This window comes from Lissotriton vulgaris, chromosome 2_2 (genome assembly GCF_964263255.1).
Source record: "Lissotriton vulgaris chromosome 2_2, aLisVul1.2, whole genome shotgun sequence".
NCBI classification, from domain to species: domain Eukaryota; kingdom Metazoa; phylum Chordata; class Amphibia; order Caudata; family Salamandridae; genus Lissotriton; species Lissotriton vulgaris.
The window spans coordinates 48,523,731-48,595,819 of NC_141688.1; positions in this window are offsets into that span (position 1 = coordinate 48,523,731).

A 72,089-nucleotide genomic window follows, 5' to 3' on the forward strand; every position below is an offset into this window, starting at 1 on the left:
ATTGATTGATGCAGCACCTCAAATTGCCTAATCCCAGTTAATAACACACATGTTTTTTCTGATGTTGCACGCTTGGAACGTTCCCTGCGGACTGGAGGCTGGCAGAGGCCTTCTCTGGGACACATACTGGACTTTTTGCTATTCCAACAATTCAAAACTTGTTGTTAAAAAGCAAACATTATAGCAGTCAACCTGCACAAAGTAAAGTTCTCACACGAAAAGAGCAGCCATCCATGTTATTTGGGGTCTGAGTCCCACTCAGGAAAATATTAATTTATTGGAACTTTGTTTCTTAAAGAATGTGCGTTTCTGAACTCAGGGAGTGCTATAGACGAGCACAGAGAGTAAAAAACAGGCCGACCTGTATGTTTCAAACATTTATCACAGGGAAAGTGACTATTAAAAACGAAACCCTTTCACACATTAATGCTACCATTTTAGTTTTCACTGGTAAAATGATGTGCTCTGATGGGTGTGTTATGATCATGGTCACTGGCTTGGTGAAACATCCCCAGGTGGGGATGTCCGTGGCTATATGAAGTGCCTGCAGCGGTCAAGCCTCAGATACGGGAGCAGAGAGAATGTGTTCTTCGCCTAGAAAAGTAACCTGCCACAAGGCATGTGTTGGGTGTCTTTTAATGTTGCTGGCAAAAGAATGACGTGTATCCTTTCTATGAAAGACCATGGAGTGCTATGGGCAAGAGCATAGTTCTGAGTTTGAGTTTGAGTTTAAAATATTTCTTAAGCGCACGTACACCGAGCGGTTTCATGGCGCTGTAAAGTACTACGAATTCCTGAGGGACAGAAAGAACGAGGACACCATAAAGGGCATTAAGAAAGGAAGGCTTGGGTAAAAAGAAAAGTTTTGAGTGCCTTGCGAAAGAGTGTGTACTGGGTGCAGGATCTCAAATGGGCCGGGAGGGAGTTCCAAAATGCAGGAGCAAGTGTGGAGAATAACGAGCCTTCCCATTTTTTTCTTTTAAAGCGGGGAACTACGAGCAATTGTTGGGTAGATGAGCGTAGCTCCCTGGGAGGAACATAGGAATGCATTTTGGAAGTGATATAAGCAGGGGCTGAGCCGGACCAGGCATTGAAGATGATGCAACCCAGCTTAAACTGGGCTCTTTCCTGTATGGGGAGCCAGTGTAGGGACTTGAGGAGGGGCGTAACATGATGTGATTTGGGTAAGTTGAAAACCAGGCGGGCCGCCTGGTTCTGGACCAGCTGAAGACGTCTCACGATGTACGCGGGCATGCCGCAGTAAAGGGTATTGCCATAGTCCAGGCGGGTGGTAACCATCACCAGGACTATGAGTTTGAGTGCGGTGGGGGAAAAAAACCGAGAGACTTTGCGGATGGTACGGAGGGAAAGAAAAGATGAGGTAACGACAGAACTGACTTGAGAATTAAGGGACAGTTGGTCATTGAGTTTGAATCCAAGAGTTTTTACAGAGGAGGATGGAGTGGGGGGGACCTAAGGAGGGGGGCCAGAAGAGAGAAGACCAAGGACTGGAGCAACCACCTGTCAGCACCAACTCCGTTTTGTCGGGGTTTAGCTTCAGGTGGTTGTGATTCATCCAGTCTTGGATGAAGGTCATGACTGAGTGGAAATTGGATATTGACTCGGGGGAAGAAGATAGGGAGAAAATAAGCTGGAGGTCGTCCGCATAGTTGTAAACGGAGACCTCCAGCTGTTGAAGGGCGAAGATAAGAGGGGCGATATACAAATTAAATAGCAGAGGGGAAAGGGAGGATCCCTGGGGAACCCCGCATTGAACTGCGGTCATGCAGGAAGGAGGACAGCCAGACCAGGGCCGAACCCTCGATTCCCGCCGCTCTGACATGGGAAAGTAAGATGGCATGGTCAACCATGTCAAAAGCGGCGGAGAGATCGAGAAGGACCAAGGCCTGAGGATGGTTGATGTCCATACCCTCTCTGACTTTGTCGAGGACCGATAAGACTACGGATTCCGTGGAGTGAGCGGGGCCCGGGGGCCAATACATTGTTCATCTCCACGAAGGTGCTCAGTGTTCTGGTTACATGGCATTCCAGTACCTTCGCCAGGAAGGATAAGAGTGAAATGGGGCGATAGTTGATAGAAACCGAGGGGTCAGGACCAGTTTTTTTTAGTATAGGTAGGATGACGGCCGATTTAAGAGGAGAAATGACAATACCCTGTGAAAGAGAGCTATTAAGAAAGGTAAGGGGTGTGGAAACACAGGTAGAGTAGATTTGTTTAAGGATGTGTGCTGGGCAGGGGTCTAAGGGGGGAGCGGACTTAGCCAAGGGCAGAAGAGATAGGAAGGAATCTTCTGTAAGAAGAGGGATGGATTTGAGGCGGGCTGCAGCTGGGGTACACTGGGGGCTAACAAAGGAAAGGGAGGGAAGGGGGATGTTGGCTTTGATAGCAGCTATTTTGTCAAGAAAGAAAGAGTTAAGGGAATCACAAAGGTGCTGTGAGGGGGAGGGTTTGAGTGTGGCCTTGTCGGAGTATGCAAGGTCGTGCACAATGGTGAAGATTTCTCTAGGCTGATTTTCAGCGGAGTGGATTTTGGACGAGAAATAAGCCTTCTTAGTTATCAAAATAGATTTTTTGTAAAGGGCCAAAAGGGTGATATAATGATTTCTAAGAATCGGGCAGTAGTCTCGCCGCCAAGAGCGCTCAGCCCGGCGGACGTTAAGTTTTTGAGCCTTCAGTTCCTCATTGAACCAGCGATTCGCGTCTTTAGAACGCCTAGATGATATCCGCCTTAGAGGGGCGACTAAATCGCAACCTACTCGCAGCCACGCGTTGATGGAGCCGCTTGACCGAGAGATGAAAGCCCGCAGAGATCCGGGCTGGAAGCGGAGAGTGTGGCAGACAGGGAGGCCACATCCACACAGTTCCATGGGCGCGCCCAGATGTTTTTGGCGAGAGAGGGCTTGAGAGCTGGGCTGAGGGATAAGGAAAAGGAGATGAGGGAGTGATCAGACCAGGTACAGGGGGAAATAGACAGTGAGGTTACCAGGCAGTTGAGGGACCAAATCTGGTCAAGGATATGACCCTGGCTATGGGTTGGGGCGTGGACAGTGGAAATGAAGTTGAGAGAATGGAGAGACTCCAAGAACTCTTTAGATGTTGAACATTCGGCCTGGTCAGAGGGCCAGAAATTGTAATCCCCTAGTACCACAATAGAGGAATTGTTTACTACTAGGGTGGCCACCAGATCTTGGAAGCTCGGAAGAAAGAGTTGAGGGGAAGGGGGAGGACGGTAGATAAGGACACAAGTAAGTGGGGAATTGAGAGAAAGTGAGCGGACCACCAACAACAGTCTGATGATCCAATGGAGGGACAAACTAGGGTTTGAAAAATGATTTCTCTGCGGGCAATCAGGGCGATGCCGCCTCCCGGCTTACCGGGAGGGCGGTCAGCTTGAAGAGCATAATTAGATGCAGGAAGCATAGCCAGTAAGGAAGGGAGGGAGCTGTCGCAGAGCCAGGTCTCAGTGAGGAACAAAAGGTCTGGTTTGTGTAGGTCCAGTAGGGTGAAGAGTTCATGGTGATGCTTGACAGCTGATCTGGTATTAAGGTAAAAAGCCGAAAAAATGACTGGGGGTGAACAGACTGATGGAGCAACGCCGGAGCAGATGGCGGGGGACATGGATAAGGGATGGGAGTAGGGGGAAGCGGATGAGGGTGACAGACCCAACCTGTTGATTCGTGCTATAACGATATCATCCAGCGGCCACGGGCCTTGGAGACTGGCCAGCTGCATGGAAGAGTATTGTATAGAATGGGCAGAATAGCCGGCCCCTAGCCCCGTTCGGACGCGGACGGGCGCAGACGGGCTTTCCTTTGGCGCGCCTTCGGTGCGCAAACGTCGCACCCGCTGCGCTTCCGAGGGAGACACATGATTTATGTAAGGAGGAAGAGGGATAGCGGGCGTGGCCTCCGATAAGGGGGCGTGGCCTGCGGCCTGGGTGAAGTGCTGGCAAAGAGTGTCTAGCTCCGATATCGAGCAGCGCTAAATCCGCTGTCAAAAACCGGGATGGTAGCAGAGGGTAAGTGGTTTTAAAAACACAATAATATCAGTGACAATCCAATTTTTAAAAACAAGGTGACTCCCGGCTTCCGCCTCGGGAGTGTAGTACAATGCAAATGGCGGCGCTAGCAGTCAGCGTCGCTTTATAACATGTGGCGGTGGGCGTGGCCTCCAATAAGGGGGCGTGGCCTGCGGCCTGGGCGAAATGCTGGCAAAGAGTGTCTAGCTCCGATATCGAGCAGCGCTAAATCCGCTGTCAAAAATCGGGATGGTAGCCGAGGGTAAGTGGTTTTAAAAACACAATAATATCAGTGACAATCCAATTTTCAAAAACAAGGTGACTTCCGGCTTCCGCCTCAGGAGTGTAGTACGATGCAAATGCCGGCGCTAGCAGTCAGCGTCGCTTTATAACATGTTGTGGTGGGCGTGGCCTCCGGTAAGGGGGCGTGGCCTGCAGCCTGGGGGAAGTGCTGACAAAGAGTGTCTAGCTCCGATATCGAGCAGCGCTAAATCCGCTGTCAAAAACCGGGATGGTAGCAGAGGGTAAGTGGTTTTAAAAACACAATAATATCAGTGACAATCCAATTTTTAAAAACAACGTGACTCCCGGCTTCCGCCTCAGGAGTGTAGTACGATGCAAAAGTTCTGTATTAATGAAAGAGTAAAGCAGGCATTTATCCTACATTGATAACGTTTCTGGGGCACTACTGACACACACCTGCAAATAGTGTTACAACATTCACAGGTGGAGTCGGTAATGAGGTACATAAGGCAAGCATAGAGTGGATAGTGATCTAAGAGAGGAAAAAGTGCAGTACATATTGGTGTGTGAAGATAAGTATTGTTTGGCCATTGATGCACAAGAGCAAAGTGTGCAGTGCGCATTGAAGTACGCAAAGAAAGAACAGAGTGAACATTGATGTACCAGAGGAAAGTTTGCAGTGAGCATTGAAGTGCGCAAGGAAAGCACAAAGTGGAAATTGATGTACAAAAGAAAAGTGTTCAGGGGATGTTGAAGTACAATAGACAAGCATAAAGCAGACATTGATTTACAAGGGAAAGTGTACAGTGATTGGCATTGCAGCACACAGTCATTAAAATATCTTGATGGACTAGTGCGTCCATTTAACAGATCCCGTAGTCGCTGCATGTTCATATCTCCACAGGTTAGCACAGTCTTTCATCCTTCTGAGATTGATAAAATGAGAACCTCTAAGTTGGTTAATAGTTTCAAAGTCTGTTATAAAGTTCTCTAGTTATACTGAATAAGCAGCTAACTATGCCAAATTCATATGAAATCTCTTTATTAACTACACTTTTGCCATTGCTTTATTAACTTTCTAGCTTTCTCAAATTTGCTTGAAAATGCAGCATTTGCCAACTCTTCTTTTTATTTTCCCTATAATGGTCAGATATGATTGATGATTATGGATATTGCATTCATTGAATACAAAATGGCGGATGATAAAAGACACCAGCAAAGGTTTACATCATGTAATTATACTATAAATGTCTATGTGCTGGATATTGTCAGTTTAGATTTTAAACACAATTTGTTTTATTGTAGTTACCCCTGAGGAAGGGCACTTTAATGCCCAAAATGCATTGGGTTATGTTAATCACGTTGCGCTATGAGGCACAGTGAATCCCCATATGTTTGCGGAGAAAGCCTGGATAGGCAGACATTGAAATAGTTGTTGGAATACTTTATGGAATACTGATGAACAATCAATTGACTATGGATTGAATTGGAATCAAAATAAATAAGGTCTATAAATAATGGATGAATTTGATTTGTTGGGAACATCCTTGATTTGGAGACCTGTTGAGGCCCCAAACTCTATTCAGTATAATTTGCACACAGACCGAGCGCATTCCAGGTTGCACGCATCAACCTTCACAAAAGCCGTAGAGCGATATAGAATTCATAAACATTTTTTTAAATGGTGTGCATCTACCATCTTTCGATTGAACTTTCTAAAAGTGGCATTGTCAGAATTGTGGTTTAAAATCCGACTTTAACATTGAAGAGAATGTTAAATTACAATTAATTTAAGTCTAAGCAGCATAACCCTCTATCTGCGCCCAATTCAAAGTTATCAAATGTAATAAGGTAACCTAGTATTAGTCAATGGGAGAAATAGGCATTACAACAGGGAAAATAGGTTTTAGGAGTTTTTCACTGCCATGACATGTATAACGTAAATCAGCATGTCCTACTTTTCAAAACTATGCACCTTGTTCTCTGGGTGGTAAGGGTCTACCTTATGGTTGATTTTTTCATTCTATAAAGTAGGGCATAGTTAGTCCAAAAAAAAATTTGCAGGATAAAATGTCAGTTTAAAATTATATTACAGACTTCAGTGACAGGCCTGAGATCTGTATTAAAGAGCAACCTCAGTGGATGGCACAATGGGTGCTGCAATACCATTTAATGTACAGGCCCTGGGTACATGTAGTACCATTTATTAGGGAATGAGAAGTAACATAGATGTGGCAAACAGGTGTTAAAGTGTACAGAGTCCTAAAGCCAGTAAAAACCAAATCCAGCTAAACAGGAGGGGTGAAGGTAAAATGTTTGGGGGCAATATAATGCCAAGGATGTCAGGTCCAACAGGTACCATCCACATTGCAGTTCACAGAGGCCAACAATGAGGGGGTAGATATTAGAGGTATGTGAAGTTCGCATAATTTGCTTTCCTGCAATTACAAAAAATTGTTGCAAATTTTAATGAATTTACTCATAATTATGTGGATTGCAAATCCTTCATTGAGGGTTACATTTTAGCACACAATACTTCCTTGCGTCAGTTTATGACACAAGTTACCATTTAGAGCTCCAAATACTACAAAAAAAAACCATTAACATCAGCCATTTGTGTTGTGTTGATTGCTTGAAGTTATGCTAATTCTTACTGTGAATGGTGTGCTCACAGTACATTTTTACTTCAAACGGTGTGTAATTACACAGAGCGATTTAATGGAGCAATTTTGGCAATTTGCCTTAACAAGCATAATGGAAAATTCCTAAAATTGTGTTATGCTTCTATTATATAAATTTCACCGAGGTCACTGCATATAAGTCTATCCTCAGAAGAAACTACCCAGAATACAATACCCGTTACAACCTGAGATGGGGGTAGTCATCAGCCTGTAGTATACGTAATAACTCAATACTCACAAAAAGCAACGGTCTGCACAAGAAATCCACCAGCAAGCAGCATAAACCTTCTGAAAATGATGATTTTTATCAGAATAACTCCTCAGGTTGACATTTGCCTGCACTTTTTTTTGCAAGGAGTCCATTTTGGGGGGGGGGGGGAGGAAGTGCCCCACAGTCTCCAACTTCCTGTTCCTGTCCAGCAGGCTCCTTCCAGTGCTTTCTTCATGTGCTGGTCACTTTCATTCGGATTCTTGACCTGGAAGGAATACGTTTTGTGGATGCTGCTGGATATTTGGATTTGAGGCCTTTTTGGATCACTTTTGGATTAGAAATTTCACAAGTAAGTTTGTTTGGGGCATTACAGTTGCTGGAACTACAATTTTGGAATTTTCGATTTTTGGGCTGTTGTTGGGGCCTTTTGACCAGGGGTAGTGAGTGGTGCATGGGCCTAGTCTTTCTGTGGGGTGTCTTGAATTTAAACATCATGGAGGACATGGATGGCATGGGATTGTGCTGATCTTTCTGTGTTTTTCGATTTTAGCTTTCAACCATTATGCCCAGGGGTAGTGAGTGGTGCATGGGCCTGGTCTTTCTGTGGGGTGTCTTGAATTTAAACATCATGGAGGGCATGGATGGCATGTGATTGTGCTGATTTTTCTGTGTTTTTCCCATTTTGGGGTGTTCATGGGGACAGGCCATGTGGGTGGGGGCCATTTTGAGTGCTGGTACAGGCAGGCCCTGGCCATGTGCTGGGAGGTAAGGGGCCAATTTGAATGCAGGCAGTGTTCTTAGGCCTGCAACCATTTTGCCTAGCTTTCAACCATTATACCCAGGGGTAGTGAGTGGTGCATGGGCCTAGTCTTTCTGTGGGGTGTCTTGAATTTAAACATCATGGAGGGCATGGATGGCATGGGATTGTGCTGATTTTTCTGTGTTTTTCGATTTTTGGGCTGTTGTTGTGGCCTTTTGACCAGGGGTAGTGAGTGGTGCATGGGCCTAGTCTTTCTGTGGGGTGTCTTGAATTTAAACATCATGGAGGACATGGATGGCATGGGATTGTGCTGATCTTTCTGTGTTTTTCGATTTTAGCTTTCAACCATTATGCCCAGGGGTAGTGAGTGGTGCATGGGCCTGGTCTTTCTGTGTGGTGTCTTGAATTTAAACATCATGGAGGGCATGGATGGCATGTGATTGTGCTGATTTTTCTGTGTTTTTCCCATTTTGGGGTGTTCATGGGGACAGGCCATGTGGGTGGGGGCCATTTTGAGTGCTGGTACAGGCAGGCCCTGGCCATGTGCTGGGAGGTAAGGGGCCAATTTGAATGCAGGCAGTGTTCTTAGGCCTGCAACCATTTTGCCTAGCTTTCAACCATTATACCCAGGGGTAGTGAGTGGTGCATGGGCCTAGTCTTTCTGTGGGGTGTCTTGAATTTAAACATCATGGAGGGCATGGATGGCATGGGATTGTGCTGATTTTTCTGTGTTTTTCGATTTTTGGGCTGTTGTTGGGGCCTTTTGACCAGGGGTACTGAGTGGTGCATGGGCCTAGTCTTTCTGTGGGGTGTCTTCAGTTTAAACATCATGGAGGGAATGGATGGCATGGGATTGTGCTGATTTTTCTGTGTTTTTTTATTTTTGGGCTGTTGTTCGGGCCTTTTGACCAGGGGTACTGAGTGGTGCATGGGCCTAGTCTTTATGTGGGGTGTCTTGAATTTAAACATCATGGAGGGCATGGATGGCATGGGATTGTGCTGATTTTTCTGTGTTTTTCGATTTTTGGGCTGTTGTTGGGGCCTTTTGACCAGGGGTACTGAGTGGTGCATGGGCCTAGTCTTTCTGTGGGGTGTCTTGAATTTAAACATCATGGAGGGCATGGATGGCATGGGATTGTGCTGATTTTTCTGTATTTTTCGATTTTTTGGGGTGTTCATGGGGACAGGCCATGTGGGTGGGGGCCATTTTGAGTGCTGGTACAGGCAGGCCATGTGCTGGGAGGTAAGAGGCCATTTCAAATGCAGGCAGTGTTCTTAGGCCTGCAACCATTTTGCCTAGCTTTCAACCATTATGCCCAGGGGTAGTGAGTGGTGCATGGGCCTAGTCTTTCTGTGGGGTGTTTTGATTTTAAACATCATGGAGGGCATGGATGGCATGGGATTGTGCTGATTTTTCTGTGTTTTTCGTTTTTTGGGCTGTTGTTGGGGCCTTTTGACCAGGGGTACTGAGTGGTGCATGGGCCTAGTCTTTCTGTGGGGTGTCTTGAGTATAAACATCATGGAGGGCATGGATGGCATGGGATTGTGCTGATTTTTCTGTGTTTTTTGATTTTTGGGCTGTTGTTGGGGCCTTTTGACCGGGGGTACTGAGTGGTGCATGGGCCTAATCTTTCTGTGGGGTGTCTTGAATTTAAACATCATGGAGGGCATGGATGGCATGGGATTGTGCTGATTTTTCTGTGTTTTTCGATTTTTTGAGGTGTTCATGGGGACGGGCCATGTGGGTGGGGGCCATTTTGAGTGCTGGTACAGGCAGGCCCTGGCCATGTGCTGGGAGGCAAGCGGCCATTTTGAATGCAGGCATTTTTCTTAGGCCTGCAACCATTTTGCCTAGCTTTCAACCATTATGCCCAGGGGTAGTGAGTGGTGCATGGGCCTAGTCTTTCTGTGGGGTGTCTTGAATTTAAACATGATGGAGGGCATGGATGGCATGGGATTGTGCTGATTTTTCTGTGTTTTTCGATTTTTGGGCTGTTGTTGGGGCCTTTTGACCAGGGGTACTGAGTGGTGCATGGGCCTAGTCTTTCTGTGGGGTGTCTTGAGTTCAAACATCATGGAGGGCATGGATGGCATGGGATTGTGCTGATTTTTCTGTGTTTTTTGATTTTTGGGCTGTTGTTGGGGCCTTTTGACCAGGGGTACTGAGTGGTGCATGGGCCTAATCTTTCTGTGGGGTGTCTTGAATTTAAACATCATGGAGGGCATGGATGGCATGGGATTGTGCTGATTTTTCTGTGCTTTTCGATTTTTGGGGTGTTCATGGGGACAGGCCATGTGGGTGGAGGCCATTTTGAGTGCTGGTACAGGCAGGCCATGTGCTGGGAGGTAAGGGGCCATTTCAAATGCAGGCAGTGTTCTTAGGCCTGCAACCAGTTTGCCTAGCTTTCAACCATTATGCCCAGGGGTAGTGAGTGGTGCATGGGCCTAGTCTTTCTGTGGGGTGTTTTGATTTTAAACATCATGGAGGGCATGGATGGCATGGGATTGTGCTGATTTTTCTGTGTTTTTCGATTTTTGGGCTGTTGTTGGGGCCTTTTGACCAGGGGTACTGAGTGGTGCATGGGCCTAGTCTTTCTGTGGGGTGTCTTGAGTATAAACATCATGGAGGGCATGGATGGCATGGGATTGTGCTGATTTTTCTGTGTTTTTTGATTTTTGGGCTGTTGTTGGGGCCTTTTGACCGGGGGTACTGAGTGGTGCATGGGCCTAATCTTTCTGTGGGGTGTCTTGAATTTAAACATCATGGAGGGCATGGATGGCATGGGATTGTGCTGATTTTTCTGTGTTTTTCGATTTTTTGAGGTGTTCATGGGGACGGGCCATGTGGGTGGGGGCCATTTTGAGTGCTGGTACAGGCAGGCCCTGGCCATGTGCTGGGAGGCAAGCGGCCATTTTGAATGCAGGCATTTTTCTTAGGCCTGCAACCATTTTGCCTAGCTTTCAACCATTATGCCCAGGGGTAGTGAGTGGTGCATGGGCCTAGTCTTTCTGTGGGGTGTCTTGAATTTAAACATGATGGAGGGCATGGATGGCATGGGATTGTGCTGATTTTTCTGTGTTTTTCGATTTTTGGGCTGTTGTTGGGGCCTTTTGACCAGGGGTACTGAGTGGTGCATGGGCCTAGTCTTTCTGTGGGGTGTCTTGAGTTCAAACATCATGGAGGGCATGGATGGCATGGGATTGTGCTGATTTTTCTGTATTTTTTGATTTTTGGGCTGTTGTTGGGGCCTTTTGACCAGGGGTACTGAGTGGTGCATGGGCCTAATCTTTCTGTGGGGTGTCTTGAATTTAAACATCATGGAGGGCATGGATGGCATGGGATTGTGCTGATTTTTCTGTGCTTTTCGATTTTTGGGGTGTTCATGGGGACAGGCCATGTGGGTGGAGGCCATTTTGAGTGCTGGTACAGGCAGGCCCTGGCCATGTGCTGGGAGGCAAGCGGCCATTTTGAATGCAGGCAGTGTTCTTAGGCCTGCAACCATTTTGCCTAGCTTTCAACCATTATGCCCAGGGGTAGTGAGTGGTGCATTGGCCTAGTCTTTCTGTGGGGTGTCTTGAATTTAAACATCATGGAGGGCATGGATGGCATGGGATTGCGCTGATTTTTCTGTGTTTTTCGATTTTTGGGCTGTTGTTGGGGCCTTTTGACCAGAGGTACTGAGTGGTGCATGGGCCTAGTCTTTCTGTGGGGTATCTTGAATTTAAACATCATAGAGGGCATGGATGGCATAGGATTGTGCTGATTTTTCTGTGTTTTTCGATTTTTGGGCTGTTGTTGGGGCCTTTTGACCAGAGGTACTGAGTGGTGCATGGGCCTAGTCTTTCTGTGGGGTATCTTGAATTTAAACATCATAGAGGGCATGGATGGCATAGGATTGTGCTGATTTGTCTGTGTTTTTCGATTTTTGGGCTGTTGTTGGGGCCTTTTGACCAGGGGTACTGAGTGGTGCATGGGCCTAGTCTTTCTGTGGGGTGTCTTGAATTTAAACATTATGGAGGGCATGGATGGCATGGGATTGTGCTGATTTTTCTGTGTTTTTCGATTTTTTGGGGTGTTCATGGGGACAGGCCATGTGGGTGGGGGCCATTTTGAGTGCTGGTACAGGCAGGCCCTGGCCATGTGCTGGGAGGCAAGGGGCCATTTTGAATGCAGGCAGTGTTCTCAGGCCTGCACCCATTTTGCCTAGCTTCCAACCATTATGCCCAGGGGTAGTGAGTGGTGCATGGGCCTAGTCTTTCTGTGGGGTGTCTTGAATTTATACATCATGGACGGCTTGGATGGCATGGGATTGTGCTGATTTTTATGTGGTTTTTGAGTTTTTGGGGTGTATAACTGAACTGATGTTCCTCTGTCTTCCATTGCTTTTAGGTGCACAAGACTCAAAAGAACCACCAGTGCTAGGAAGAAGTCCTGCAGCGGTGTGTGTGTGCAGCATAACGTCAGGCGACGTCACGTCTGGCCACAGACAACTCTGCAACTCTTGCAATTGCGGCCTGCTGTTCTGACCTCTGAAGAAGATGGCCCCAAAAAAAGTTCCCTGTAGCTCCTCTAGCAAGAAAGGTGCCAGTAAGGAGCAGAAGAAGCAAGTTACCAAGGAGACTGGTGTGCCGCCCGCCACATTTTTTGGGAGTAAAAAAAAAATAAGCCTGCAGCAGCAGCGGGATCTGCTGGGGACCAAGCTAGGAGCAGCACCCCCGCACCATTGGGCTCAGTGCCACCACCACCACGCCAAATTAAGTCCAAGCCCTTGAGTGCTGCAGAGGCACTTAGTCTAGTTGTTCAATCACCTTCGACCAGTGATGTTGGCTCAATGCAAGAAAGTAGCAGCAATGTCCCTCAATCAACACAGGTTGTTGTAACTCATCTGACGAGTGTTGAACAACCACAGCCGCAACAACAACCACATGTGCAAGTACAAGCCCAAGTACATGTGGATGGAGAGGCAGCGCAAGGAGATGCGCAAGCAGAGGTGCATGGAGGGTCACAAGTGACCACAATAGTTGTTCCTCCCGAAGTAGGGGCACATCAGGAAATCGACAATCAAGCTGAGGTATCATTTGAGGAAGCCACTCCTCCTGATGATCATTCATTGTCTTCCACATCCCTAGCAAGGAAAAGATCAAGGGTGGTGTCTACATATTTTTCAAGCCAACCTCCTTCTGATGATACGGATCAAAATTGGGAACCATCACTGCCGTCTGAGAGTGAGGCACACCATGATCTGACAAAGGTAGTTAAGCGTAAAAGTAAGGTCGTCGAAAGTCTCATAGTTATGGAGTGTGATGAGGCTCAACAAGAAGTGGCGGACACTCCTGCTGATGATGATTCTCACGACGACGGCCCAGTCATCATAAAGGTCACTGCAGCCCCAGCGGGCTTGTAGCAAACAGACATTTTGAAACTAGCCCGAGAAGCTTCTGAGTATGATGATGATGTTGTCGACGAGGAGGCAATGGAAACACCACAATCATTGGAGTTAACTAGTACACCAACACCTACCGCTTCCATATTTTTTCCTCGCCAGAAGGGACCTCCATCCACCTTGACCTCAATTAGTGGTGGTGAAAGTGCACAACGTAGTAAAGTTCGGCAATACACATCCTCCACTTCATCTGGCATTAGCAGCATGACCACCACCAGTATCGCCGCCTCCTCCGGCCACCAAAGACATTTCAAGTCCGCAGTTTGGGACTTCATTAGTGTTTGCCCAAAAAAGGAAAACTTCGCTATTTGTAGCATTTGTAAGCATGCAGTTAGTCGTGGTAAGTTTGGTACCAACTATGGTACCAGAGGCCAGAGAGGTCATCCTAAGAGACAGCACGCTGTCCAATGGTTTGCGCACCTAAAGGAGATCAAGGAAGCCCGAATTGCAAGTCAAGAAAACGTTGATGTTTCATCTGATGATGACGAGGAGGAAGAAGTGTCAAACACTTCACTTACACCCAGTACCCCTGTCAGCAGCACACCCCCTGTGAGCCACACTAAGAAGGTGGGAGAGAGTGAGATACCAGTGCGAAAAAGTTCATCAGCGAGCGTAACTGGGTCGAAGAAGTCATCATCATCATCATCCCGTAAAAGCATGGTCCAGGCCAACATTAGAACCATGTTGTTTTCAGCAGCGCCATATGATCGCAACCACCCACTGACGCGTCTGTATAACTCTAGGCTGGCTAAAATGCTAGCTCTGGACCTTCTCCCTTTTTCTTTTGTAGAAGGGGTTGGTTTTCTAGAATTAGTGGCAGCGCTCTGCCCTAAATGGAAGGTTTCTAGCCGGTTCTATTTTGCCAGAGTTGCGGTTCCAGCACTACATGAAGATGTGCTGGAGGTGATTGGGGCAGCTTTGCAGAAGAGTGCTGTTCACACTATACATCTGACAACAGACATGTGGACCAGTGGCGCAGGCGCTGATAACATGTGCATCACTACAAGCTGGGTCTCTTTTTCAGGGGTTAAAGCAAAGCTAAACGCAGGTGTTGACCCAGACCAAGTTTTTAAAGCTGCTCGGAAACATGCAACACTAGCCATGTTTGGGTTGGAGAAACGTCATACAGCAGAAAACATTTTGAATGAGTTTAACACAAAGGTCTTTCAATGGCTTTCCCCCAAAAAACGCCAGATTGGTTATGTTTCCACGGATAACAGCACCAATGTAGATAAGGCCATGGATCTGGGTCACTATTTCAGAGTGCCGTGTTTGGCACACTGTATAAACCTGCTTGTTAAAAAATTCTTGAGTGATGAAGACAGTCCAGCATGCGAGTTAGTGGCCACCTGCCGAAGAATGTGCAACCATTTCAGCCATTCTTTTAAGGCCCGGAAGCATCTGAGGAGCCTGCTACATGAACATTGAATGCCAGTGAAAGCACTTATCCAGGAGGTGCCAACACGTTGGAACTCAACCTTCTACATGCTTGAGCGTCTGTATGAGCAGTATACGGTACTCGATCACTATTTCTTAACACTGGGTAAAGCTCAGAAGGACCTGAGGCTAGATGCGGCGCAATGGAAAAAAATTTGTGGGCACAGCTCTCCAACCTGGCTATAAACTACTTGTCTTGCCCCCTCGCAAGCGTGTCTTCTGAACGTGTTTTCAGTGCTGTTGGTGGCATTGTAACTTCCAAACGGACCCGCCTCTCGCCCAAAAATGTGGAGAGGTTAACAATGATCAAGATGAATCAGCACCTCATACCACCAGATTACAAAGTACGAGAAGACACACCGGATGAAGACGTGGAGGACAGCAACTTAGATGAGGGAATTTCTTATCTGTTAGGTGACACTGACCTACTCCTGCCTGAATTCGCCGAGTATGAGGACGAACTCTTATTCTTATTCCCTGACACCAAGCCCTAAAAATGAGCCAATGAATTCTATACTTTCTTTTTCGTCCTTATTTACTTTTATTCCTGTGTGTCTGTCTTTCTTTGTTTTGCACAGTTAATATAATTAAAACTTTAATCACCTAATCACAAAAACAAGCCCATCAGCAGAACTGTCTTCACTTGTTTGCTTATTGATTTGAAGGTACCGCAGTCTGCATTCCTCAGGTTCACAAGTTCATAAGAACATGCTCCTCTATCCTCCTCCTCCAGACTCCTATTTCCCTCAAAGCAGAGGGCTGGATTATGCCCAATGAAGAAAGACTCTGCAGTTGTGGGAGTGTTCTACTTCTTTGCGGGTGAGTTGGCGGGTCTTGTGGCATTGCTGGGAAGCTCTAATACCGGATAAAAGTGGTTTGGACCAAATCGGAGGTGACATTTTTTTGCGTTTTTGCTGATTTGCTTGCCTTTGAGGTGCTCTTTGGCGGTGTTCCGGGTGTTTGTGGGTGGGTTTTGGGGTCTGGGAGCACTGCTGGGACAGTCTAATTTTGATTGCATTTGCTTTTCAGGAAATCCGTGGTGGAAAACAGGTGTTATGACCTAGCTGCACAGCGCGTTTGGACCGAAGGCCGATAAATATTGTAAGTATGAGATTTTCCTTTTTGGCTGTTTGGGGGTGTTGTGCTTTTTTGCGGGTGGGTTGGCGGGTCTTGGAGCATTGCTGGGAAGGTCTAATACCGGATAAAAGTGGTTTGGACCAAATCGGAGGCGAAATTTCTTTTGCGTTTTTGCTGACTTGCTTGCCTTTGAAGTGGGGGTCCAGGGTGTTTGTGGGTGGGTTTGGGGGTCTGGGAGCACTGCTGGCTATTGATACCTTTGATTGCAAGAGGTTTGAAGCAAATCCATGGTGGCAGAGGGGAGTTAGGGCCTAGCTGCAGAGCGCGCACGGAGTGATTTTGGAAATTGCCATGAAAATGACTGTCCCCATTTTTGTACTTTTGCTTTTTGGCTGTTTAGGGGTCTTCTACTAGTTTTCGCCTGGGATGACGGCTCTGGGGCCATTGCTGGGAAGCTCTAATACCGGATAAAAGTGGTTTGGACCAAATCGAGGTGAATTTTTTTTTGCATTTTTGCTGACTTGCTTGCCTTTGAGGTCCTCTTTGGGGGGGTACCGGGTGTTTTTGGGTGGGTTTTGGGGTCTGGGAGCACTGCTGGCTATTGATACTTTTGATGGCAAGAGGTTTGAAGCAAATCCATGGTGACAGAGGGGAGTTACGACCTAGCTGCAGAGCGCGCACGGAGTGATTTTGGAAATTGCCATGAAAATGACTGTCCCCATTTTTGTACTTTTGCTTTTTGGCTGTTTAGGGGTCTTCTACTAGTTTTCACCTGGGTTGACGGCTCTGGGGCCATTGCGGGGAAGCTCTAATACCGGATAAAAGTGGTTTGGACCAAATCGTAGGCGAAATTATTTTTGCGTTTTTGCTGACTTGCTTGCCTATGAGGTGCTCTTTGGGGGGTTCGGTGTTTGTGGGTGAGTTTTGGGGTCTGGGAACACTGCTGGGACAGTCTAATTTTGATTGCATTTGCTTTTCTGGAAATCCATGGGGGAAAACGGGAGTTATGACCTAGCTGCACAGCGCGTTTGGACCGAAGACCGATAAATATTGTAAGTATGAGATTTTCCTTTTTGGCTGTTTGGGGGTGTTGTCGTGCTTTTTTGCGGGTGGGTTGGCGGGTCTTGGGGCATTGCTGGGAAGGTCTAATACCGGATAAAACTGGTTTGGAGAAAATCCATGCGGAAAAGCCTTTTGGCACTTTTTGTAACTTAGGGTTTGTTAGGGTTAGCCCTAGCAGCAGGATTGCATGTGTTTCGGGGTGCTCTAAATTTTTGCAACTGAGTTCCTATGGGGTCTTAGAGCACTCGTGGGAATGTGTAATTTTAGTTGCAAGTGATTTGAAGAAAATCCATGGTGGGAAAGGGAGGATTTGGCATAGTTAAAGAAAGCGTTTGCCACTATTCTTAACTTAGGACTCGTTAGGGTTAGCAGTATTTGTATTGCATGTGTTTGGGTGGGGGGCTGTTTGTGGGGGGGTTTGCGAGTCTTGAGAAATGCTGGGTATGGATACTTTTGCTTGCTTGCAAGTGGTTTGAATACAATCCAGGGCGGGTAAGTGGGGATTTGGGCCTACTTTTACTTTCAAAGTACGTTTTGTCACCAGTTTTCTACTAGGCCTCCTTTTTTGAGATCTGATTTGGGGTCTTCTACATTTTTGCGACTGGCTTTAGTAAGGGTCTGGGTGGGAGCACTGCTGGGAAGGTCTAATTTTGTTCTAAAACACAGTTTACAGTACACCTAGCTTGAGGGGAAAGATCCGCTAAATTAATTTGCCCATACTTATTTATCCTTCAAAAGGAGACTCAGACAGAGTACGCACTTTCAAAAATATTGTACTGTCTATTAGGAAACTCAAAGTGTGACTTTTTTGCACTACACAGCGTACATACCTTATATTTATTTATCAGTGGTGTTCTAATATCACTCCCTGTTTTTCCATCAATAATTACAGGCCGGGTTTCAGTCTGTGCAATGGGAAAAAAAGGATGAAGTCAGGCTTCACATTAGCGAGCCGCAATTCAGCATCCGCCAGGCAGGCAGTGGACAGGGTGTCTTCTGGTCACCAACATTGATGGACGAAGCGTCAGCTGGAATGGAGGAGTGCCGCTAATAAGAGGAATGGTTTGATGCGTGCAACTTACTTACCAAATTCAACAGGACAACCACAACAACATACAGATACAGTATCCATTCTTTTCAAATCATTTTTTAAGTAATGTTATTGCTGTGAACTTCTATGAGTGTGACTCTGCATTTCTTGGATCTCTCTCTGCTTCTAAATTGATCCCTACAGCCATTCTATAGGTTTTACTTCGGCTATTTTTTAAACCTAATTTAATGTAAGAAGTGTTTCTCTGAGTGCAGAGATAGGCAAGTGAAAACGCTGCAGCCCTGTAATGTCACATTCTGTCATTCACGGTTGTCGAAAGTACTACTTACTTTTCAGTAACCATGCATGCAGTAGTGCATGCACTTCCTTTATGTCACTTAAAAGATTTATGGTTAGCTTTGTACCCAAAAATTTCTTTATCTTCATTTATTGTTTGTCATGCTGTGCTTTTTTTTTCTTCTCTCAACAAAACTTACCCAAAAAGAAACCCCCATTTCCATCCATTTTCCAAACCCTAACCCTCTTCCCCCGAGCTGTGTAGTTTTGATTGATGTGTGACTAAATGACAGCAATAATTCCACACACTTGCTGGAGAGGATAAGGTCATAGCAACAGGTTGGTGAAGGAATCCGAGGATATATTCTAGACTTACTCAGCTTCAGTACTATTTCTTGTAGTAGTAGCCAGTGTCAAAGAAATTCAACGCAAGTACTAGTTATACTTTCAATACTTTACCATTTGTTAGGCTACATTGTGGCACTGTTCTAGTGTACTGTCACCTGCTATATTCTCTATCGTACCGTTGTAATGCTCCAGTAAGGACAAAGCAGGTTTCATTTTCTTTTTTTCCATAGGCATGCAACTGCCACTGTGTCACACCACTAGTACCACCGCAATGAGGACATTTCATCCGCCCAGGATTCCCAACCTTAATCGCCATTTCCCGTGGGGCCAGCCCTGGGCCTAGCCCTACTTTCAAACACAAATTACAGGTAAGATAAGCGTTTGGTGGGAGGTAGTATAATGGAGTATTAGGAGAGACGAGAGATTGACGGTAGTAATACTAAAGTCCTAGGACTCTTGAATTCACTTACTCTGTGATAGGCACTTAGTGTTGAAAACATTTAGCCATTTACACTTAAAGGAAGAAAATAACACAGACTTAAGTTTCAGGAAAAAAAACTTACTGTTAAACCCCCACCCACCAGACTCAAAAGCAGTAAAAAACAGGTATGCTCAGATAAAGTTTCAAAAAGTATATTTGTGTAGCCCTAACAAAATAATCTCCTGCAAGACCCTCCCTAACCCCAACAATTGTCCCTCAAAAGTCCCAAAAACAACCCAACTCCCAATTCCCACCCCCCAAAAGTCTCTAAAAAAGGGGCAAGGGACACTACGGCAGGATGCTGTTCACTTAAGTGGCCAGGGCATCATACTCCTTGCAGAGGGTGGCATGGTCGGAGCGGAGGCCCTCCACCAAGGTCTTATATGTTAGGACCTCCTGCACCAGGTAGGACACTGAGGCATAAGCGGTGCTGGCATGCCTTGCAACTCCTGTGGGGGCAGCTGCTGTCTTTGCTGCTCGGCGGTGGCGGTTGGCTTTGGTAGTTCGGCTCCGTACCGCTGGAGCACTGCGCTGGCTGGCAGCCCATGGGGGCACGGAGGAGGATGCAGCTGTCCCAGTGGATGTACCAGTAGACTGCGTGTCCTCCTCCTCCAGGGCCACCAGCCGCCGATATTCGGCGACAGTGGCATCCAGCCTCCGTTGCCGGGCCATTCGAGCCAGCTCCTTCCTTGTTGGTTTTGTTGATTTGGAAGGAGCAACTATATGAAGAAAGAAAGACATAGTCTGTAACCAATGCTCCTTAAGATTAACACAAAATGATTGAGCAGAAAGTTGTGTCACAGTATAACTAGCAACTTGAAAGCACAGTACATAACTATTGAGGCCAGTATCTATCTAACCTCCCACTTCTTCATCCTTGCTCTAACATTAGTGGGAGTTTAAGGAACAAATTCTATGAGCACTATGGACTTCCATTACAGTCGACTATTACAGTACACCAGTCTTATTCTTCTTCTTCTCTCTTGTTTAGGAAAATTGGTACGTTATCTTATGCAAGCCGGCATAATGCAACAGACGTACACCATGATGAGTGAGACAGACTTGTGTTACTGTACCGGTCCAGTACATGCAGGTGGAGAAGCTATTACTTTTCTATTACGGGTGGCACTGAGAATACTCTGTTAAAAGGGCTACTGCTTAATTAATTTAACTTTCACCCTACAGTGCAAATGAGTACTAGGAAAGGAAAATGAAAAAGCTAAATAATCTGATTATCTATCACTTCACATGGGATGTATTTGATTACATATGGGATGACTTTAGGTGCTTTGATTTTTATTGAGTGAACAGTGATACACCCACACATGAATGATGTACTACTACTAAACTAAACTTATTAAGAGAGGTAGGGAGTGTCCACCGTAATAACCGGATATATGCTGTGCTTGCAGTTGCAATACAAACTACTGCTACTATTCATGGTAGTATTTGGACAAAATTACAACTCTTTTCCTTGCCTTTCCTACACTGGAACGGACGTGCGAGTGCGGTGTTACATGCTCTTCAAAGTAACACTTATTTCATCCAGTGACCGTCTACTCTCTCTAGATACACATATGCTATCTAAGAGTCAGATAGTACCATGATCCAGGCATCCATCCATTCAAAGTATATGCACACATACAGTTTCTGTTTCACCCACCCAGGCTGTTCTTCTTCCACCCATCCTTGCTTCATCATTCACCCAGCCATGCACCATACCATATTCTTTTCTTCCAAGCCACCTCGGGGACCAAGCAAACACATATCATTCTTCTTTGCCAGTCATCATTAAATTTCTCGTCCTTCCACACTTACTTACACCCTTCTTTCGCTTTTCGTTCATCCCATCCATCAAGTTCATCTCAGATCTGATTGGGATTCTTCTCGCCAAAAACTTCACAGCTAAGTCGAAGTACATTTAGAGGAGGCTAATACCTGGTTGATTTATAATACACCCGTGCAGAAAGCTCACTCTGCAGTCTTCAATCTCAATAAGTAAAGAATATATAGCTTACCTCTGCCCGCCGCCACCGTGTGAACCCTCACAGGCACATTGGTGTCGTCCGGCACTTGCACCGCCTCCTCCCCAGAACTTTCCTCTTCCACCTCCGAGCTGGGCCCAGCACCAGATGTTCCACCTACAAAGTACATTTAAGAATGTTAGTATACACCACTCACTACTATATAATATTTGGTCTAGGAATAAAGAAATGTGAAAAAAACAGAAAAAAATTTAATAACTTGTGACTGTCTACTCTAAAGTAAAAATTTCCCTTTTTCCAGGGAAGGCTGTTGTCTTGCTGCACTTTTTGGCACAACTGATGAATGCTTGCTTTTTATTTTTAACACGCACCACTTTTTCTCCTAACAGACAGAAGCTTGACTTCTAAGAACACGAGCAAGATCAAGTTCAAACCAGGTGAGAGCTCGGCTCGACCACAAGAAATGTGTTCAATTAATCGTCAGCACTAAGCACTTTTCCATTTTCAGTTAAACGTTTAGTTTTATGAAAAACTTGATTTTAATAAATGTGTTTACTTTTAGTAAAGCTTTTAAACTTAAATAGACTCTGTGGTTTTTGGTCCTCCAGACTAGAGTGGCTGAGTTAAAGGTTTTGCAATTTTTGCAAGCATGAGTCCGTGCCTCTGACACTTCTTGACTCTGACTCCGTACTCTTGTCCTGCATTGGATAATCATCATTGGGGATCAATCATCGGTGACTTTGGGAGCTAAATGACTCTGCCACACTATCTAGTCAATAAGGAGATTGGGGGTTCAACTACAAAGTCTGTTATCGCTGAGGTATGTGGAAAGTCTAACAGCGCCTATTATAATTGATAAGCTAAGCAATGCATTATTTGGTGTCCATAGTTCTGTTTGTCCAGATTTGTCCCTGCAACAGTAGTAGAATCGATTGTCCTCCTATCCAAACCAAAAGTAAAGTAGTATCTTATTCTTTCTTGGTGGTCATTCACCTTTTTATTGTTGGCAATTGTCAAAGCATAAACATTTAGAAGACTTGAAAAGAAATTATGGACAATCCCAGAGGACTGCACTCAGTGCATAGAGCTATTGCTGACTAGAATGGGAGTCCAATGGAATTGCCAAATGTGCAATCTTAGTTAGCTACACAGACAGACTAATAAGAATAATCTAGTAATACCACAGGGAGTCATAGTCGAGGCAGGATAAGAATTTAGATACAGTCTACAAAAAGATCAAAGACGATTTAGAAAAAATCGAATGAGGAACGCTAGGAAAAAATAGGTACTCTATATTAAAATTAAAACTTACCGGGGCCAGCAAAGGAGCCCTCGCCTGACCGATCCTGTTCAGCAGCAGCAGCAGCCTCCTCCAATGCCCTCTTCCCCCTGGGGGGAGCTGATGTACAACATGAAAGAAAGAAAGACCAGAAAACATGGATCAACCAAATCAAACATTTCAAAAGAACAATAACAAAATATTTTGGCGAAATAGCAAATAGACAACTATTCCACGGGATATATTGACCGATCTCATGTGGTCTACTACGTTATTAGTATTGCTTGATTTGCGGACCGTCGACTTGGAAAGTTCTTATGTACCTCACTAAACAAACTACTAAAAAGGTTCGCCTAGGACTGGCAGGCAGCAGTCCGCAGCACGCGAAGTGACAGACAAAGTCCATTGTTATTGCAGATCAGCGACAACACTAAAAAGTTTCCTACTACATTAACCAGTCATTAAAATACTCAAACTATCAATCCACCACCACTATTTCTTCTTAGCGCCATGTGTACAAAGGAAGGACTGGACTCGAGTCTGTAGGGACTGATTTAGAAGCCCCTTGCGGCTCTTTTGCTCCATTGTTTCGTGACTTTTATGACGCAGCGGCAGAACAACAGAGGTGCCATGGTGCGGCGTATATTAACGACATGACACATATGGGAGATGCATCACGATGTAAAGCCCTGCGCCATCAGGGGGCGTTCCGGCGCAAGGGAGGGCGTTCCTGCGCAGGAACGCATCCTAAAAGTGGCTGAGGGAAATCTACAAGATTTCAATCAGTCACTTTGAGGACAATGATGCGTGACTCAAACCCTGCGCCTGCTTGAAGCAGACGTACGGCTTGACGCAGCATTGGGGAGATAGGGCACCCCAGAGCATTGCTGGAGCTGCGCCATCGTTGCGACGTAACTCCAGCAATGCGCCGCCTTTACGGCACAGATGCGTAACGCTTTGGTGACGTTTTGGGCCCATGGTGCGCCGCATTGTAAATACGGCGCACCATGGGTGATGGTGGCGTGGCGCACAATTACTGGCACATCCCTGCTACTTTGCAGGGATGCGCCGGTAATTAAAAATCTGGCCCTTAGTGTCTAGCATTACGTAGTTCTTTAAACTACACTCATACACTCATACATAATTTCACAGGCCAATGAAATGAACACAAAATCGCAAACAAATAAGCATAGTAGCAACACTACTGAGAAGGAGAGCAGTGCACCTGAAATGCACAGAACATTTTGAAATATAATTTACCTACAATGTAATCAGCAGCATTAATGCTCTTGGTAAAAAAACAAAAATTTGCAATATAATAACACACAGAGCAGGAGTAGTAAAGAAATAGCTACTACTACTCACCAAGCCCGGGGATCTCAAGGCCGAGCAGGTCGAGCAGATCGGGTTCCCGGTCCAGGACATCCGTTCAACGGTGGGTGGCCTGGTTGTAGGTGCGCCGGACCCGAGAGTGTTGGTACATGGCCCGGCACACCTTCTCCCACCGCTTCCGGCGCTCCTGGATCCCGTACCCACTAGCGATCTTGCCGCCTGCCATGATGGTCCTGGGGAGGCGGCGCTGAACATAAAAAATTAGTGCAGCCACCTCCTCCGCGCTGAAGATCTCCCGGGGTGCGACCTGCTCCCCCCTCAAACGCCCGCACGGGAGTCGGGGACGGGGTGCGGGACCCTTCCCCTTCTCTGGATGCTTCCCGGCTCCCTTTACCATGGTCTGGGCAGAAAGGAAGCTAAATAATAAAGAAGAAATAGAATAGGGAAGTAGAAAAGAAAAGAGTTTAAAAACGTAGTTTAAAATGAACCAAAAGTAGCAGAAAACACAAAAATATAGAGCTAGAAAAATAGAGGGATAGATAATAATTAAAATAGATAAAAAAAAACTTCAAACAAGCAAAGGATGGCAGAGATTCAGAGAGGATCCAAAAAGCATGCCCAGAAATGAATGAGAAACAAGATGGCCACGCCCGTTCACGACCACGTGGGTAAGTTCGTGCGAGATTTTCATCGCGATCACACGCGAAATTGTACTAGCGAGCCGCACACTTTGCGAGATTACACATCGCGCCCAGAAACGGAAATACGTCATGCAAACAAGATGGCCGGGCCCATGAACGACAGTGAGGGTAACTTTGCGTCGTTGCGCTACAAGCGGCTCGATAAAACGCACAAAACCTTGCGAACTAACACGATGCAAAAAAACAGATCGCATATTCGCACAAATTCGCGGCTTCCGATTTCGATCTCGTGCAAGTTCGCGCCCCGCGAATCCCGTGAAATTGCAGAAAAACGAGTTTTGCAAGACTGAAAGCACTCAGCAGGTGCAAAAGTTCAAACTCATCATTAGTAACCATTCCCTGTAGTGCTTCCTGACTGGGGCCCCTCCAGAGTTCAGTTGCCACTTGCAACAATTCCATGACCCTGCTCTGACCCTCACAGCAGGCTCATATAATAGCTACAAGTAGGCCACAAGGTCCTGGAAAAAAAATGCACTGCAACAGAAAGAAAATTACAGATAAGGAAGCAGGTGCCAGACTGGAATTTTAAAACAGTGACACATAAATAAATCAACCCCAAATTAATTCATGTCAGTTGAAGCAGGGCAGGTGTGCTTGCTTTCCCTCCCATAATCTACAGTGATGAACCAGAGGGTGGCATTGATGTACCAGAGGGTGGCATGGGTGAAACAGGGTGGCAGTGGTGAAACTGAGGGTGCTGTGAACCTGTGATGATGAACCAGATGTAGAAACAACATAGTCGTGACCGTTGCGAGCCCACAAGCAAGTTCGCAATAGTGAACTGGTACAAAACCCTCGCGAACTGGCAGAAACCCTTGCGAACACAAAAAAAAATCCGCAAATTTGCGAGAATTCGTGGATTTTGCAGATTGCGAGTTCGCAAATACGCAAATTCACGAACGCCAGATTCGCAAAATTCGCCCATACTTAATTAGGACTTACTTTGTATACTCATGAACGTCGTAAATTTGCCTTTCGAGTATTAGTACAGAGTCATAGGGATCACATAAAGCCCACAATTTATTATTATTGAATCCTGGACCATGTGGCGTCTGGGCTCCCAGTTTATTACCGTTCTGCGGCAGCTGCACAAATCTTGTTAAAGCATCTGAAAATATTGTGTTGAGTTCTCCTTTAACTGTTGCAGTACCTAATTTTATGTTTGCGTCGCTCCTCACTACAAAAACCCAACACCTCTCTACAGGCTGATTGTCCAATTGTTGTACAATTTTTAATATCACCCTGAACTGTTGTCTAACCCTGACCTCTGCCTCTTTAGTTGCCACCCATGAGGAAAGGAGCACCATGATTGCTTATTTTTCACATCCTATGTTACTAAACCCTATGTTGGTTTAATTGATGTGCCCATTCTTAATTGTAAACTAACGTATTTTGTGGCTAGACCATCTCTTACAAATAACAATATTTTCCTGAGTGCTGGTTAATGCTGTATGTACTGTGTATCACATTGTGGAAAGTTGTCACTTATCAAATGTGAGACTGGTTCAAGTCCTGGAGCCTATTGTGGAAGAGTTGTGGCGCAGCGGCCAGGGTGCCTGACTCTGGACTTCGGGGTGCACGGTTCGATCCCCAGTGCTGGCAGCAGGTAAGCCCAGCACCATGTGACCCTGGGCAATAGCTTGCTCAATCTTCCTGAGGGGCCCCAACGCCGGTAGACCACATCGGAGGTAGCTGTGCACTTTCAAATACTGGTATTTATTAATTTATTGCTCTGAATAGAGTTTGTATTTCAGCCAAATTATGAATTGAGTAACTTATGACTTTAAACACCTGTGGTTGCAAAGGGGGTTCCTAACATTGACCCCAACTCCTATTAAAATGAATGTATGTTAAACCCCTTAAAAATGCCTTATCTTGGAAGGTGGTGGTTGTAAAGTGTATGCAAAGGGGATGATGGACGGCATGTTGAACATTGCAAGCATTCACCCCCAGTCAACTGTTCTGTGTTTAATCCATCATCATTCTTTAGCTCACTCCACCACCCCAGTTTAGACCTGGCCATATGCAAATCAGTCTGACTCTGTGCCTCATGGGAACAGTCCAGCCGAACTGCCAAGCCATGTCTTCCCTGGACCGGAAACAAGCATCCTGGGACCGGTTTCTGGCTAATCAGCCGTCATCAGCAAGGCTAGCTTGAATCCAGTGGCAAAATAAGCAAGGGACCCACATCTGGGCATACCCTGCCAACTTATGGCAAACAGAGCAAAATCAAAGGGGATGATGGACGGAGTGTTGAACATTGCAAGCACTCACCCCCAGTCAACTTATCTGGGTTTAATCCATCATCATTCTCTAGCTCACTCCGCCACCCCAGTTCAGACATGGCCATATGCAAATCAGTCTGACTCTGTGCCTCATGGGAAAAGTCCAGCCCGAACTGTCTAGCCATGTCTTCCCTGGAACGGAACAAGCATCCTGGGACCCATTTCTGGCTAATCAGCTGTAATCAGCCAGGCTAGCTAGAATCCAGTGGCAAAGTGAGCAAGAGACCCACGTCTGGGCATACCCTGCCAACTTAGGGCGAACAAAGCAAAACCAAAGGGGGTGATGGACGGAGGGTTGAACATTGCAAACACTCACCCAGAGTCAACTGATCTGCCACACACCAACATCCTCCTGAAGTGTATCACCCTACCTGATTCAGCTGCTAAGGATGCTGCGTTGTCTAAAACTGCTGATGTTGTTATGTATGTTATGAGAACTGATTTGTTACATGGCCGCATATGAAAAAGAAAATCAGTCTTGAATCAATTAAAATGTTAAAGCGACCCTGACGGAGTGTGTTGAGACAACAACATTGGATGTGTGGTTGCACTAAAATGTCTACTCCCCAACCTCACTAGTTTGCATCACGTAGCAGCCCATACCCAAAGGGATGGCACGATATGTGCAGTAGTAACACATTAGTATGCATTCTTGTTTTTCTCCAAAAGCCAGAATTATTGTCAGTCCTGTGCCAACTGCCTGTCACACAATGCTGGAAAGGGTATTAAGACCACCTCACTGCTCCCCCTCACCCTTGGGGCAGATTTGTGCACCTTCAGCTCGATCTTATCCAGATGCCAAGATGTGCTAACAGTATTAAGGTGGAGGAATATCCCTGTACCAGTGCAGATGCCATCACAGTAGCTAAGTGGTTATAAAGAGATGTTATGTCTCGGTTCAGAATATCATGATGGATTGCAAGAAACTGCAGGGCATACTTTGTGGCAGCAGTAGTAAAAGCAGTTCTCAATGCTTTAAGCATAGACCAGCATTTTCATTGGGCATATCAGCCAGAATTAGTGTGTAAGGTAGAAAGGAGGTATGGTACCCTTTAGAACAAAGTAGCTAATATATGCTCAGAAACTGAATTGAAATGGCCTGATGCTATTTGTTCACAGAAAATAAAATGGATGCCCATACAAAATAATCATGGGTTGACCCATGGTGCTGTCCTCAAATCCCCAGGTCTCAGCTGCTGAGTTGGATTTATAGTTGAAAGATGATGCAGTGTCTCCACAGTTTCCGGTCTTAGGTTCAAGCAACCTTAGCTGTGCGTCCCAGGCCTGAATCTGTCCTTTTATGAAAACAGTGCTCTGGCTATGGGAACATGCCCCACACAGTTGCTAGAAAAGTACAAACAAGCAATCTTTCTTCTTGCTGGATTTACATGCACTTGCTTATTGATGTAGGGGTTAGTATCCATTTCTGAATTTCACTTGTAATGCCACCTGCCTTGATGTCTTCTACCATGGGCACCAACTAACATAGTGTAACAGTATATCCCTCCCTTCTTATTAGGGTCTTGAAAAGTTTAACAATCATTTCAATTGGAACATGCCAGCTGTGACTCATCTTGCACTGACTGTGTCTGGATTTAACTGTGACTGCCATAAAGCAAACATATCTAGGGCCTTATTTACGAAGGCCTTGCGCCGCCGGTGCGTCACTTTTAAAATGGGAAAAAGTGACGCACCGGTGGCGCAAGGCCTTCATAAATAAGGCCCCTAGTGTTTTTGTTGAAGATAGTAAAAGCGACATTGGTGTAAAGAACATTACTTTCATACTACCACCTTATGAATTTCATCTTCCCCCTGGACTGTTATTTTCATAACCTCTCTCAGCAAGGGGCTATGCACATTACATTTGTGACTCCCAAGCTTATCCATGGTTGTATTTAGATTGGATAGCATTTTATATCCGAAATTTGGGTGATCATCCTTTACAGTGGAGGTAGAGTAGGCGAGCTGCCTATACTAATATTACATTTTATTCTACTTTAATTCCAACACATGGTATATCTGTTGCTATAGATGAAATGAGAAGAAATACTGAGATCATGGAAGAGTCTGCTAACTCTACCACATTAGCGCTGAAATTAGGGGTAGAGCAATTAGATTCCCCTTCTAAAATGCTGGGTTAGACTGAGATGGCATCAGATTACATATTAGGAGCAACTGGGTTAAGGTTTGTGTTTTATAGGTTTCTGAATATTGCATTCATTCATATTCCCATAAAGTTCACTCGTCACGCAGAAGCAGATAGACAGCAATACGATTAGGCTAAGAAACTGCACATGCTACAGAACTGCCTAGATTTAATTCTCAGTGGTATCTGGATGTAGTTGGGTGGAATCTATAGGCACTATGGGATGAAAATATTTGTAACAATCATCGCAATATTTTTAATTGATATTGTTTTTTATGTGGTAGTACAGTTACTGATTGCATTATCATTTGCACTTGTGCAAAGTCACTTTACATCCATTCATAATCAAATGTGGATGTTGCTTTTATATTAATCCCAAGTGTCCATTTGCCTCAATATGCATGCCAGGTTTCAAGTCTCTAGTAGCCTAGAATCGTTCAGTACATTTGCTCGTTTGCTGCATCTTTTTGTAAAGTTTAGCTTCACTTTCAATATCAGCAATCAGAAGCATGGTATTAGTAGAATAGTGAATTATGCAGTGTGCTTATATATTTGTATCTTATGGCCTGATTTAGAGTATGGGAGTAAGACAACTGCAGTTAAAACCGTGTCGGTAACCCTGCCTACTAGTTGCCGGTCTGCCCGCCGTATGGGGAAACAGCCATTACAACGCAACTATTACAACGCAGTACCATTACAACGCAACTATTACAACGCAAAACCATTACAACGCATTGCTCTGGGGGGCGCTATAGGATAGGGAATAGGTTAATTTACTATCCAATAACCTTCCCTAGTGTCCACGGGGACTGGAGTTGGAATAGTAAATTAAACTATTCACTATCCAGCACCAAAAAGCATTATGCGTTGTAATGGACTGCATTGTAAAAACTGCGTTGTAAAGGCATGCAATGTAAAAGCATGCGTTGTATAGCCATACATCCGCCGTATGATGTTGGCAGTTTACAGAACGTAAGATTACCAGAGCACTGCCTGTACCACCAGCCTCTCGCAGACCGCCTCAATGGCAGTAGGGGGAACGCAGCTGTCATCGGGCACTACAGACAAGTTAATCGTCATCGGAATTACAAGTTGGCTTTGAGGCGAGCCGATTGTGAGGGGAAGATTGCTTGCTTTGAGTTGGCAGAATCCAAGGAATTGGGGTGCATACTCACAGATATATTCAAAATTAGGTATGATGCATTCTCTCCTTAGTTCTCTGCTACCTGTTGCTCAGCTGCTGATCAGTTGGAGTGAGCAGGTTGAGCAGGAGGATGCTGCTCATTGTGGTGTATTGATATGGCCTTCACAAGACATCTGTAACCTGTAGCAAAGACTATTATCTCCTAATAAACTTCTTCATAAAACCTACGCTACCTATCTATAGAGGATCATTCTTTGATTGCGACACTCATCCATTTCCTTTTATTCCCTTCAGTCTCCCATGTGGATCCCTTCCTCTGGGTCCCCCCCTTCACAGCAGCATCTTGACCCTGAAGAAAACAACCATGTTGGTTACGAAATCAAGGCAAGTCCGTTTTCCAGTATTTACCCATAGACTGGACTGGACTCATTTTGTACAGACTCCAGCAATGGGGAATTACTGGTAGGAGGTATTTTTTCACATGTGACATGCATATGTGTACATTTAACACGTGTGCAGTCAAAATATACACATATGCATAGACACTTATGAAAAATATTCCCTGCCATCAGAAACACCGCCACCGGCCCAGCGGTGATATAGTAATACGGCAGGCGGGAGACCCCCACTACAGCAGTCTTCAGGACCAAACCACTGGTATGGGGGCAAGACAGACAAACTCGTAATCAGGCCATCATTTAAAGGACATCTCACATTTTGTTTGAGCAAAGATCCTGCTATTTGCTCATTAGATAAGGTTCTCTGACATTTCTGTCACATGCGTATGGTTCATAGAATTCTATTGAGGGAAAAGTGCATGAGAACGGTGAATAATTGCATGCATTTCAGCATTACATGCTTGCTCCATCTGACCTCTTTTAGCGAGAGCTCTGGTCAATAGAAATAACTATTAACTTCTAAATATTTGCTATTTTTGCCTTAAATACATATCGAACATTTAGACTTCGTATTGTTTTATTCTTTGTTTTGACAGTCATCTACATGCAAAGAATGTGTGAAGATGAAAGTGAGATGTGTGTTTGTGTTGTTGCAGGTGTCATACATGCCACCCAACTTTCTACACTAGCTAGCCGTCTCATGTTATATTGTACTTGTGCTATGGAGCTAGCTTCATGATGATGTCGAAAGCATGTGATCACGTGATTCACCCTTACTCCTCCTTTCTCCCTTTTTTTGCAATGTTGCTACTGCCTGAAAATGTATTGGAAAATCCTTTGTGTGGGTGCTGATGGACCGAGTGAGACATTCAATAGGTTATTGTACGAAGTCAAAGAAGCATTGCTTTTACTTTATAGAGGTCAGCAACAATAACCATGAATGGCTAAGGTAGGTGGTAGTGAAAAGACTATATAATGCCGGGATTGATCCAGTTACTTCCCATGAAGTGAAGAACAGATAAGCCCATCTCTCTTGTGACATTAATATTACACTTTATGTAGCCAGGAAGATTATATACTTATGTGTTATTCGAAATCAGCGAGAAGGCTTCCTGCTTCCTGCAGCAGGCCTGCCCCCACCTCAGTGCTGTAGGTTGGAACTCCAAAGGATTACTCACAAACCTCTTTCTCTGAATAGCATTATATATGAAAAGAATCCTTTAAACTTAATTACTTTCCAGCTTTGTATTTTTATGTTTGACATCTGGGCCTTTCTTATTACTTTTTTCTCGCAATAGTATAGTTTCTAACTTTCTGAGACGACTACAGTTAGTTACACTCTATGCATATTTCGTTAAAACTGCTGCATTCTCTTCAGAATTACAGCTTAAACCACAAAGTACAAGCTCTACAGTTTGATCAATTTTGAATCCTGGTGGCAATGCCTTACATTTCTATGACGTTGTGAAAATATGGACAGGATTTCAGTCCACTGTGATGGTGTTTAGTTTTCGTAGTATGTACTGCAAGGCATTCCCCACGCAGAGCTAATCACTCCTCAAGTACTTGATTGTGATATTTTTGGGGGTGGCTGGCTATATGTAAATAAGGATTTGAAGTCTAGGTTGGTCAAAGATGGAACAGTAGCTTGGTAAGTGCTAGACACTGACCTATAGCTTTAATAAATGACACCCACATTGCTATTACAAGTCTGCCAATAGCCTACATCCCCTTGCAGAGTACCTCATTAAGGGATGAAGGAGCAAACAACAAAAGACATAAGGTCAAGAACCCCTTCCGGACCTACAACAAGGGGTCCTGCATTAGACGTTTTTCCAAGTTAAAATATAAGTGTTCAAAGACTGGGTAGCATACCAGCTCATTGCGTGCTACAGCATATCCTGATGAGGTGGCAAAGGACTAAGCATGGAAATGGCGGATTGAAGTGACATTTTGGTAAAGGGGTATAAGGATGAGGCTGTCCTCTGAATGATAAACAAGTGTTTACCTTTGCCATGAGTGGGGGGGGGGAAGGATGCAAGCTGTAGCGAACAGGACTCCATGAGGCTGGATAATGTCTCCGTGATGTCTCGCTGAAATAGATTTTCTGATGCATAAAAGCTGTGAACAGAATCAACCTGAATCTTTGGCCCGGTGGCAACACACCTTCGTTAGCTTGACTTGGCAGGTTTGTCCAGGTCTTCTGTTGGTACTCTAGACAAAATGTCCTAAAAAAGGGTTTAGAGATGAATAGGAGATCACAGTATTTAGTGATAGGCAGGAGGAGTACACTCTGACACCAGCCATGAGTTCTAGGACCTCAGGAACAGCACTTTGAGGTCAGGGCTCACTCCAACAGAAACTACCAACAGGGTCCAGGGCAGATCCAGTGGTAACTAATCAGTGGACTTCGTGCAGCTTTTGTAGTTCTGTAGCTTAACAGAAGGTCAGCCAACTGACCTTTAAAGTTCACATCTCAGTCCTGAATACAGGTGGGAGCAGGTCTAGCCCTTAAGTTTCTCTTCACAGGTCACATTGCAGTTCCAGTGCTTCTTCTGTCTTCCACAGTTCCAGTAGTGTTCTGAGGAGGGTGGACAGGGGTGCCATATTTATGCCTGGCAGTAGCCTGTTGGTAGGGGTGTATACGGGCCCCTCCCTGACTAATTATGAAAACGTTCCTGGGAGTAACCCAACCCACTCTGTCAGCAGTTTCTGTGTGCCATACTGCAGACAATGCTAGAGTGCTCTTCTCTCCCTCAATCAAAAATGTAGTCCCTTATGCAGAGCTCCTGTGCCCACCCTTGAGATGGAAAATGAGCAACCCCTTACGTATGATCACCCAAAAACGGTTCTGCATTCAGGTTCTCTTCAACTGGGATTGGCACCTGACTGGTTAGTTAGACAAAAGAGGGCAGGCAAAGGAGCTTACTACATCTGCCATGCTAAGAGAAAGTTTTAATCAAGAGCGGAAGAGTAATAAATGTCAAAAACCTCAAATAAAAAATTCCAAAGAGGAGAAAACGTTGAACCTGGTGAAAAAAACCACAAAAGTTAATCGTAAAAAGAACCCTCACTCACCAACCTAGTGGTGACATGCTTCATCACTGGGTTCCCACTGGAAGGACCGAGTGTCCTCCCAGTGTGCTTCTACGCCTGTTTACAGCGGAGCTGGTTCTTTTGTGTGTTGATACAGTGAAAAGCCCAATTGTGCTAAGTGTGTGCAAACATTTTTTTTTTAAATGCGTAGTTGTGACTGTCAACTACTTTATTAATAGTCCAACCCACATTGGTTAAAAACAGGTGATGTTGGGACTTCTAAATGGATTCCTTTATTTGAAAACCCTTAGTCCTATAGAAATTTGGTCAACATTTTTCAGCTTTAAGAGCCATAATCGCTCAGCATTCGTCAAGACCATAAGTGTAATCCACCGGCGGTGTGCACGCGCTAAGGCGCACCCAACCGTGAGGATATTTATGTGAAAAATATAAAATTAGCGATTTACTCACGGATATACCCGTGTGGGCACTCACAGTAATTTACTAGGGCCTCATACCTGTAGAAAGAAAAACAAAGCAGAAATACCAGAGATAAATTATTCACATGATTCCTTTATACCTGTAAAACATTCACAGGGCAGTGTTTCCAAACTATCGCCTTCACCAGCCGGCACCCATATCGGTGACAATACGTTCATGCTAGCATGTATTGTGCTCTGAATGCTAGGGAATGACTTAAAACAACCGTCATTTATTGGCGTTGTATTGTTCTAAAAACATAACTGTTTGTTACAGAGTCAGTTACTATATTTCAAAAGGACTGTGATTGTCATAAGAAATATGTCAGAGGCTGCGTAGTGTTCGGAAAATTCAGTGTGACCGAACTATACCTTGAGGACATAAAATTAGTATTCTGAAGCATGTGCACGCAATTTAAAAACTGTGGATTTAGCCTTAACGAAATCAGTACAGACTCTGTTATATATTGAATATTAAAAAATGGAAGAAAAAAGAGAGAGCGCCTCTCCCTGAACTTACAAGTTGTGCCTAATTTTCGCATAACATGGGCGGACACGGCAGGGGTTTTCTTCACACCGTGCAATCTAAAGAATGATTGGTAAGAACAATGTTAATGTCTCCCCACAGCGCATATAGTGCTGTCACTTCTTCTTTCCCAACCGTAATGCCAGTTTAAAAGAGCCCATTTCGATTCTGCACTTACTTTGTAGCCGGCAGCTCCCCTTCGGCAACCTAGCCTTTCACTTCCGTCGCTCGAATAAACTCCGGGCCACGGCGCTGTAGATTGAAATAACATCAGACACGGGTCATGTGAAACAGGGCATGTGACTGGCATGTCATGACGTTTCTTTTTTTGTTGTTTAAAGGGGCCAGGGATTATTTTAAGCTGAGATCGATTACACAACTTTATTGTACCGCTCGGCAAAATCACACAAAGAAAATCGAGGGCATATTCATATTTTATTGCTGGTAAATACTACACGATTATTTCAAAAAGGCTATGATCTTTATTGTGATAAGCATTCTGGATCGTGTGGATTCATACTGGTGCCTGTGCAGTGCTCTGGCTAGCAACTATGTCTTTGCAATGTTAACTGAGCACTATATTGATCTTGTACGGCACAAAAGTGAAGTGAGTGTCTCATGGGTATTCACCTCTTGCCAGTGTTTTTTGTAACTGTTTGTGGAGCGTCTAAGTCCCTATTAATATTCATAGAGTGCTCTATCTTGACTAGCTGGGATATATTGCAACATAACAGGAATGGTACCCAGTATTTACTTTAGAATTCTAGGTGTATGAGATTTACTTTAGAATTCTAGGAGTATGGGAGCATCTGTACAGAGACAGGCATGATGTCTTTAGATTATCTGTATTCAATCTAGATCTTGCTGCTGGTGAGGTTAGCGTCGCAGCACGGATCCCCATGGAATGTCATTGTTCAATCCTGAACGATGGCTGGACAGACGATGAATCCATCGCTGTTATTTCTCAAACAGACTCCTTTCGTTGCCACCCGCAACATGTTCGATGATAGTCTATCTCATGTTGTTCGGTGTGTTATTTCTCTCAATGAAGTGATTAGTTAATTTTGTTGCATTCCTCCTACATCGGATGTTACTCCGATGTTCGCAGATCCTCAATTTGACACGCCTAGTCGTCATTCCCACGTACTTGAGGGCACATGTAGATGTTATTTTATTAAACAACATTGCTTGTATTACAGTTTGTGTGACTGCGTTGTTCCCACTGTTTTCCAGGTACGATATTTAGGAACTTGGTGTGAGTAGTTAAATGACAGACACTACAGTCCCCGCATGGGAAATGACCTGTCACTGCTGGGAGCCCCCAGGAATTCAGTACACTTGCCTCCTGTTTGTTCTGTTGTTTGAGTGGACGGGTGTGAACTAGTGAGTCTTTGAGACTTGTGGCTCTCTTGTAGGCAAAAAGGGATTTGTCCCAATCAAACTAGTTACTTGTTATAATTTTCCAGTTTTTTCGGTTGCAGCGGCTCACAACATTAGACAGAGGATTGTAGGTGGTTACGCATGTTAATGGTGTCTCCGTTGTAACTTCCTTCGGGTATGAGTCCAACAGGGCATCCATGTGTTGATTAGTGGCTCTCTTCCGACTTTTACAGAGGATCTTCTTTGGGTATCCACGCAGTTCCAGCTATTTGGTCAGTTCATCAGCTTGAGTTTTAAAATCTGCTATTTCACTGCAGTTCCTCCTGATGCGGAGGTATTGTCCAAATGGGAGATTTTCCCTCAGGGGACGCGGTTGGAAACTGGAAAAATGCAGTAAATTATTTTTGGATGTTGGTTTATAAAAGGTTTTCATTTGGATCAAGAGATCTCGTTTATTGATTCAGAAAAAAATCACAATACTGCGATAAGGGATCTAGTAGAGACTCGATACCAGAGACTATCGGGTGTCCAGGAGGTGGCAGGATGTTTTTATGGGTTTTAGGTAATGTATAAAAATACGGTACTTTCCCACTTGATGACATCAAGAAGTCAGATTCTCGTTTTGATATCCAAGCGTCCCGTTCAGCTGTGGTGACTAGCTCGCTGATCTCATCGCGTAGATTCTATGAAGGGTCTTCTCTCAGGAGAACATAGTTGTTGTTATTATTCAGTAATCATTTACATTCGCGATCATAATCCAGTTTTTCCTGAATGACTATGCCTCCGCCTTTGTAGGCACTGTTAATCACGAATGTCTTGTTGTGTTTTAGTGATTGAATTGCTTGGCCACCTCCTGGGTGCCCGATAGTCTCTGGTATCGGGTCTCTACTAGAACCCTTATCGCAGTATTGCGAATTTTTTCTGAAACCTATAATACAATCCACAGAGACATTTGTAAAAGATACCAAGAGCCTGTTAGCTATGCTACGCACTATCGAGATGCCAGAGGAACTGTGCTTCCTGGTCACTCTCGATATCGAAAGCCTTTTCACCTGCATACCACAAGTCGAGACCATCAGGGTGGTAGCTGAGGCCTTAGATCGAACTACCTGGAATTTTGCAACAACCCGCTCTTTTGTAGTGGACTGTGCCACACTGGGACTTAAGAGGAACTTTTTTGAATATGAAGGTAAGATCTTCCTTCAAGTAACAGGGACTTCTATGGGCAGCACTTTTGCCCCTTCGGTGGCAGGATTGTATGTCTATAGTTTTGAGAAGAAGTTCATCTTGGTCCAGGAGAATCCTTTTGCTTCCAACATCATTCTATGGCAACGTTACATAGACGATGTCCTCATGATATGGAAAGGTGAAGAGGCAACGCTACTCCCTTTCTTTACCTGTATCAACACCTGCGACCCTCATCTAAAATTTTCTCATGAGTACGCAAAAGAGAGCATCACCTTCCTTCATGTGACAATCAATAAACGAGATTACTTGATCCAAACGAAAACCTTTTATAAACCAACATCTAAAAATAATTTACTGCATTTTTCCAGTTTCCACCCACGTCCCCTGAGGGAAAATCTCCCGTTTGGACAATACCTCCGCATCAGGAGGAACTGCAGTGAAATGGCAGATTTTAAAACTCAAGCTGATGAACGGACCAAAATGCTGGAACTGCGTGGAAACCCAAAGAAGATCCTCTCTAAAAGTCGGAAGAGAGACACTAATCAACACATGGATGCCCTGTTGGACTCATACCCGAAGGAAGTTACAACGGAGACACCATTAACATGCGCAACCACCTTTAATCCTCTGTCTAATGTTGTGAGCCGCTGCATCTGAAAAAACTGGAAAATTCTAACAAGTAACTAGTTTGATTGGGACAAACCCCTTTTCGCCTACAAGAGAGCCACAAGTCTCAACGACTCACTAGTTCACACCCGTCCACTCAAACCACAGAACAAACAGGCGGCAACTGTACTGAATTCCTGGGGGCTGCCAGCAGTGACAGGTCATTTCCCATGCGGGGACTGTAGTGTCTGTCGTTTAACTACTCACACCAAGTTCCTAAATATCAAACCTGGAAAACAGTGGGAACAACGCAGTCACACAAACTGTAATACAAGCAATGTTGTTTATTTAATAACATGTACATGTGCCCTCAAGTACGTGGGAATGACGACTAGGCGTGTCAAATTGAGGATCTGCGAACATCGGAGTAACATCCGATGTAAGAGGAATGCAACAAAATTAACTAATCACTTCTTTGAGAGGAATCACACACCGAACGACATGCGATGGTCTATCATCAAACATGTTGCGGGTGGCAACGAAAGGAGTCTGTTTGAGAAATAACAGCGATGGATTCCTCGTCTGTCCAGCCATCGTTCAGGATTGAACGATGACATTCCATGGGGATCCGTGCTGCGACGCCAACCTCACCAGAAGCAAGATCTAGATTGAATACAGATGATCTAAAGACATCATGCCTGTCTCTGTACAAATGCTCCCATACTCCTAGAATTCTAAAGTAAATCTCATACACCTAGAATTCTAAAGTAAATACTGGGTACCATTCCTGTTATGTTGCAATATATCCCAGCTAGTCAAGATAGAGCACTCTATGACTATTAATAGGGACTTAGACGCTCCACAAACAGTTATTAAAAACACTGGCAAGAGGTGAATACCTGTGAGACATTCACTTCACTTTTGTGCCGTACAAGATCAATATAGTGCTCAGTTAAGAGTGCAAAGACATAGTTGCTAGCTAGAGCACTGCACAGGCACCAGTATGAATCCACACAATCCAGAAGTCTTATCACAATAAAGATCATAGCCTTTTTGAAATAATCGTGTAGTATTTACTAGCAATAAAATATTATTACCACTGTTTCTTTTCCCTACCTGTGTGTGCCTTCATTTGTATGGCGAATCCAGGCAAGGGAAATTAATGGTGGCAACCTGGCTCTAGGTAGTGTGACGTTTACTCCTCTCTGGTCCAGTTTTCTTCCTGCAGATGGGCTGATCGGTAAGGGTTTTCACCAGCAGACACCTTCTGCCTTACTCACCTCGAGAAGAGGCAGGGAACCCACAAGTACTGCTGGCAAGATCTCTATCTATTTAAAGCCGCATTCTCACTCCACCAAACTCCTAATAAGGCACTATAATCAGCATAATTGAAGAGATGTTAGGGCAAGTGAAACCAGCTATCAAAGGGTAAAACCAATAAAGTTTCCACACAAGTCCAATAGACAGCAGATGTGCGAATGTAGATATTTATCACCAGCTCTCTACAACAAGTACATTTCTGCAGGAGTCCTGTGCAGAGCGGAGGAGCTGGGTGGAAGAGGATATTGGAGAGAAGACATCACTTTGTATGGGGAAGTATTGCAACTTTTCCCTCTGCAATGGTATAGGGTCGAGCCAGGGCCAATGTCTAAGGGCCGGGCTTCACTGTTTTCCTGTCCCAAAGCAGTTTTACCAGCCAAAATTTCCAGATGCTAAAATTGGGTCTGGTGTTTCATACTCCTTCTCATAATTATGTGAAATAGAATTTCTTATGAGATTCCACTTCAGACAACTTCTAATACGAGCCTACATAGGGTTTAATCTGTAAATGCAGGAATTGTATGAAAACAATCTGGCCAGTGTCACATTTCCAGTCACCCATGCTGTCTCCCAATATTCGTACTCATTTTGTCAAGGTAAGTATATATAGATAGGTATGTGTGTATAGACCAGTATGCATCTTGATTAAATATATTAAATACACAGTTAAAGTACAGTTAAGGTTATGAACTAAAACTAAAAAAAACAGCCACAAACAAGTTATGATTAGCACCGCAATTCATAACTAACAGCAGCCATGCAAACCATTATCTATGCATAGTCTAAGGTAATGCACAGTGGGCGTTAGGCTGCAGTGGGTATACGACCGGACCCTGTAATCAACCCAACAAAGACACACAAAGCTCTTTGCCCAGGTCTTGTTCCCATCTCACTGTAGGCGACAAATGCCCGTTGAGCTGGCAATGTTTTCTTCTTAGTTTTAGAGTACATGGTCTCAACTGGAAGGTTTGCAAACCTGTGGCAAGTTCATGGCCACGGACCACAAACCGACAGACCTATGCTGATCCTCACGTGAATCCAGGAATATGATTTTGGGTCGGCAAGCCTAGCATAAGCATAACACAGGCCGATGAACCTTTCAGTGGGTTTGCAGTCTTTTTGCCATCATTTGCTGTCCTCCGGATCTGAGCTAGGAGTCACAAACACAGCCTGGGGTCAGCAAACCCAATGGCAAACCATAAAAAAGATATCTGGGCTGGATAGCATCCCATAACCTCCTCACTTGGGAGCAGAGACTCATTGTGAGGCCTCCTGCCTTGGCGAAGGAGTCAATGGATGCTCTCTGCCCCCTTAAGGCTCCTTTTATTTTATTTTTTCTAGGACACAGTGACTTGGTCCCACTATCTAAAATGACATCTGTAACATTTTCCCTGAAGTTGTCGCTAGTCAGTCTGAGACCTTCGGGTGCTAGATTCAACTCTGGGTTTGCGGACCCAAATGGTGACTGATGAAAAAGTAGGAATGGGTGGAACTTGTGGAGTTATAACAAAAATGCGAGATTTGACAGGAATTCTGCCAACGTCCGGAAAATATGCAGTTCAATTTTTGCTCGCATTGCAATTTAGTAGTGGTAGCATGAGCAGTGCTGAAAATCAGCACTAACAGCACAGTGGATTGCGCAAGATTGCACAGCCATTCAAGTTGATTTTGCTGCTGCTCAAGTAGAAAATGTACTTGAGCAGTAGAAAATCTACTCAAACACCAGCCCTCTGACTGTGGAAACTCGCTAATGTCATTGGCCGCGGTGAATATTTGCACTGGGAGATGCCTCATTTTGCTCGCGCTCACCAACTCGCATAGTCTAGATCCTTGCAGGAGAACAATTCTGCCACGCAGTGATTGGTGGAATTTGGCCAGAACTCTGTGTTATAGAGTAATGTGGAGTGGCAAAAATTCCACCATTTCCACGGGCAAAACAGAACATTCCGCCCTCTCCTAAGCAAAACCTCCCTCATCAAATGTTATGTTGTTATGTTATGTTATTTATATTTCTAAAGCACAACGGTTACTCAAAGGTGTCCTGGTGCTGGCTAATACCCTCTGAGGGCAGATTATTACGGCGATACTACATGCTAAAAAGCCAGGTTTTTAGTCCCTTCGTAAATGCCATTAAGCAAGTGGCAGTTCTAAGATTGAAGGGAAGTTCATTCCAGGCCCTTGCAGCACATGTGACAAAAAGTCTCCCTTTTTATGGAGAGGTACTGTCACCATCTTAGCTTCAAAGGAGCGAAGATCTCTTTTAGGAGTATACCATTGAAAACGAAGTTTCAGGTATTCTGGTCCTATTCCTTGGGGGACTGTGAAAATGGTGCATAAGGATTTGAAGTGCACCAGTTTTCTGACAGGCAGCCAATGAAGTCTTTTAATTTCCTTAGAAACAGAAACAAATTTTGTAAGCAGTCTTGCTGCCGCGTTTTGCAGAAGTTGGAATTTATTTAGGTATCTCTCTTGAAAGTTCAGGTAGAGGCGTTGCAATAGTCCAACCTTGATAGAATAGAGATGTAATAACTGTGCGTGGACTGCCCACAGCTTGACTGATTTCATACAGTCGTGAAACCTCTTACTCTTTTCTAGTTCCTGTCCTGGAAGCAGAGACACAATAATTTGAATGTCATCCACATATGAAGTGAGATAAAAGCTGAAGTTCTAATCATGGCGGCTAAGGGAGATTTGTAGACATTGATAGGAGTGGGGCTAAGGAATGACCCCTGCGCACTCTACCTGGTCGAGAGAAAGGTTTGGAGCAAAATGTATCCATAGACAGTTTGTGTTCTGTCATTTAGGAAGGCTTTTAGTAGCTTCCGGGCTTTGTCCTGATTCCCGCATGCCGACAAATGATCCATCAGATCGTGATGGACTTTGTTAAAGGCTGCAGAGAGATCTTGCATAATCAATGCTGCTTTGCCTCCCTGATCCACAGCTTCCCTGATTTCTTCTGTGGATTTTATGACTGCCGATTCTGTGCTGTGTCCTCCTCTGAATACATATTGAGTAGGATCCAGAGTATGAATTGCATGGAGAAAGGCACTAAGCTGTGAGTTTATTGCTTTCTCTACCAGTTTGGCCGGCAGTGGAAGGCGAGAGATTGGCTGGAAGTTGTTAGGATCCTTTGGATCTAAATTATGCTTTTTCAGCAATAGAAGTATTGATGCTAGCTTCCATGGTTTGGGGAAATGTCCTGACTCAAACATGGCATTAAAGAAGGAGGTAAGTGATGTGGCAATAGGTGCATGGGCCTATTTGATAACAGAGACTGGACCAGGATCATAAGGAGAGCCCAACATGATCGAATACAATTACAATAGTTCTCAAGTAATGGTTCTGCTGAGGTCTGCGAAATTGAGTTGGCGGACCTTTGTGAATTAACGGCCCAGGTATCTCTTTAATTTAGGCACTTCATGCTGAGATTGAAAGAATTTTAAATGCTAATTTCCCAAAAACTGTTAAATTGAGTTACACCCAGCAAAGGTGCCTCCTTAATAATCTTTTCCTTTCATGACAAGGTTAGTGCAGTTCAAATCATCTGCTTACCTGTATCTGAGAGCAAAGATCAATACGGGGATTAAAATCGGAAATGTCAAATTGTTTACTTCCCCCTATTTTTTGGCCCTTGCTTGACGGTTCTTCCCAAACCTTGCCATCCCGAACCCTAAGTGGATGAGCTTTTTATTAGAATGTTTCATGTAGATTAGTCATTATGAAAACAAAGAAATGCCTTTTCAATTGAAGCTGTACCCTAACCGTAACTGCACTGGTGATATCGATGCCTGTGTAATATTTATGGGTGTATTGATGTACATGTTACATATGTAGTTGATATTCTGCAATTGATATTTATGCTGGACAGTATTTTGTCATTTGATATTGTGGCATATATTGTGGAGAAGCGCGGCTCAATGGTTAGAGCGGCAGACCCTGATGCAGAAGTCTGGCACGGGACCAGGGTTCAATTCCCCCCTCGGCCGCTCTTGGACTCAATTTACCCGGACCTGATCATTCTCGCCTTGGTGCCTAGTTTAATCATGGGTCCCACTCTGGGTAATAGCTTGCTTGATCTCCACAACGGCCCCAGCAGCGCTGTGGATGCCTGGCTTCACCTTGGGGGTGCCCAGGAGTGGACATTTCACAGGAAAGCCAGGATGGGTTCCACAGCGGTATAAATACAGCGGTATGAGGCATCCGAGTAGAAGTGCGCTATATAAATACTCTACATTTACATATATCCAAGACAAAAGAAAGCTAGGTCAGCAACAAACAATGGTGCAAATAGTCATGCCACTAGTCAACAGCCCCCACTCTGACGATGCATTAGGGAATTCTGTAAACTCAAGACTGAGAAAGCCAAAAATAGAATATATACCTTAGGCTAAATAATGACAATGTCAGTCTCCAAAGAACAGATGCAAATAAAAAAAGGACGTTTATCAGCCCCGGGACCATGGCAGCAGCAAGGAAATTAAGCAAAACCCAGACACAAGGAAGGAGACAATTTATCTTAACCCTCAATAAATGAAACATTTTTAAAATATAAATACAGCTTCAGTAAAATGAAAACAGAGAAAGACATAACAGAGAATGGTAAACGATTGAGTTGAATGCATGAAACTTTCATCAATAAGAAAACTGAAAATATGTGGAATGAAAGGCTACAAAATTATTTTGTCCACCTTTGAAATTCACGAGAGAGACAGACAACATAGGTGACAGTTTCACGTGCCTTTCAATGTGGCATTATCCACCATATAGATGGAAACAGATGCATAATAATGATTAGACATGGGCAGAACAGAAGAATTCCAGGGAGTTACATAAACCACACGAGATTCGACGGAGTTCTGCCAATGAGCATAAAATATGCATGTTGAACTGCCAGGGCCGTTTCTACCATTAGACAAGACTAGGCGGCCGCCTAGGGCGGCAAAAAGGCTAGGGCGGCAAAAGGGGGAATTTTTTATTTTATTTGAACATACAAAAGTAAAGCTAGGTGGCCGCCTAGTCTTGCTTAATGGTAGAAACAACCCTGTCCCCAGCAGATACAAGAAGGTGGCAGGGGATGGGGGTAACACAATGCTGAAGCCGGTTTGCAGGGTCGCGTGCGGCCATATCGGGGTTACCAGCGGCACCGGATGCAGCCGAATCCCATCTGTTTGTGTCTGGGAGCCATCCACACCCCCTTCCAGGCTTGAGGCAGTTCTGAATAGGGCAGAGTCACCTTATAAAGAACAGTGCTCCGCAGTTCCCTGTTGGCGCTCTGCCCGCTGAGAACTCACACGGGCAGCCTCCCTGTTTCTCCACAGCAGCACAGCCCCTACCTCAGCCTCACCTATCCTTAGTTTTCCAGCAGCTGGGGCATCAGCCCATCAATAGCCCAGATGCCACCTCTTGGCACTCACTGCCGGGCACTCCAACCTGCCCCCGAGTAACGCCAACCCTGATAGCACAGTGCAACACCAGACTGTACCTGCGGCCCAGTGTCAGGACCGCCCGCCAGCCCGCTGCAGAGGGTAGAAGCTAGGCATGGGCGGATTTTGCGGATCCACGATCCGCGGATTTTGCGGATTTGCGGATCGTGGATCCGCAAAATCCACGGATTTTGCGGATTTGCGGATCCGCGGATTTGGGGCGGGCTTCCATGCGAGTGCATATGCTTCTTGTGTGTATAAAAGGTCAGAGAAAGATCAGTTCAGCAGATGAAGAGAAATACGCTCCTGGTCACAGAAACAGCACGGGTATTGCGCTCGTGAAAGTCATGGATGCAAAAGCCTCTATCCAGCATCACAGCTGATTTTCCACGGTAGAGTTGGGAAGAAGGCACACCTGCCTCGACGACGCTCACGATTGTTTTTGGGCTAATGAATGAGTCACTGAATTTGAGCATCAACTAGTTCGAGCGACCATGTGTGTGTTACTATGCAATCGCCCCGAAGGGCGCAGGGGTCTATTGAGTGAGCTGTCCATCATAGTGGGTGAATGGCGGGAAGACGGTGCAAACCGCGAGTGTGTGGGCCGGGCCAAACGGGCAGGGCTACCATGCGAGTTCACACATGCTGCTAGTGTGTATAAAAGGTCAGAGAAAGATCAGTTTAGCAGATGATGAGAAATACGCTCCTGGTCACAGAAACAGCACGGGTATTGCGCTCGTGAAAGTCACGGATGCAAAAGCCTCTATCCAGCATCACAGCTTATTTTCCACGGTAGAGTTGGGAAGAAGGCACACCTGCCTCGACGACGCTCACGATTGTTTTTGGGCTAATGAATGAGTCACTGAATTTGAGCATCAACTAGTTCGAGCGACCATGTGTGTGTTACTATGCAATCGCCCCGAAGGGCGCAGGGGTCTATTGAGTGAGCTGTCCATCATAGTGGGTGAATGGCGGGAAGACGGTGCAAACCGCGAGTGTGTGGGCGGGGCCAAACGGGCAGGGCTACCATGCGAGTTCACACATGCTGCTAGTGTGTATAAAAGGTCAGAGAAAGATCAGTTCAGCAGATGATGAGAAATACGCTCCTGGTCACAGAAACAGCACGGGTATTGCGCTCGTGAAAGTCACGGATGCAAAAGCCTCTATCCAGCATCACAGCTGATTTTCCACGGTAGAGTTGGGAAGAAGGCACACCTGCCTCGACGACGCTCACGATTGTTTTTGGGCTGATGAATGAGTCACAGGAAGGGCATGGTAAATATTTTAGGATGGCGCCTGCAAGCTGCCAGCGCCATCCTAAAATACTTACTAAATTAGCTTCAACAGGAAGCTCTAATAGATAAAATCGAGCACCTGCTTTATTTTATCTAGTAGAGCTTCCTGTTGAAGCTAACTTAGTAACTATTTTAGGATGGCGCTGGCAGCTTGCCGGCGCCATCGTAAAATAGTTACAGCCAGGCTTCAACTTTTGCCCCCGGAAAAATCCGCCGCTCGCGGATTTGCGAATTCTCGGTAAATTCGCGGGAGTTCGCGGATCGCGAATTTACCAAAAATTCGCAAAATCCGCGAGCGGAACGGATTTTCCGCTCATACTTAGTAGAAGCTCGTCCCTAAATGCAGGCGGGGTGCAGGGGTGTAATGCCACACTCTGCAGGGACTTTGCTCAACCAGGGCTGCCAGATTGATCAGAAAAACACGCTTTAACTTGGCACGTCTATGCTGCCATATTCGTTGCCCACACCACCTTCACATGATTGTTGATATTTAAAATATTACAGGAGTCTAGATAAATCCTTGTTTTACATCGGGTATCAGAAAAACAGGGTCTAGCTTCTTGAAGGCACATTTTTCAGAGTAAGCACAAACTCTTCGGCAAATTCAAGGACTGCATGTGTTTGAAATGGGTAATTATTTTGTGGAGATATGCATATAGTGAAAGTACATGCAAAGGAGGGCTGAATGTGCAGTTGATTAATTACAAAACTGCTGGATTTATGGTGTGTTTGGTGGGGGGGAGGCAGGGCTAAAAACTGGAGTATGGCTAATTGAAGGTAAGTAAACAATTTAATTAATAAAACGAATTTCGTAGCGCACCCTGCATCGCAAAATGCGATGCAGGGTGCGCTACGAAATTCGTTTTATTTATTAAGGAACACAGCCTTCAGGGCTCACTTCGTCAGTACCTACCCTCAGGTGAGGTGGGGCGGGGGATGCTAAAAACTGGAGTATTGATAATTGAAGGTAAGTAAACAATTTAATTAATAAAACGAATTTCGTAGCGCGCCCTGCATTGCAAAATGCGATGCAGGGTGCGCTACGAAATTCGTTTTATTTATTAAATTGCTTACTTATCTTCAATCATCCATACTCCAGTTTTTAGCACCCCCCACCCCGCCCTTCCCCGCCCCGCCTCTCCGCCCCACCAAAACTCCCTCCACGGGTCGTGGCTACTGGCACCGAGGATTGGTACTCACAGACTGTCATGAGGATTGGTACTCACAGAGGGGCCCTGTGGACAGGTACTGAGCAAGGTGTACCCAAGAATGACACTGAGGACTGCTACTAACAGAGGGGCACTAAGGACTGTCACTGGAGACGGATTATGCAGACTGGCACTTAGCGAAGGGCATTGAGGATTGGTACTCACCCAGCGTCTCTCAGGACGGATACGGACCAATTGAGCATTGAAGACTGTGTTGAGTGAGGGGTACTGAGGGCAGGTACTGACCAAGTGACCCTGAAGACTGTATGTATGTATGTATGTATGTATTGGCATTTATATAGCGCACTACTTACCCGTAGGGTCCCAAGGCGCTTCGACCGCTGCGAAACCCTTCCTGGCTTCCCTGAGAGATGGTCCCTTAATGGGTATCTCCAGGGTGAGACCAGGCATCCCCGGCGGTCTGGTGGGGCCGTTAGTGAAGATGAGGCAAGCTAATGCCCAGAGTTGCCGAGTGTGATCGCTGATCAGAGTGGGCACCGAGGCGAGAGAATTATCGAGTCCGCTGACCCTGGTCCAGAAACCTGCCGCGCCGGGAATCGAACCCTGGTCCCGGGCCGTCCTCTGCTCGGGGTACTGAGGGCGGGTACTGACCAAGTGACCCTGAAGACTGTGTTCACTGAGGGGTACTGAGGGCAGCTACTGACGGAGTGAGCCCTGAAGGCTGTGTTCCCTAAGGGGTACTCAGGGCAGGTACTGACGGAGTGAGCATTGAAGACTGTGTTCACTGAGGGGTACCGAGGGCAGGTACTGACGTAGTGAGCACTGAAGACTGTGTTTACTGAGGGGTACTGAGGGCAGGTACTGACGGAGTGAGCATTGTAGACTGTGTTCACTGAGGCGTACTGAGGGCAGGTACTGACGGAGTGAGCATTAAAGACTGTGTTCACTGAGGGGTACTGAGGGCAGGTGCTGACTGTGACTTCGAAAACTGTGTTCATCGAGGGGTACTGAGGACAGGTACTGGGTAAGTGAGAAATGCAAGTTACTATTTTTTTTGTTTCTGGTTTTGAAAACAAGGTGCACTTGATGCCTCGGTGGCATTTAAACACAAGGCTCTAATGGGCATCCTTGTACATAGTTCTGTGAGTGTATGGATACTGTAACGGTCTGGCTTGGGCCTTTCGTTGAGGTCTTTTGCAGGACTGACTGTTGTGATCGTGTTTTCTGATAGTATATGAGAGTAACATAGAAGTGTTTGGCAGTAGAGGGTGTGTCTCTCTAGCCTGGATGACAGGGGTAGAGAGTGACGGTAGTAAAAGGGAGGGAGCGGCATTTTTCAATTCTCGCCTAGATTGCCAAAACACCTAGAAACGACACCGTGAACTGCTGGTGCTAAGGTTTAGCGGCAGCAGGATGGGCAGCACTGAAAAATCAGCGTGAACTGCACAATGCAGTGTGCAAGAATGAACAGCTATTCGAGTTGATTTTGTTGCCACTCAGGTAGAATAACTACTTTTGCTGCAGCAAATCAATTCGAGAAGCAGCCTTCTGACTGTGACCACTTGCAACTGCCGAATTGGAACATGCAAAATGAATAATTGATGGATGGAATGCTCAACAATGTCAAACACTAACCTCTAGTACAAAGATCTTGTCATAATCCATCATTTTTTTGTTCACCATGCTATTCCAAATCGGACCCAGCCATATGCAAATTCGTCTTGACCCTGCTCCCCATGGGAACAGTCCAGTCCGAACTGACAGAACAGGTTATCTCCAGACGGGAAACACGCATCCTAAGACCAGATTTGGCCTATCACCGCTCATCAACCAAGATAGTTTGATTCAGGTGGCATGGTGAGCACGGAATCCACATTTGAGCATACCTGTTTCACTTAGGGCATCAAATGAATACTAACAAATGATGGACGGAATGCCAAACAATGTCACTCACCCGAGTACAAATATCTGGGAGTAAATCCATAACTTTTTTGCTCACCACACCAATCTAGTTTGGACCCAGCCATATGCAAGTCAGATTTGACCCCAATCCCCATGGGAGCTGTCCAGCCGAACTGCTAGGCCAGGTCCTCCCCAGACCTGAAACAACCATCACCCCTCATCTGCCAAAATAGCTTGATTCTGGTGGCAAGCTGAACACAGGACCCACGTCTGGGCATACCCGTCCCACTTAGCATGACAAAGGCAGAAAGAACAAATGATTGACAACATGCTAAACAATGCCAAACACTCACCCCCAGTACAGAGATCTAGATCTAAATCCATGTTTTTTTGCTCACTACACCATTCCAGTTTGGACCCAGCCATATGCAAATCAGTTTTGACCCTGCTCTCAATGGGAACAATCCAGGCTGAACTGACAGCCAGGAACTCCCCAGACCAGAAACAAGCCTCCTTGGACCAGTTTCAGGGTATCAAACCTCATCAGCAACGTTATCTTGATTCTGGTGGCATGGTGAGCAGGGGACCATTGACTGGGCATGTTTGTCTACTTAGGGCTACAAATGCAAAACTAACAAATGATGGACCAAATGCTGAACAATGTCAAACACCCACCCCTAGTACAGAGATCTGGGCCTAAATCCATCTCTTTTTTGCTCACCATGCAAATTCCAGTTTCGGCAGAGGCAAATACAAATCAGTCTTGATCCTGCTACCCAAGGGAACAGTCCAGCCCGAATGGCCAGGCCAGGTACTTCCCAGACTGAAAACAAGCATCCTAGAACCTGTTTCTGAGTATCATCAGAAAATGTCAATATGGGCCACCAACTTTTGCTTGTGCTCGCATTTCTGGAGCCTCGTGGGTCAAAAATCCCTCCAGACAGTTATTGGTATTATTTGGCCAGAACTCTACAGAGTAATTTGGCCAATTCCGCAGGCAGAATGAAGCATTCACCCCACCTCTAATATATACATCAGATCTGGGCATGACTAAAAAATCCCATTGGACCTCAAGAAACTAGTGAAAACCCAACCCTGGAGCCTGCAGCTAGTGCTACTGGTGTAAGCAATCCCATTTTCTTCAGATTTTAGATTTTTTTTAATCTCAGAATGATGTCAGGATCTACAAGAGAGATGAAATGTGTGTTATCCCGTTTTTCCTAGAAATATATTTTTCAGTAATAAATCATATTTTTTTATGTTTGAGCAACTACAGATACAGAATTAATCTGATTGTAGTTAAAACGAGTTTAATATGATGTACAAACATGTATTTATCAATGCAGTTTAGCTGTGCTACAATTTCAGAAAATCACCATATTAGTTAACATACATGATGTTTTTATGCTGCTCATTTCACTCCTGCTCTTTCCCCCACCTTTTCATTCCTCTGCATGTCTTCTCTCACCACAGGCTCCACAGAATCAGAGAGTCTAATGTAATAGTAATTTTCATAATGTGCATGTATTGTGAATGCAATACTATGGTTTCTAAATGTTGCAACAGTTCAAGGTTCTTTCAAAGGTCTGTTGCCGGGTTTGGCACTCTTCCACTGGTGTATGGGTCATTGTTTAGAAATGTTGCCTATGGGCGTGGTCTGGCCACCTGTGAAGATGGCCGCTTGCTTCTGAGCTCCACAGCAAGTTTTGGCCCCTGACGGCAGTAGTGGCTTCCCCGATGCAGCAGGGGGCTGCTCCCTCTCCTTCCCCTTTCGCACCTACCCTCTGATGTATTCTGGAGCACCCACGGAGACCGTTGCAGCTGCCATTTTTTTCCAAACACTGGAGGCAGGGCATGGCCACTGGGCATTGAGGCATGGATAAAGCCTTATCTCTTGTGTGGTGGCCTAGCCCTTCCTTAACCTCCGGAGGCTGTTCACTATAGGCAGCAACTGCCCCTCACAGAGACCATTGTCATAGCCACATCAGCTGCTACCCGTGCAGGAGGAACATTGTCTGCATCGCCACGAGTGCGGCACAGAACCCAGCCAGTCCTATGTCATGGTCGGCCAAGGGGCCTCGAGAACAATGGACTGCCCGGCACCAAGATCAGTGACGCCAGCAAGTAAAGGAGGCTCAGGATACTGTGCATCAGGCAAGGGTGAACATTTCACTTCCCCTGCACTCCCTGGATTTCCTTGCAGTCGAGCTAGCAGGTGAGCACGGCAGACACTTACACACAGGGAGTAGACTCAAGTGGGACTACAGGGGGGACCACCAACAGGGGGGCCCCTCTCTATCACCACAGGCTGGTGGGCACACATTTGCAACTCAAGAGAGGGGCTGCCGAACACACAACTGCAGAGCTCTACTCCTTGTTGCCCCCCCCTCCCCCCCGAGACGCTAAACAACAAATTCTCCTGCACAGGGGGAAGAGGGCGGACTTGGGGCATATTACCACTCTGATAGCCATATAATCAGTGTGGACAAGGGCTTACTGTACACACGAGTGGTTACCACAGCCAGGTAGAATGTTCCAATGTGCCTCAACTGGACCACCCCACAGATCTCCTGTCATCACCAAAAGCCTGGGCATCCTTGCTACCATACCACTAGGAGAGGGTTTATAACAGGAACAGAGGTCTCCCCCATGCCACCCTTAAGGGACTTGGGCAGCCCTATTCATCGCGACCTGGAAGACCAAGACTCCCCAAATAAAGGGCCCCTTTGCTGCATTGCTGCAACCCTTGTGAGTCACCAGGAGAAGCCCCCCTCTACCTTTGTCCATCCTCTGGCCAGTATGCACGCTAGCACCATCGTCCTCCAGCCCGGGTCTAGTAGGTACTGTCCGCCAACCCCCACAGCAACCAACCCACCTCTGGTGAGGACAAGATTGATGGAGCAACAGAGAGCATTGCCCACCCCTTCTGAGAGCGAATGCTGGCCGACAAGCCCACAGGCAAACCTTCAAAACAGTTCTTCACGGAAGCTCTCAAACAGCCATGTGCCACGGCTTTGAAGGGGTCCCCTTCTCCCACAAGCAGTTAACCCCAGCCCACCTCGCCCACTACTCAGGACTACTCTATGGCCCGCTTCATGCAGGAAACCTCAGCAGTGGGGCGCTGACTGGAGGGCTTGGACACTAATATATCTGCCCTGGCGGAGGAAACCAAATCAGTATGGCTTGATAGTGCAGGATTTCATACCCGGGTGGAGGGGCTAGACCAGTGAGTGATGATGATAGAGGACTGTCTAGACAATGTTTTGGCCAAGGACAGAGAGCGCCTCCTTCTCCGTAGCAAACTGATAGACCTGGAGGAACACAACAGGAGGGTCAATGTCCACTTTTTTGGGGTCCCGGAGTCAATAGAGGGACCCAATGCCAAAACCTTTCTCAGAGACATCCTCCCAAAGGTTATGGCCATCATCTTTGAACCCCCACTGGAGATACCATGTGCCCACTGCATTGGCCCTCCACACAAAGACCCAGCGGCTGACCCTCGACCCCTCATTGCTTGTGTTTGCAACATTAAGAAGCCTGACAACTACTTTCTGTGGCGCTCACCCAGAGCCCGCACACGCATGAGGGGCATGAAATCGGCATGGCAGCGGACTTTTCTAGAGATACCAATCACCGCCCCAAGGCCATCTCTCCATTTGGCCTCGCCTGTGCCAACTGGACTTTAAATCTTTTCGATCCTGAATTATTCCAGATCACAAAGGATGGCATCTCTAAGGACCTCTACGACACTGAGGATCTTGCAGATTTCTTGGATAGTCCCTATACACAGGACATGGACATTTCTTGTACATCAGCCGACCTGCACCCCAACCCGCTGCCTCCTCCCCTCCTCAGGCATGAGGCAGCTTACCAACAATGGATCTCGGCATAGAGGCAGGTAACAGAACAGGGTTGCCTGTGCTCCTAGGGACAAAGAGCAGACCCGTCAGTCAGTAGCCGCCTTAAAAGATGTCCAGTCCAGGGTCAAATCCCCTCCTTGATGCCTGCATTCTAAAGGCCAGTGCCTACCCCTCTACATCCCCCTCCTGCCTACCCAGGATTATATTTGTCCCCCTCCTCCTTCCCCTTCTTCTTCTTTCTCCCCTATCTTTCTTCTCCTTCCTCTCCCTATTCGCACATCCTGCAACTCCCTTGCACTATATCCGAAACTCTTTTTTATTCTTCTGCTTCCCGCTATCTGTATATTCCCCTACCAGCGCTCACCATCATCACTACCCCACCCACCCACTGTTCCGTATCTGGGCGCAATTTCCAAAACCGCTTTCTCTTTTTATCTGCATATCCTGGATCGCCACTAGTGGATATGCATGAGAGCTGAAAGCACACCAAACGTACCTGTCCCCAACATGGCTGTTTCCCACCTGCTATAAGTCATTACATGGAACATCAATGGCCTCACACATTATAACAAACGGAAAAGGTGCTCTCTTATCTTCAGTCCGAAAAGGGTTGAGATAGCCTTGCGACAGGAAACTCACCTAGATGCCCTGGAATCTGCCACACTACGGCAGGACTTGGTAGGGAAGGTGATCCATAGCAGCGCGAGCCGACAGAGGCCCTATCCGCAAATTCAGAGTTGCGGCCCTCCTTTGTAAATCCCTGCCTGCCACTCTCACAAAGACATAGTCCAACCCCGATGGCACATGCGTATTTTCTAAACTATGACTGGGGGAGGTCCCTCCGACATCGCCATTGCCATCCCGGACGGCAACAAGATCATCCGGAGGGTCTGCGTCAACCAGACTCGAGGAGGCATCGCCATCGCCCACAGAAACACTATCCGCATCACGACCAACACCGACGACACCCTCGCCACCGCAGAGCACCTGCCCTTCCAGATTCACACTGACCCCAAGACAACCCTCAGAGGAACGCTCATCTACAGTCCCCCAGGACCACGCTCACACTTCAGCGAGGCCATCGCATACTTCATCAGCCCACTCGCCCTAGCCTCCCCGAATACATCCTCCTAGGAGACCTCAATTTCCACCTGGAGAACGACCAGGACAACAATACCACCACCCTACTAGACAACCTCGCCAACCTCGGATTCAAGCCACTGGTCAACACCCCCACCCATTACGCCGGACACATGCTCGACCCTGTCTTCTCCTCCAGCAACCACATCTCCTTCAGCCACACCACCGAGCTCCACTGGACTGGCCACAGCTGCCTACACTTCAACTTCAGGAAAACAAGGACCCACCACTGCCCTCAACAAACCCCCCGAAGATGCTGGAGCAAGATCACCACTGACCAACTCACCACATCCTTGCGCCTAAACCCTCCCACCAACACCACGGACCCCAACGAAGGAGCCCGCAGCCTCACATAGTGGATCACCGACTGCGCCGACACCCTTGCTCCACTGAAAAACCCTCCCAGCAACCTCAACAGCAAGAAAGCCGCATGGTTCACCAACGATCCCAAAGACTCCAAGAAATCCTGCTGTGACCTTGAGAAAGCCTGGCGCCACAACCAGTCAACGGATAACATGACAGCCCTCAAGAACGCCACCAGGAAACACCACCAGCTGATCTGCACCACCAAAAGGTCATCCCTCAGAGAATGACTGGACAACAACACCCACAACAGCAAGGAACTCTTCAACGTCGTGAAAGAGCTCTCCAACCCCAACGCCAGCAACAACGACATCACGCCTTCTCAAGACCTCTGCAACTCTCTGGCCACCTTTTTTCACTGTAAGATCGTCGACATACACGACAGCTTCGGCGCTCAGAACACGTACCCCACCCCCAAACCTACACCCCCCACCACCACCAGGTGCGCCTGGACTCAGGTCAGCACGGAAGATACCACCCACACGATGAACACCATCCACTCGGGCTCCCCAGCCGATCCCTGCTCACTCCATCCTCGCACCCAAACTTCGGGACATCATCAACAACTCCTTCATATCCGCCACCTTCCCGGAGAGCTGGAAGCACGCAGAGATCAGCGCCGTCCTGAAGAAACCCAACGCAGACCCCTCAGACCTCAAGAACTTCCCCCCATCTCTCTCCTCCCCTTCCCTGCAAAAGTCATCGAGAAAACCATCAACAAACAGCTGACAGCCTTCCTGGAGACGAAGGGCTCCCTCAAACCATTGCAGTTCGGAGTGAACCACAGCACCGAGACCGCCCTCATCGCGGCCACTGACGACATCCGGACCCTGCTGGACAATTGAGAAACCGCTGCCCTCATCCTGCTTGACCTTTCGGCTGTGTTTGACACGGTCTGCCACCGCACCCTGACAACCCGCCTCCGCCACGCCGGCCCTGGAATGGATCACCTCCTTCCTCTCTGACAGAACCCAAAGAGTCCATCTCCCGCCCTTCCTTGCAGAAGCCACCAAGATCATCTGCGGCGTACCTCAAGGCTCCTCCCCCAGCCCCACCCGCTTCAACGTCTACATGAGCCCCCTCGCAGCCATCGCACGCAAGCACAACCTCAACATCATCTCCTACGCAGACGATACCCAACTGGTCCTCTCCCTCACCAACGCCAGAGCCAGCTTCCAGGACGGAATGAAAGACATCACGGGCTGGATGAAGCTCAGCCGCCTGAAACTGAACTCAGACAAGACGGAAGTCCTCATTCTCAGCCCATCCATCTCCGCCTGGGAAGACTCCTGGTGACCCCCTACTCTGGGCCCCCCACCCAAGCCCACGGACCACGCACGCAACCTGGGCTTCATCCTTGACTCCTACCTCACGATGGCCAAGCAAGTTAACGCCGTTACCACCTCCTGCTTCAACACACTCCGCATGTAGAAGGAGCAAGAATGGAACCTATCCAAGGCAACGACATGGCTACCGAATTGCAGATACAGGAAAATTTGACCTCAAAAGAAGTTACCTCCGCACAATTCCAGCACCCAACAAATCCATTGACCTCTCTCTCAAAAGATAACAGTTCCATGGAGGTGCTGGCTCAAACCTCATTTCAGGTGCTTGACTCGACAAATCAATTATTGGAAAAAATGCTAGAGGAAATGAGGGCTAAATTTGCAGTATCGGAACTGAATCAAGGTAAAATCCGTCAGGTATGTGAAGCCCAAGACACCAAATTGGTTGCTCTTAATGATCGGGTCATTGAGGTGGAGTCCGTAGTCGAGGGTTTAGCCAAAAAGGTGGAAAAAAATGAAAAAGACATAAGAGCGATGAAAGAGAGCGGTAGGACCATGAGTGAGAAGTTGGAATCTTGCGAGAATCAGGCAAGGAAAAACAATCTGAGAATTTTGAATGTCCCGGAAGGAGAAGAAGGGACAGATATCAAAAAATTCGTTGTACAGCTACTTAACGAATACTTTCTGTGGACAAAGGATACAGGACTGGAGGATGACATTCAGAGAGCGCATTGAGATCCCTTTGGAAAAAGAAAAGAAAGAAAGAACCCAAGGAAAATCTTGCTAAATTTCAAAACATACACAATCAAAGAGAGACTCTTGGGGGAAGCTTTAAAAAATGGGCCCCACTCAAAAGAAAATTGGACTTTCAGGATTCGGTCCGACATCTCCAAAGCTACCCACGACAGACAGTGGGAGTTAGAGCAATATATGCAGGAAATAAAAAGCCTGGGGGCTACAGTTCAAAGGAAATTTCCCGCCGCCCTCCGAATAATGTGGCACAATAAAATGCACAACATAAGAGAACCGGCGGAGGTTGCAAATTTCTTGGAGCAAATGAAGGAACAAGTGAGAATAGAGTCTGGGGCTCATTCCTAATCCTTTGATTCTAGAAAGTGAAGATAGTTTGATTTAAAAAAAAAATGGTGACATTAACTATGGACAATATGCAAGCTTAAAAGAAGGTGTATGAAAATACAGATAGAAGGGCATTACTCTTAAAGAAAGGGGAAACCACGGACCTCAAAAGGGGCTAAGATGAGGCCCGAAAGGAAAGGAGGGAGGCTTCCCCAGGGAGGGACATTTTATCACACAATGAAATCAAAACAAAATAAAACGCACTTGGGTGGGGAGCAAAATAGGGAAAAAATACTGAATAAATATCCTCAAAAATGCAAGAAGGAAATTAAAAGGAGATATCAGGGCTGGACAAATCCAACAACTGGCTAACACGGAATGGCAAGGAAAGGAATGAGGAAAAAATGGGGAAAACCGTGAACATTTTAACCTGGAATGTTAACGGGCTTAGACTACCAAGTAGAAGACGAAGAATCCTGGAATATCTGAGACTGGCGGACAGTGAGATTATAATTTTGCAGGAAACTCACCTGTTAAAAAAGGAATGGGAAGAAATTATCAGAAAATTACACTGGGTAGATAGCTATGTATGTACTGACCAGGAATGTGTTGTAAAAGGAATCGCCATACTCTTTAAGAAATATGTAAAAGCCAAAATAGAGCAGATAGAGGTGGACAAAAAGGGCAGATGGGCTATTGCTAGAGTAAGAATCTACAATAAACCATACATCATAGCAGGCTACTACGGGCCTAATCTAGATGACCCCTCCCCTTTACAGAACCTGTTTACCCAATTGTGTCATTCAATTCCCCAGTCATACTTGGAGGTGACTTTAATTTAATTCCTGATCCCAAGTCAGATCGTCGACCCCCAACGAAACAAGTAAACTTACCCAAAATGAGGGAATGGCTGGGAATTTATAAGAGAGACTTGGGGTTGATGAATGCATGGAAGAAGAAAGGGGATAAAAGATATCTCTTCACATTCAAAAATTAAAGGTTAAACATACAATCCAGAATTGATTACTTCCTGATGGATAAAATACTAATTGATAAAACAAACAAAATTAATCATTTGCCAGCATTACTCTCAGACCATTCAGCCGGTCAACTACAAATTCACCTGGGCGGGGGATATGAGGCAGGGAGATGGACTGTGGACCGTTGTTCTCTTAATGACCCACAAATCATAGAAACACTTAAAATAGTTACAGTTGTGTATTTTGAGAAAAATAGGTAGGAAACATCACCGCAGGTTAGATGGGATGCTTACAAAGCAGTCATAAGGGGGAAAATACTCAGTTTATCGGCACATAAATCAAAGAAATCAAAACAAGAAATCGAAACGCTGGAAACTAAGATCCAAAACCTAGAGCATTTAATAGAAGTGGAACTTGACCCAGACATAAAATGAGAACTGGTGGCGGATAAGGAAATTCAAGGGGAAAGGCTAACAGGGGTATTAGAGAACAAAGTAAGAGAGAGATGGGAAGCAAGCAAATTAGCTAACTATGAATATGGTGAGGGATGTAGCAGACTCCTAACGTGGAAAACTAAGACCGAAGCCAACAGGAACAAGATATTAAACATCCTCCCCCAAGACGGATCCGACTTAAGCTCGGAGGAATTGGTAATAAAGAAAGAGTTTACTGAATTTTTCTCTTCATTATACACGGAAGAGATATTTCCTTCAAGTGATGATCTAAACGGGTACTTAGACAATCTAGAACTCCCTGAGACAACCAATATAGAAAAAGAGAGGTTGAATGCCCCGATTACCAGGGAGGAGGTAGTTGAAATATTGAAAGATTTAAAGAGAAGGAAAGCAGCTGGACCAGACGCGCTTCCTAATGAGTTTTACATCAAATTATGGGAGGATCTGGCCTCCCCTCTCACGAACCTATTAAATGAAATCTACATAGAGGGGGGGAAACTTCTTGAATCCTGGAACGATGCGACAATAAGCATCCTGTTAAAACCAGCTAAGGACCCAGTAAAATGCGAATCCTATCGACCGATAAGCCTACTGAACTGTGATTATAAGATCTTCACTAATATTTTAGCGAAAAGGCTAGGAAAAATTGCGGGTAACCTGATAAATAAAGATCAGAAAGGGTTCGTAAGAGGCAGGCGCCTGCAAGACTTAACACAAGAACTCATTATGTCCATAGATATTACCACAAGCGAAAATATCCCATTAACTATAATAACTGTAGCTAAGGCGTTCGATAGAATGAATTGGACATTTTTGAACGCAACCTTAAAGAAATACAATCTAGGAAAAAACTTTTAGGGTGCAGGTAAAGAGCTATATCGAGCCCTAAAAGCTAAGGTCTTAATCAACGGTAGCCTTACAGAGAGTATTTTAATAAATAGAGGGACCAGACAGGAGTGTCCCTTATCCCCAATTCTATTCAATCTATACATCGAGCCCCTGGCAACCAAGCTCAGGGCTCATAAAGAAATAGCCCAGTTTATATACCATGCATGGAAAGAAAAAATAGCATTGTACGCGGATGATCTGATGATATTCACTAGCAATTATGCAGGCTCTTACAACGCAATCGAGTTATCTTTAAAAGAGTTTGGGAAGATATCAGGTTACCAATTAAATATAGCAAAAGCAGAAATTATGAGTTGGAACACTCAAGTAAATAGCAGCTTTTCCAGGGAAAAAATCAAATATCTGGGAATAGAACTGATTAAAAATATAGAAAAGGTACCCTATACAAATTTGGATAAAACAATGGGAGAGGTAAGAAGACTGTTAAAAACATGGGGAGGTCTTCCCCTAACTTTCCTTGGTAGATCTAATCTAATTAATATGTCGATCTTACCAAAATTCACATTCCTGTTTAGTGCAATACCCTTAGAATTTAAGAGGGAATCTTTGAAAAAAATACAAGGGGAGTTAGAGAGTTTTATCTGGGCGGCCAAAAGCACAAGAATTGCCTGGAACAAATTACGAAGATGTAAGGCAGAAGGAGGAATTGCTAGTCTGACCTATTTGAATACTATAGGGCCTTTCAATTCAAGCATACAAGGATCCTATTAAGCAACTCTGATATATATCCAGAACATCTCAAAGCAATGACGGAAAACACTGGGCATTACCTATTTAAATTTGGGCATCCAAAGTACTTCAAAAAAATCAAATTGAAGATGTTAAGATTGGCGGCAAAACTTTGGTATCAGATAAGGAGCACTTTGAACATACAGTATTACAGTGAGTTCACTCCAATTTGGGACTCTCCGGGAACCCCAGATTGCCTCAAGGATAATTTGGCTAAACCTCTAAAAACAGCAGGCATCCAAGTTTGGGGCCAACTTATGGTGGATAACAAGATAATTGACTGGGAAACCTTATTGAAAAAAACAAATGCATCTCTTTCAAAATTTAAGTTTTACCAACTCACTAGCTGGGCAAATACAATCAAAGAGAAAAACACTGGAAACAAGACAATTGAAACAAAAATGATAAAGAATTCCCAAAAGAAAAAAGAAATAGCAGCATGGTATTGGGCTCTTATTACAGAAGGGGAGGAGAACTTCCTAATTCCAGAGGCGACCTGGGGGAAAGAACTGCCATCTCTGGATCTTCAAAACATGTGGCAAGTATCTATGGGTAAATGCTGGGCAATTGTGAAATCTGCTGCTTTAAGGAGAAATCACCTCTTTACTATTCACAGAGCCTATTGGACACCAAAAAGGTTATCCAAATTCAGTGGTCCAAATATGAAACCATGTCCCAAATGTGGACTCGCAGCTACGGATGATGTATACATGTTCTGGCACTGCCCCCAGATCGATGGCTTCTGGCAGGAAGTCAGTAAAATCACAGAAACTGTATTGAAGAGGCCAATATCTGTAAGTATGGATCTTGTTATTTTTAGGATTAATAGTCAAGACAGGGAGAACTCTTTAACACTAAAGGAACAGAATCTTTTGTTTATACTAATATTTTTAGCTCGCAGGGAAATATGCATTCAATGGACAAAAACCGGTTGCCATAAAACACACTTGGAATGGGTGGCCTCTATAAACAAGATAAATAAATGGGATAGAAAAGGCAGACCTAGTAGGAAATACAATTTTTGGGAGCTCTGGGAAGGTTCACAATATGTAATTTAATAGGTCACTTGTAACATTACATGTTAAGCTTGCACATTTCCAATGATTATGCAATGGAAAAAAAAAACAAGATACACAAACATCATGCTTGTGCGAGTGGCCAGGGTGGTCAGCTCCCCCAGTTCGATCTTGAAAGTGTTAAGGAGATAAGGGGGCTCCACTCTGAAAACCACGAAGCCAAGCCATATTACTCAAGGGTCGTATAGGAACAGAAATCAGAGAAGCGGGTCCCTGATAACTCCAGTAACACACTATTGCAGAATGAGGATTAAAAAAAAAAAAAAAGCACACTCCGCATGCTCCGTAAGATCTTCCGCTGGAACCAGGAAAACGGCCACCCAGGCCTTCGTCATCAGCCATCTAGACTACGGGAACGCCCTCTACGCTGGGACCACCGCCAAACTACAGAAACGCCTCAGCACGACTCGTCTTGGACATCCTCCGACACAGCCACATCTCCACCCACCTGAGGGACCTGCACTGGCTCCCCGTCAGAAAAAGGATCACGTTCAGACTCCTCACCCACGCACACAAGGCTTTCCACGACTTGGGCCCCGAATACCTCAACAACTGCCTAACGTTGTACATGCCAACCCGCCAGCTCCGCTCTGCCAGCCTCGCCCTCGTCACCGTCCTACGGATCTGCAGAACCATCACCGGAGGAAGATCCTTCACCTACCTGGCGGCCAAGACCTGGAACACCCTCCCCACTCTCCTATGACTCACCCAGGACCATCTCTCCTCCAGGAAGCAACCCAAGACCTGGCTTTTAAAGCAGTAGCAGCCCCCCGCCCAGCGCCTTGAGACCCTAGCGGGTGAGTAGCGCCCTTTACAAATACTCTTGATTGATTGATTGGGGGCTGTCTATGCCAGGACAGGGGCAAAACAGTCCTTCCTTCTCCACCTGAACTGCTGATTAGTTGAGATAGGAGCCTACCAATACATTTTTGGTAGGTACTCCAACCTAGCAAGGGACCCAAATCTGTACAGAATCGGTTCTTTGGACTAGGGCAATTCTTCAGACAGGGCCTTGATGAACGACGTGGTATTGGACAATGGACTGGTGGAACATTTGAACCTTAGCCACCCGACCCACACAGAATATACCTTCACCTCATTGGGGCATGGTATCCTTTCTAGGCTGGATTATTTCCTTGTAGCTCAGAAAACGGTTGCTCTTGTCTGGGAGTCTCAAATTCTAGAGTTGGCCCTCTCTGACCGCTCTCCGGTTATGCTGTTCCATGATGTGGGACTAGCCTCTCCGCGTCGCAAGCCATGGCAAATGAACATACAACACCACTGCACCCCACAGGGTAAATCCCAATTGAAAGCTCACCTCTCTACATACCTCTCAGACAACGGTAACTCAGTGACTTCCCGTAGAATACTCTGGGCTGCAGGGAAGGCCACTATTAGAGGGCAGCTTTTGAGAGATGCTGCGGTGGTCAATAGACAGACAGCCGCCCATCAGAAGGAACTAGAGAATGACATCTCACTCCATACCTGCCTTTACCTCCACCCACCCTACCCTGCAACACCACAGGTCCCTAGAACAGGCATGGATGACTCTCAACAGCCTCTTCAACTCTAGAGCTGAATACGCCTTACAGCGAATGAAAGGGGACAATTTGAACAGGGTGGAAAAGCTGGCAGATTACTTGTAGCCCAGCTCTGTCAATGGGATGCCGCCATTGCCATCCCTGCTATAACACCAGTGGGAAGTGAGCTCCTCACCTGCCCCCAGGAGATTGTGTACAAGTTTACCTCATTCTACAAGACCCTTTATACCCCCGGGAAACCGACAGATGGGGACCATTTGGCTGCCTGCCTGAGAGAAGTTGAGCTCCCCTGTCACTTGGACATAGGCAGAGAGCACCTAGAGGGAGAGATCAGAAAAAAAAATAGTTCCCGTGTTTTCCAAACTACCCGATCATAAAGCCCCAGGGTGTAAGGTTTTCCTGCAGAATTCTATAGATGCGCGGGTAAAGTGATGGTTGAGACCTTGCAGGCTGCCTTTGAGGAAGCAACACAAACATCCTCCTTAGGACCCATATCGAATAAGGCAGTGATTGCTGTACTGCCTAAGCCTGGGAGAGATCCTCTGCTATGTGGTAGCTACAGGCCAATTTCCCCACTAAATTGTAACATCAAAATCCTACGCAGCATTTTAGCGGCCTGTCTGAGCAAGGTTCTCCTAATACATCACACACAAGTGGGCTTTTTACCTGGCCGGACCTCTATAAATCATCTTTGAACCCTGACCCATGCCCTGTGGTCAGCCATGTTTCTACAAGAGAATGCACTGGATCTCTCCCTCGATGCAGACAAAGCGTTTGACCGCATTGAACGGGATTATCTTTTTGCCACAACGGACCGTTTTGGCCTGGAGGCCCAATTCATAGCTAAGTACGGCTGCTATATGACTGGCCTATGGCCCAGGATAACTGCTGGGCTTCCTGTCTGACCCATTTCTGGTCAGAAGGGGCACCCGTCTGGGATACCCCCTTTCACAACTCCTTTTCCTTCTTATCATGGAACCCCTAGCCTCTAATCACAGATCTGCTAACATAGTATGCACCCGACCTCCAACAAGGCACTCCAAGATATATTTATAGGTGGACGATGTCCTTCTCACTCTGACCCACATACAAAGATCTCTCCTGGCCCTGGTAGACATCATTGATGATTTCTTGACACTCACAAGCTATAAAATAAACTGGGATAAAATTAAAGCCATTCCACTCTCGGCTGGTACCACCAAAGCAGCCATACATGCCTACCCTTTCCGCTGGCAACCTTCTCACCTTAATTATCTGGGTATCCTGATGAACAGGGACACGGAGGGAATGGTCCCAGATAACACGGACCCACTACTAACCCAGATGAGGTGTGATTTTGAAAAGTGGGCTACGTTGAGGCTCTCCATGTGGAGTGAAGTACAGATGTCACAATAATGCTACCACTCTTCACGGACACGCTTGGGATGCTCCCAGTACAAGTACTGCTAACCATATTATATCTCATTGAGTCCCAAATCCAGTCTTTTGTATGGGGATCTTCAAAACCCAGGTTAGCCGCAACCAAGCTCATGGTGCGTCGCTCCAGCAGAGGTCTTGGCCTACCATCAGTGGAATACTATGTCCTTGCTCTTCAACTCTCCCAGTTGGCATACATGCTGCCTAGTGTCCATGACCCGCCACAGTGGGTTACCATTGAAAGGTCTGTGCTTTCCGCTGACACGGGCCTCTATATCCTGTATGGATCCCACCAAGGCAGCCACTAACCTATTCATCTGGTGCTGTACGCCAAGCACAAGGCCTGGTAATGTTCACACCATCTACTCAGGAGGAACTCGCGATTGCATGAGCAGGCCCCCTGTGGGACAATGCAAGCATTCGTATTGACGGACAAACCCTACACTGGACCCACTGGAGGGAAGCTTTTATCCACACTATAGACCAACTCTTATTAAATCATTTGCTCAAGTGAGAGAAGAATTTGGCCTCCACCCGAAACAAGCCTGGGACTACTTAGAAATATAGCACAGCTTGAGGAGCTTCCTGGGAACATGCCTGCGGTCCCTTCAGCCCTGGTCTGTGGTATCCTACCAAACACAAGGAGATGATGGACGGAGCTCTGAAGCTTTTCAGACACTCACCCCAGTCACAGATCTAGGTTGAATCCAGCATAATTCTTTAGCTCACTTTGCCACCTCGGTTCAGATCCAGCTATGTGCAAATCAGTCTTCACCCTGTGACTCATGGGAACAGTCCAGCTCGAACTTCCAAGCCAGGTCTTCCCTGAACTGGAAACAAGCAACCTGGGACCGGTTTCTGGGTAACACCTTTCATCAGCAAGACTGGCTTGAATCCAGTGGTAAAGCGAGCAAGGGACCCACTGCTGAGCATACCCTGCCAACTTAGGCCAATCGAACCAAACACAAAGAGATGATGGACGGAGAGTTGAAACTTTTTAGACACTCACCCCCAGTCACAGATCTGGGTTGAATCCATCATCATTCTTTAGCTCACTTCGCCACCTCAGTGCAGACCCAGCTATGTGCAAATCAGTCTTGACCATGTGCCTCATGGGAACAGCCCAGCCTGAACTGCCAAGCCATGTCTTCCCTGAACTGAAAACAAGTATCCTGGGACCGGTTTCTGGGTAACACCCAACATCAGCCAGGCTGGCCTGAATCCAGTGGTAAAGTGAGCATGGGACCCACAGCTGGGCAGTTCGGGCTGGACTGTCCCCATTGGGTGCAAGGTCAAGACCGATTTACATATGGCTGGGTCCAAACTGGAATGGCATAGTGGGCAAAAAATGATTTAGGCCCAGATCTCTGTACTGGGGTGAATGTATGACATTGTTCTGCATTCTGTCCATCAATTGTTTTTCTTTGCATTTGTCACCCCGAGTGGGACGGGCATGTCCAGACGTGGGCGCAGTTCAGGCTGGACTGTCCCCATGAGGCACAGGGTCAGACTGATTTGCATATGGCCATGTCTGAACTGGGGTGGCGGAGTGAGCTAAAGAATGATGATGGATTAGACCCAAATCAGTTGACTGGGGGTGAGTGCTTGCACTGTTTAACACTCAGTCCATCATCCCCTTTGGTCTTGCTTTGTTCACCCTAAGTTGGCAGGGTATGCCCAGGCGTGGGTCCCTTGCTCACTTTGCCACTGGATTCAAAGTAGCCTGACTGATGATGGCTGATTAGCCAGAAACCGGTCTCAGGATGCTTGTTTCTGGTCCAGGGAAGACATGGCTTGGCAGTTCGGGCTGTACTGTTCCCATGAGGCACAGGGTCAGACTGATTTGCATATGGTTATGCTTGCTTTCTGTTTATTTTTTCCCACCCAGACCTTCAGTGTTGCATAGGCGCCCCTGTCTGCATTCCCCCTGCAACCCACATACAAACATTGCTCCTTAATGCACTTTCCATGTTTCAGTTCCTCTCTCCCACCTCCTTCTTATTGCATTGTATGTATCCATCCTGATTTATCATGATCCTTGAATTCCTCATCCCCACATGTACAAGATACAACAAACTGCCCACTCTCACAGGTTAGGAGGAAGATTTACTCTCATCCACAAATCAACGTGACCCTGCACTCTTAGGGCTCTATTTACAAAGGTAAATCTGCACTTGTGGATTCATTACAAGTACATTTACTATTGCACTTTTGTGTAACTTTACCAGTTGGGCTAGTCACAATTTGCAAATGTAAAGTTACTCAAAAGTATAAGCTTGTATCTTTCTACCTCCAGAATTAGGAGGTGGTGTCAGTAAAAAAGTCAAACTCAGCTGTGAAGTTACCACTTGTAGTGACTTTATGACTGTATTAAATGTTCTACCCACTTGGCGGAGACATCCGTAATTCGGGAGGCAATTCCCTTATGATACAGTATAGGGAAGAGTTTACAAGTTTATTATACTTTTGACAACAAATATGAAAATATATTGATGTCAAATATTAATGTTAATTAATTTTATACATTTATTTTTAATGTAGAATATACAAAAATGTTTCAGCACGAATAACCTAATCTATACTACTATTATAAAGAGAGAACTGTGTCCTTTGAGCCAGGTAAACTCGAAAAGTACACCACCAATCCAAACACCCAAGAAATCTTTGAATACATCAGGGCAAGCAGAAGGACATAGGCTATATAAAAATAAAAAATATACGTTGTTTAAAAAATTAGGAATAAAATTAAAGTAGTCCCTTGCAAGTAGCGCTGGCCGCGACGTCTGCGTGATGACATCGGGAAAGAACCTGGGCGTTTTAGTATTGTTTCAGCAAAGGGGACTACTTTTTCTTCGTTTTATATCTGCCCCGTTTTTATAAGGTACTAGCAGCCCGTCCCGACGTTGTCCGGGTATGAATTGCTGCCGGCCAGTAGTATATTGTTTTGTAGGATTTCGTTTTGATAGCATTTCTTATCTGTGACAGGCCTGTGAAACGCTCCGATTCACAGTGCACTGCTGATGCACTTAAGAGTGCGCATTCAGTCGTGCGTGAACTCGAGTTTCCCTACTTTATTTTTCCTTGAAATATTATATAGCGCTAACTCGACAACATGGCATGAGCACAATGTACATTACAGAAGAACACATTCATTTGTGGTAGGCACGGGGAGACAAAGCGATTTGCCTGGAATCACAGGATGTTGAGCTAATGCCGAGATTCGAACGTAGCTCCCCAGCTCTAAAGTTCGCAATTCTAGAACTTGTGGCGGGAGGTGTGTCTAAGAGTGTATGTCGGTGCTGGCCATCAGTGAGAGAGATCTGTGCATTTTTCAAATCGGTGGTGAAAAAATATGAGTATGTTGCTGGAGATGTGGGCCGCCGTGCCACCAATGTACTTACCGGGGGAGGGTAAACACCCATTATTCCGCAACTTTCTTTCCGCATACCATCACTCCGCATACTTTCATTTTGAAAGTACCATGACCCTGCAATGCCATTATAACGCATGGCATTACATTTTATATGCTTTTACCACGCATACATTTACAATGAAATTTGTTGTAAATGCATGAATGGTAAAAGCATGTTTTTTTTGTTATGTTTGGATAAGGTAAGTATGGGTATAGGGGTATATGGTTTGGGGTACTGAGGTATATGTTTTTGGGTGTTTGGTTATTTTAAGGGTTCAGATATAGTTTAGGGTTATGGGGTACAGGGGTAGTTTTAGGGTTTGGGGATAGGTATGGGTTTTGGGGTACAGGGGTATTTTTAGTGTTCAGAGCTAGGTTTGGGTTTTGGTGTACAGGGGTATTTTTAGGGTTCAGGGGTAGGTTTGGGTTTTGGGGTACAGGGGAATTTTAGGTTTCAGGAGTAGGTTTGGGTTTTGGGTTACAGGGTTATTTTTATGGTTCCGGGCTAGGTTTGGGTTTTGGGGTACAGGGGTATTTTTAGGGTTCAGGGGTAGGTTTGGCTTTTGGGGTACAGGGGTATTTTAAGGGTTCAGGGCTAGGTTTGGGTTTTGGGGTACAGGGATATTTTAGGGTTCAGGGGTAGGTTTGGGTTTTGGGGTACAGGGGTATTTTTATGGTTCAGTGCTAGGTTTGGGTTTTGGTGTACAGGGGTATTTTTAGGGTTCAGGGGTAGGTTTGGTTTTGAGGTACAGGGGTATTTATAGGGTTCAGGGCTAGGTTTTGGTTTTGGGGTACAGGGGGATTTTTAGGGTTTAGCGGTAGGTTTGGGTTTTGGGGTACAGGGTATATTTATAGGGTTAAGATGGGTTAGTGTTTAAGGGTGTTGGGGTATTTTAAGGAGTAAGGGTGGGTTATGATGATGGGGTGCAGGGGTATTTAAAGGGAGCAGGGTGGACACCCGGAGCTGGAATGTACTGAACCTGGGAAGAAAAAACTATGAAATATTGGCAACAACGCACACTTTTTTTCTCGTAATCCCGTGCCCCGCCCACGCCCACGCCCCCAGCACACGCCCACGATATGAGACATAAATATTTACAACAAGGGGTGGTGAGGGACAGAGTCTCTGAATTAAGCAGAAAGCTCTCACCCAGTGAAGAGATCAGGGCTAGATCCAACACCGTATTTTAGCTCACTGCACCATCCCAGTTTCAGAACCTGGCTGTATGCAAATTAATCTGTTCCTGTCCCAGTGCATGATGGGAACAGGGCAAACCAAACTACAAAAGCCAATTCTTACACTGGGAAGGAAACAAGCTCCAGGGGACCAGTTTCTGGCATTACAGCCGTCTTCGGCCCGGCTTGCTTGAATCCTGATGGTGCAATGAGCAAGGGTCTCACATCTGAGAATACCCTTCCACGCTTAGGGTGGACAAAAATATTTACAACAAGGGGTGGTGAGGGACAGAGTCTCTGAATTAAGCAGAAAGCTCTCACCCAGTCAAGAGATCAGGGCTAGATCCAACACCGTTTTTTAGCTCACTGCACCATCCCAGTTTCAGAACCTGGCTGTATGCAAATTAGTCTGTTCCTGTCCCAGTGCATGATGGGAACAGGGCAAACCAAACTACAAAAGCCAATTCTTACACTGGGAAGGAAACAAGCTCCCGGGGACCGGGGTAGTTTAGTCTGCCCTGTTCCCATGATGCACTGGGCCAGGGACAGACTGATTTGCATATAGCCAGGTTCTGAGCTGGGATGGGGCAGTGAGATAAATAACGGTGATGGATCAAGCCCTGATCTTTGAACTGGGTAAGAGTGGTCTGCTTTACTCAGACACTCTGTTCATCACCACCCCCTTTTGTAAATCACGATATGAGACATGGCATGAAGGGCGGAACGTACCACATGCCCCCAGCGTATGTCACGCCACCAGCACACACCCACAGCACAACGTAGACACTCCCACAAGGGACTACTTCCAACGCTGTATTGTGTGTTGTGATTGGTGCTGTAGTTCCTGAGATTACCCACCTGAAACGTTTGGGCTCTCTCTTTATTATATTAGTATGGATTGGTGAATTCTTTGTCAAATAAAAAAAAATTGTGAGAGAGAGAGAGCAGTGACTGACCATACACAAACAGAATGACTCATTTGTAGGTAATCCAGTCTAGAAATTATATTTGTAGCACACCCCCCGTAGTTCATCCATCCAGCAATAGTCTAGAATGAAAGTGAAGTGATTTGCAGTGTGCCCACGCATTCTGTTTGGTGCACTGTAAGAACTCCAGCTGAAATATGGAATAAGTAACTGGGGGCCAAGGCCATCTGGGTATTTGAAATTAAAAACATCCTGCAGTGTCACCTTAGAGTACTAACACCTGCAGGCATCGGCTGCAGCTACCTGGTACAGCACAGGTGCCTCTGAGAGTTTATGTTTATAAAGCACAAGGATGGAGTCACTGTGGCTTTCGGTAACTCTCCTGTTTAAAAAAAAAATAATGTATAAATCGTTCCTATCACATGTTCATGGAAAATGAAAAAATACTTTAGAAAACATCAAGCAACATGGGACGTACAAGCCAGCCAGTGAGTAAAATCACCAACCAGACTGTGTTCAAAATTATTAACTGTTCACTGAGCCTGCTGGCAAGTCCCCGAAGGGAGCTCAGCAGCAGAGCCGGTGCGTGTGTTAGCAGTCTGGTAACCAGTTTCAGAGCTGGTACAGCAAAGTGAGACAGTGGCACTTCTTGAGTATCCACAGACCATTGTGTATTTACCTGTGTTACAGTGTTGTTTACTTAAAACCTTTTATGTCTCAATATTCATCGCAATTTGATGCCTCCTTTACTTTTGTGCCCATGCTAACAATCTATGCCCTGTAGACCGCACAAGTTTGGATGCCACACAACGGAGATGGGTCCGTAGCCTCCTTCTTTGCATAAATGAATTTGCCTACAGTTAATCCCAGTTCCACCTTATCCTTTACCCCTAAATGTTGCGATCTGGTTGGTGATTTTACTCACTCCATGAGCTCAGCTTGCTGCTTGCCTGTGGGCGTTGCCTGTGAACATTGCTACCTTTGTTTCGTCTAGAAAAGTGCATCAAGGCATGTGGCATGGTGTGCAAACGTACTCAACGTTCTGATATTGGTTGTACGATGTATGCTCATCATCTTTATGTAACAGATTTGTATCAGTGACACACTTTTTGAGGGTTGACTATGAGTCTGGCTTGTACGTCCTGTGTTGCTTGATGTTTTCCAAAGTATTTTTTCATTTTCCATGAACATGTGATAGGAACGATTTATACATTATTTTTTTTTTTAAACAGGAGAGTTACCGAAAGCCACAGTGACTCCATCCTTGTGCTTTATAAACATAAACTCTCAGAGGCACCTGTGCTGTACCAGGTAGCTGCAGCCGATGCCTGCAGGTGTTAGTACTCTAAGGTGACACTGCAGGATGTTTTTAATTTCAAATACCCAGATGGCCTTGGCCCCCAGTTACTTATTCCATATTTCTGCTGGAGTTCTTACAGTGCACCAAACCGAATGCTTGGGCACACTGCAAATCACTTCACTTTCATTCTAGACTATTGCTGGATGGATGAACTACGGGGGGGTGTGCTACAAATATAATTTCTAGACTGGATTACCTACAAATGAGTCATTCTGTTTGTATATGGTCAGTCACTGCTCTCTCTCTCTCACAATTTTTTTTTATTTGACAAAGAATTCACCAATCCATACTAATATAATAAAGAGAGAGCCCAAACGTTTCAGGTGAGTAATCTCAGGAACTACAGCACCAATCACAACACACAATACAGCGTTGGAAGTAGTCCCTTGTGGGCGTGTCTGCGTTGTGCTGTGGGTGTGTGCTGGTGGCGTGACATACGCTGGGGGCATGTGGTACGTTCCGCCCTTCATGCCATGTCTCATATCATGGGCGTGTGCTGGGGGCGTGGGCGTGGGCGGGGCACGGGATTACGAGAAAAAAAGTGTGCGTTGTTGCCAATATTTCATAGTTTTTTCTTCCCAGGTTCAGTACATTCCAGCTCCGGGTGTCAACCCTGCTCCCTTTAAATACCCCTGCACCCCATCATCATAACCCACCCTTACTCCTTAAAATACCCCAACACCCTTAAACACTAACCCATCCTAACCCTATAAATATACCCTGTACTCCAAAACCCAAACCGACCGCTAAACCCTAAAAATCCCCCTGTACCCCAAAACCCAAACCTAGCCCTGAACCCTATAAATACCCCTGTACCTCAAAACCAAAACCTACCCCTGAACCCTAAAAATACCCCTGTACACCAAAACCCAAACCTAGCCCTGAACCCTTAAAATACCCCTGTACCCCAAAACCCAAACCTACCCCTGAACCCTAAAAATTCCCCTGTACCCCAAAACCCAAACCTTGCCCGGAACCATGAAAATAACCCTGTAACCCAAAACCCAAACCTACTCCTGAAACCTAAAATACCCCTGTACCCCAAAACCCAAACCTACCCCTGAACCCTAAAAATACCCCTATACACCAAAACCCAAACCTAGCCCTGAACCCTAAAAATACCCCTGTACCCCAAAACCCATACCTATCCCCAAACCCTAAAACTACCCCTGTACCCCATAACCCAAAACTATATCTGAACCCTTAAAATAACCAAACACCCAAAAACATATACCTCAGTACCCCAAAACATATACCCCTATACCCATACTTATCCAAACATAACAAAAAAAACATGCTTTTACCATTCATGCATTTACAACAAATTTCATTGTAAATGTATGCGTGGTAAAAGCATATAAAATGTAATGCCATGCGTTATAATGGCATTGCAGAGTCATGGTACTTTCATAATGAAAGTATGCGGAGTGATGGTATGCGGAAAGAAAGTTGCGGAATAATGGGTGTTTAACCTTCCCCCGGTAAGTACATTGGTGGCACGGCGGCCCACATCTCCAGCAACATACTCATATTTTTTCACCACCGATTTGAAAAATGCACAGATCTCTCTCACTGAATGCCAGCACCGACATACACTCTTGGACACACCTCCCGCCACAAGTTCTAGAATTGCGAACTTTAGAGCTGGGGAGCTACGTTCGAATCTCGGCATCAGCTC